The 72,089-nt window shown below is 36.1% G+C and overlaps 1 protein-coding gene across 1 annotated transcript; it reads right to left on the bottom strand.

The window, feature by feature from the left end:
- Positions 1-20,241: 20,241 nt before the first annotated feature.
- LOC106803190 (scavenger receptor cysteine-rich type 1 protein M160) lies at positions 20,242-67,955 on the bottom strand. The gene is made up of 14 exons (XM_087441925.1): positions 67,925-67,955; positions 59,536-59,884; positions 57,589-57,956; positions 50,568-50,765; positions 43,002-43,124; positions 38,438-38,758; positions 34,795-35,115; positions 31,529-31,843; positions 31,116-31,430; positions 30,677-30,769; positions 30,287-30,601; positions 29,347-29,664; positions 25,163-25,471; positions 20,242-20,324 (listed from the first exon to the last, which is right to left on the bottom strand). Exons 1-14 carry the CDS (start codon positions 67,953-67,955, stop codon positions 20,242-20,244), a joined length of 3,459 nt encoding a protein of 1,152 aa, XP_087298051.1.
- Between the last annotated feature and the right edge of the window lie 4,134 nt (positions 67,956-72,089).

The raw sequence follows: 72,089 nt of genomic DNA, 5'->3' as shown, positions 1-72,089 counted from the left end.
ATAGAAAATCTGAACAGACCAATTACTAGTAAGGAGAAGGAATCAGTAATCAAAAACCTCCCAACAAACAAAAGTCCATGACCAGGTTGCTTCACTGGTGAAGTCTACCAAACGTGCAAAGAAGAATTAATACCAATCCTTCTCAAACTCTTGCAAAAATTAGAAGAGTAAGGATCTCTTCCAAAGTCATTTTATGAGTCCAGCATTACCCTGATACCAAAACCAGACAATGATGCTACAAGAAAAGTAAATTATAGGCCAATATCCCTCATGATCATAGATGCAAAAATCCTTAACAAAATACTAGCAAACCATATTCAACAATACATTAAAGCATTCATACATCATGGTCAAGTGGGATTTATTTCAGGGATGCAAAGATGGTTCAACATCCAGAAATCAGTCAATGTGATACATCACGTTAACAAAATGAAGGATAAAAATCATATGATTATCTCAATAAATGTAGAAAAAGCATTTGACAAAATTTAACATCTATTTATGATAAAAACTCTCAACAAAGGAGGTGTAGAGGGAATGTACCTCAACATAATTAAGGTCATATATGACAAGCCAACAGCTAACATCATACTCAATGGTGAAAAGCTGAAAGCTTTTCATCTAAGATCAGGAAGAAGACAAGGTTGTCCAATCTTGCCACTGTTATTCAACATAGTACTGGAAGACCTAACCAGAGCAACTAGTCAAGGAAAAGAAGTAAAAGACATCTAAATTGGAAAGGAAGAGGTAAAACTGCAACTGTTTGCAGATGACATGATATTATATATAGGAGACCCTAAAGACTCCATCAAAAAGCTGTTAGAACTAATAAATGAATTTAGTAAAGTTATAGGATACAAAATCAATATACAAAAATCTGTTCTGTTTCTATACACTAATAACGAACTATCAGAAAGAGAAATTAAGAAAACAATCCCATTTATAGTTGCACCAAAAAGAATAAACTACTCAGGAATAAATTTAGCCAAAGAGGTGAAAGACCTGTATATTGAAAACTATAAGACCTTAATGAAAGAAATTGAAGAAGACACAAGCAATTAGAAAGATATTCCATGCTCATGGATGGGAAGAATTAATATTGCTATAATGTCCATACTACCCAAAGCAGTGGACAGATTCAATGCAATCCCTATGAAAATTTCAATGGTATTTTTCACAGATAGAGAACAAACAATTCTAAAATTTGTACGGAACATAAAAGACCCCGAATAGCCAAAGCAATCTTGAGAAAGAAGAACAAAGCTGGAGGCATCATGCTCCCTGATTTCAAACTATATTATAAAACTACAGTAATTAAAACAGTATAGTATTGGCATAAAAACAGACACTTAGATGAATAGAACAGAATAGAGAGTGCAGAAATAAATCCACACATATATGGTCAATTAATTTACAACAAAGAAGCCAAGAATATACAATGGGGAAAGGACAGTCTCTTCAATAAATGGTGTTGGGAAAAATGGAAAGCCGCATGCAAAAGAATGAAACTGGACCACTATTTTATACTATACACAAAAATTAACTCAAAGTGGATTAAAAAATTGAACATAAGACCTGTAACCATAAAACTCTTGGAAGAAAACATAGGTGGTAAGTTCTTTGACACAGGTCTGGCAACGATTTCTTGAATCTGACACCAAAAGCAAGAGCAACAAAAGTAAAATTAAGCAAGTGGGACTACATGAAAGTAAAAATCTTCTGCACAACAAAGAAAACCATCAACAAAATGAAAAGGCAACCTACTGGATAGGATAAAATATTTGCAAATCTTATATCTAATAAGGGGCTAATATCCAAAATATATAAAGAACTCATATAACTCAATAGCAAAAAAACAAACATTTCAATTAAAAAATGGGCAGAAGATTGGAATAGACATTTTTCCAAAGATGACATACAGATGGCCAACAGGTACATGAAAAGATGCTCTACAGCATTAATCATCAGGGAGATGCTAATAAAAACCACAGTGAGCTATCACCTCACATCTGTTAGAGTAGCTATTATCAAAAAGACTAGAAATAATATTTTAATATATATAAATAAAAAATATATTTTTTATATAAATAAAATAATATATACATATTTAAACCAAGCTCATGGATACAGAGAACATATCAGTGGTTTCCAGAGGCAGGGGGTAGGGGGTGGGAGAAACGGGGCATCTATTTTTTTTTAGTTTAAATAAACTGAATAAAAAAATGAGTAAAGTTCTTGAATAGTCATTTTTCCAAAGAAGATGAACAAATGATCAAGAGATGTGTGAAAAGATACTCAACATCACTAATAATCAGGGAAATGCAAATGTAAAATAACACTGAGATATCATCTCACATCTTTTAGAATGGCTATTATCAAAAGACAAGAGACAACAAGTATTGGCAAGGATGTGGAGAAAGGGGAACCCTTGTGTACTGTCTGTGGGAATGTGAATTGGTGCAGCCACTATGGAAAACAACCTGGAAGTTCCTCAAAAAACCAAAAATAGAACTACCATATGATCCAGCAGTCCCATTTCTCGGTATATATCCAAAGGAAATGAAAACACTATCTCAAAGGGATATCTGCACCCTTGTGTTCATTGCAGCATTATTCACAACGGCCAAGGTATAGAAAGAACCTAAGTGTCCATGGATGGATAAATGGATAAAGTTGTGGTATATTTATAGAGTGGAATGTTATTCAGCCATAAAATAGAAGGAAACCTGATATTTGAGACAAAATGGATGAACCTAGAGGACATTGTCCTACGTGATAATAAGCCATACAGAGTAAGACAAATATTGTATACTCTCACTTATATGTTGAATTTAAAAAAATGTTGAACTCATAGGAACAGGGAGTATAATGATGGTTATCAGGGGTTGTGGGTGGGGGAAATGGGGAGATATGGTTATAAGTGTTTCAAACCTTTATGTATAAGATGAGCAAGTTCTAGGGATCTAATGTGCAACATGGTGACTATAGTTAATAATGCTGTATTGTACACTTGAAATTTGCCAAGATTGTAGATCTTAAGTGCTCTCACGACACACACACACAAAAAGGTATACGTGAGGTGTTAGATTTGTTAACTAACCTGATGTGGTAATCACTTCACAAAAATCATTTCACATATTCATATATTAAATCATCATGTTGTACACTTTAAATATATCCAATTTTATTCATCAATTATACTTCAACAAAACAGGGGAAAAAGATTTTAAAAATAAAGTTAGTTCTTGGAACAGAGCTTTATGTATAGCACACAGTTGATAAATGTTCATTACTCATGTTATTTTAGAGGAAAGCTGGAGGACTCACAAAACAATAATATAGTTTGGGTCTTTGTTATTGTCTTTTAGTTTTCAAAATAAAATTTTTTAAAACTGTGTATTTTGAAATAGTTTTAGATTTACAAACCATTGGAAAGATAGTATTGAGTGTTGCTGTATATCTTTTACCCAGGACATAACCATGATATATATTTATGAAAGCTCAGAAATTTACATTGCTACAATACTATTAACTAAACTGCAGATCTGTTTTGGATTTTTCTTGTTTTCCCACCAGTGTCTTTCTTCTGTTCCATAATGATCTAAGATATCACATTGTGTTTAGTCATCGTATTTCCTTAGTCTCCTCCAATCTGTGACCATTTCTCAGTCTTTCCTTACCTGTTTTAACTTTGACACTTTTGAAGAGTAGCAGTTATTTTGTAGAAAGTCCATTTGAGTTTGTTTGATGTTTTCAAATGAGTATGGGTTTTGAGATAGAAAACCACTGGGGCCGGCCCCATGGCTTAGCGGTTAAGTGCACGCGCTCCACTGCTGGCAGCCCGGGTTCGGAGCCCCGGTGCCCACCGCTTCTCCGGCCATGCTGGGGCCGCGTCCCACATACAGCAACTGGAAGGATGTGCAGCTATGACATACAACTATCTACTGGGGCTTTGGGGGGAAAATAAATAAATAAAATCTTTAAAAAAAAAAAAAAAAGAAAACCACTGAAGTGATGTGTCCTTCTCATTGAGTCATATCAGTGGGCACATGACTTCAAAATGACATTATTGGTTATGTTAACCTTGAACAGTTGGTACAGATGGTGTTTGTCAGGTTTCTCCATGCTTTCAGTCTTTTTCCTTCATCATTTTTTTTCCAAATAAGGACTCATTCTGGTAATACTTTAGAAGTGATTGTGTTCTATATTATTTAAAAGGTAGTAATTTTACATGTCATTTAGTTTTTTTAATCTAAAGAATATTTATTAATTCTTCATTTACTTCTGCTGTGTCTGGATTCTTCACCTCTTCTCAGTTTAATTCACCTTTTCCAGGTCTATAGATTCTTGTCAAGTACACCTTAAATGAGGGAGCCCAGGCATGAATTAAATATTACAAATTTAATGCCAATTGACTAAGAATTAGTAAAGCCTGAGAATAAATTACCTTGTAGGAAATAATGTTGAAGTATTGGCTCACATTTAAATTGTTGCCAATTAAAACATCCAGGTCATTTTCATATAAAATGCCAACAGGCCAGATTAAAGCAAACAGAAGTCTGGAATTAACTGCCAATTTTAGGATCTCAGCTCTGCAACTTATTAATTTTGTTCTTTAATGGAAGTTATGCATCCTTACTAGGGCTAGGCCTCCTCACTCATAAAATGGGGCAAATGAAAACTTTATTATAATGTATTGAGGAAATTTGATAAGACTGTCTCGGGGTTAGCAGCAAAAGGATGGATAGGTGAATAACCAACCAGGTTTGACGTTCATACTCTCAAAAAGCTAACTGGATATACATGACAGAGACAGAAAACAACCACTTGTACATGTGAAATATACTTTTTTCTTTCCTGGACCCTGGTCCCTAGATATATGTTTACAGAAATAAAAAGGGAATGTGCCATAGGAAAGAATCCGTGATTTGACAATAGACATTTCTCCCAGGAATTGAGAAATTCCCTTAAAAGGGGCAAAATTATGGAAATACTCACTAATCAGCTAGAGAACCAGCCTTCAGAGGCCCTCCCAGATGCAGTCTTAAACCCTGTAGGAAATATGCCGCCATCCTGCAGCCTTATAGGCATTGCTCATCAATAAAGAACTTGGTAAATAAATGGGATGGTTGGAAGGGGTATAAAACCACAAGAACATTTTCTCTATGATACTCAGTCCTCAAATGCAATTGGAAAATAGTTTCTGACTCTGCTTAAAAGGACTCCATCCTGGGCAAATCCTCTACTATTCCACCTCTTATCTTCTCACAGGCTCATATTAGGCTATTTTCCTACTACAGTAATAGTGAATGACCAACCCACATTACAATCAGATGCCCTAATATTAGTTTCCTAGATTGGCAGGAAGGCTTTCTGTTTGCGGACTGTATTTCCTCTAAGTGTTTCAAAGAGATTGCATTTGAGTGCTGAGTATTATTAATATTCATATGTATAGTGTGATCCTTGCTTCTTATGTAAAAACACTATAGAAAAAGATCTATAATTTTTTTAAAGTTATATAAAATCAAGAAGATACAGCTAAGGTATAAAAATACCTTATAAAAAGGTATAAAAATTACAACAGACACTTTGCTGCTTTATGTGGTAAAGATTTGGTTCAGAAAGCATTAGAACACTAGCAAAAAGACCCATGAAAAACATAAATTATGGGTGGAGGAGTAAAAGTGTAGAGTTTTTGTAAGCAATTAAAGTTAAGTTGTTATCAGCATAAAATAGACTGTTATATATATATGATATTTTGTGTAAGCATTTTGGTAACCACAAAGCAAAAACCTACAGTACATACAAGAGATAAAAAGAAGGGTATCAAAGTATAACACTATGAAAAATCATCAACCTGCAAGGAAAGACAGCAAAAGGAGGAGAAAGAAATGAAAGAACTGCAAAGAAGCCAAAAAAGAATTAATAGGATGGCATCAGTAATTCCTTACCCATAAATAATTACTTTGAATGTAAATGGACTAAATTCTCCAATTAAAAGGCACAGAGTGCCTGAATGGATTTTTTAAAACTACCCAAGGATATATTGCCTACAAGAGACTCACTTCAGCTTTAAGGACACACACAAGCCCAAAGTAAAAAAATGGAAAAAGATATTCCATGGAAATGAAAACCAAAAGAGATCAGGAGTAGCTATACTTACATCAGACAAAATAGACTTGGAGTCAAAAACTGTAATGAGAGACAAAGAGAGAAAGATCTCAATTCGTCAAGAAGATATAGCAATTGTAAATATACATGCACCCAATATCAGAGCATCTAAATATATTAAGCAGATACTAACAGATCTGAAAGGAGAAATAGGTAACAAAAAATAATAGTAAGGGATTTCAATACCCCATACTTACCAATGGATGTATCATCCAGAAAGAAAATTATTAAGGAAACGTTGGACTTGACTATACCTTAGACCAAAGGGATATGTATTTCATGTCATAATTTACATCTTTTTAAATTGTGTATCCATTTACAAATTATTGTAGGTATAGTTATTTTTAATACTTTTGTCTTTTAAACCTTTATACTGTAAAGTGATTTACACACCATCATTTTACAGTACTAGAATATTCTGAATTTGACAATATACTTACTATTTATAGCATATTTTATATTTGTGTATGTTTTCTTTTTACTAATTAGAGTCCTTTCATTTCAGTTTAAGGAACTCCTTTCAACATTTCTTATATAGCACATCTAATTGTGACGAATTCCCTAAGCTTTTGTTTACTGGGGACACAAACTGTTTCCCCCCAAATGATAGTGTGTCCCCCCAAATGATAGTTGTTTCAGCACTTTAACTACATCATCCCACTTTCTCCTGGCCTGTAATGTTTCTGCTGAGAAATATGCTGATAGGCTTATGGCCTTTCCCTTATATGTGTAAAATTTTTCTCTCTTGCTTCTTTTAAAAATATCTCATTTTCTTTGAATTCAGGCAATTTTATTATAATGTTTCTTAAAGAAGGTCATTTTACATCAAAGTTTTGGGGTGATCTATTAGCTTCATGAACTTGGATGTCTAAACCACTCTCTAATTTTAGGAAATTATTAGCCATTATTTCTTTAAATAAGCTGTCTATCCCTTTTTCCCTCTCTTCTCCTTCTGGGACTCTAATAATATATGATTGTTTCTTTTAATAGTGTTGTATAATTCATATAGGACTTCTTTACTCTGTTTTAATTGACTTTTCTTTTTTCTCCTCTGATTGGATAATTTCAAATGACCTATTTTCTAGTTCACTAATTCTTTCTGCTGCTTGGTTGAGTCTGCAGTTGAAGCTCTCATTGAATTCTTCATCAGTCATTGTATTCTTCAACTCTAGAATTTCTGCTTGATTTTTTAATGGCTTATATTTCTTTGTTGAACTTCTAATTTTGTTCACACATTGTTTTTCTACTTTCTTTTAGTTGGCTATCTATGTTTTCTCATAGTTCACTGAATTTTTAGATCTCCATTTCTTTAGAGTCAGTCATTGGTATTTTATTAGTTTTCTTTGGTAGTGTCATGGTTCCTTTGCTTGGTCATGATTCCTCTGGCCTTGCATTGGTGTCTGTACATTTGAGTATGTAGGCACCTCTTCCAATCTTTACAGATTGGCTTTGACAGGGAAAGCCTTTCACCAGGTAGCCTGTCCAGACATTCTGGGTGGGCAGTCTGGTGCTGTCTATGGGCTGGCTTGCTGCTGGAGTCCTTTGGGTTGCCTGGTCCTGGGGTGGGTTGAAAGCCTGGAATGGCAGTAGTCAGCCTGGTGCTGGGCCCTGCTGGGACCCTGGGTTCACAGGTGCTCCATTGGAGCCTGTGTTCACAGGCATTAACTGGGAGCTTGTGGCCACAGGAGCCACCTAGCACTGCAGGAGATTCACAGGGTTGGTATGAGCCAGGAGTCTGGGTTCATGGAAGTTTGCCAGGGCCTGGTGCCATGGGAACTGTGTAGGAGGAGGTAATTAAGAGGATGTGACCACTGATTGATCTGTGAGCTGGACCCAGGCAATCAGAGGCTCCTCACCCCCTCCTCTGCCCTTGGAATGTATGTTCTGCCCAACATTCCCATACTAGGAGCTGTTCCAATGATGTAGCATTGAGAGAGTAAGGTGTTATTGAGACCATCTGGACTAAATACATGACCTAACCTTGTTAAGGCCTCTATATAAACTTTAAGATTCTGGAAGGCAGGTACAGAGATCTCCTTGTCTTGTGGCCTCCCAAGACAAGCCTTGTATATAAGTTCCCTTGCTTATTAAGCCTGCCACCTACCAATTTGGAGTGGTCTGCCTCTTTCTTTGGTCTCCCCTTGCCCTCTGTCTATGGGGGCCACTTTGTGAACAAATAAGCTGCCTGGGACCACGGGAGATTGCTGGTGCTGGGATGAACTGGGGCCTGGAATTCCAGGGTCCTTCCAGGAGACTAGTGCCAGGCATACCACCTAGTACAGTGAGAAACACCTGGGGCCACTGGAGCCAGCAGGTGCCTGGGTATATGGGGGAATCAGTTTGCAGAAGCCCACTAGAAGCCTGGTGCTGTGGAAGCTGCCAGGAACTGCTCGAGCCGACAGGTGCGGGGATGAGCCAGGGGCCTGGATTCACAAGAACCCACTGGAAACCTGGTGCCAAGGATGCTGCCTATGGCTGCTGGAGCTGGCAGGCCCCGGGGTGAAATGGGGGCCTGGGTTCCCAGGAATCCACTGGATGCCTGGTGTCACAGGAGCCACGTGGGGCTGCTGGAGCTGGGAGGTGCCAGGGTGAGAAAGGGCCCCAGATTCCTAGGAGTTTGCAGGGAGCCTCACCATGGAAGTTGCCTGGGACCGTGTGAGCTGCCTGGAGTCAGCAGGTGCTGGGGTGAGCTGGGGTTTGTGTTCATAAAAGCCCTCTGGAAACTTGGTGCAAAGGATGCTGCCTGGGGCTGCTGGAACCGTGCCATAGGCCCTGGGTTGCAGGGAGCCACCTAGGGCTGTAGGAGTTGGCCTGATGCTGGGATGGGTGGGCTGTGGGGTCCATGGTGGGGCTGGGCACTCACTTTACTCTCTCTACACTAGGTTGCCCTGAGTTGGGGACAGGATAATGAGCGTAATGTGAATCTATCTTTCCTACCCTCCTCAATGCATCCTTTGTTATTTGTGTGCTTCACCCTAGGGCTGTAATGCTTCAACTGGAATCCTTTACTGTTGTGAAGGTATTTTTATCTGCTGATAATTGTTCAAACTGATGTTTCTGAGTGGGAGGAGAAGCAGTAGAAATGCCTATGTTGTCACTTTGCTGATGTCACTCTCTTCTCTCTCTACTCTTTCTCTAACTTATAGGCAACCTTCGGAGTAGATATGACCTGATGACTCCTATATCCCTCTTATGCCTGTAGTGACGCTGACTCTAGTCTTAGGAAGGTCACCACTACACATGGAACTTATTTCTTGTGCAGTTCAGGTTGTCCAGTCAGATGGGCCACAATCCTGCTCCAAAGTGAGCAGAGATCATAACATTGAGGGATGTCCATGAGGGAGGAGGACATCATTCAGGTATTAGTTCTGATCATAGATCATAGATCATAGATCAAGAGGCTTGGTAATCCATCTCCGCTCTACAACATTGGGAACTCTTCTGTTTATCAGTCAGTTCTGTTCATGCACTGAGGTGAGAAATGCTAGTAAATGAATTATGGATAAGTGATAAGGATTTCCCAAGACTGTCAGACTTCCTCATCTGAACAGTTGTGAGCTCCCTTCTCTGAGGCTGCAGGGGAATTGTTAGAAAGAAGTAGATGCTAAATATGAATTTCTGATTAAACTACATTGATTAGCTAAACAGAGCTGGGCTTGATTCCGATTTGAAAGATCATGGAGAATTTGGGTACGGGTATCTCTATGGAAGTATGTTTGGAAACTTGTAAGCTCATGGGCATCCAAAGATGGTAGGTGGAGCACATGAGAAATTACCTTCTTATCTTTAATCAACCAACATTTACTGATCCCCTATACTGATTATATACTGATTTTTAAATTTCATTTATCTGCTAAATACTGCAGAAGTAGCTCAGATTTGATTATTGACACTGCCTCTTTTGAAATTGGTCAAATTTCAAATTATCTGAGTTTCAGTTTCCTCAACTAGAAAATACAGATGATTAATCGAAACTACCTTAAATAGTTACTGTAAGACTTGAATGGCTTAATACACCGTAATTAATAATTTCTCAATAAAACCATTATTTTCGAAATATGAAGTTGAGTTACTCTGGTAATGGTATAAGATTAGGCAAAAAATTATTTTTTTTCGGAATTACAAATAATTACGTATGGCTGGAATAACAAACTATAGGGCGAGGTGGGAGAATAGAAAGGTATATAAGGTCCACATCCTGCAAGTGTCATTGTCACAACAACCATATGAATCATATAGAGAAGGCCCCTTGTCCTATACTTAAGGCATTTTAGTTGATTTATAAATGTTAGCTGGATAAATTAAATTATGTTTCCAAAATTTTTTTTCTGGAGTAATGGGAACAGTATAATAAGCTGGGAAAGACAGGATGCTTGCAAAGCAGTTAGGATATCCTAGACTTTTCTCACAGAAAATATCTCATTAAGCTCTTTGAGGAGTGATAGGACCCCACTCTTCATTATGTCTCATACATGAAACTGACACAGCTTGGGAACAATCTCCCACACCCTCTCCTTTCTTTGCCTTTATTCCTTATGTTTTATCCTGATCTTAAAATTACATGCCCTGAGGAGGAACTACGTGTTTTCCTTCTCTTCTCTGAGCTCCCAGAGGCAGGGTTTATGTGGAAACACAGGAGCTATGAGGGAAAGTCACTAGAGAGATGTCCAAATGAGACTCATTTCTTGAGCATATAAATTTATGGCCCTAAATTTTGCTATCTCATTTGCCAAAATATATTCCTTTGTTGGAGAAGCAGTTCCGTGGCTGGGTTGTAGTCAGAGGACATTAACATCTCTGTGTCAACCTGGAGTCACAGAGAGTCCCTAGGCTCCAAGATGTGAATCTCAAGTCACCCTTCACAGATAAAGCTGCCTTTCATGAACTAGAGCTCTGCGTATCCCAGGAAAAGATAGATCTTTAGAGAAGAGTTGTTTGACCTTTCATTTGTAGTCCCAAGTTGAAACAGCTAAGGAATTCTTGGTTGTCATTTCTTTAAGGTTATGTTGTTGGTTATTTCCTTCAACCTACTTGTGATACCCATCTATCTATTCATCCATTTATCTATCCATTCATTAATCTATACATTCACCACCCCTCTCTCTCTGTTTCTCTTTCTCTCTCTCTCATTGTGTGTGTGTGTGTGTGTCTGTGTATTTTAATTTATACCTTAGAGGAATCAGTTACCCTTATTAATAATACATACTTCTGGTGTGGAAAATTGGTTCTTAGAAGACAACAATCAAAAATCCTAAAGTAACTATTATAAGCTCTTCAGCTATATTTATTTCCAATCAACACTAGATATTTTGACAAGTAGCAAAATAGATGTTAGAAATGATTTTTGTACATTTTTATTTTTATCTGATTTCAAAGGTACAGAAAATTTGCCAGAATATTACAAAGAATAATTCTCTTCCTTTATCCATTTGAGGTTTGCTCCATTCCCTCTCACCCCTTTTCTGAACTGCAGACATCATGTGTTCTTTTCTCTAAATTCATCAATGTGTATTTCCTAAGAACAATGATTCTTTAATGTAACCAAGTACAATTATCAGATCAAAATATTATATTATGCGAAGTTCATATAAATATAGGTAATTGTTTCAATAATATTATTTTTAGTGACTTTTTCTTCTTATCCAGGATCCAGTCAAGTATCATGTCTTACATTTAATTGTCATGTCTCTTTATAAAGTCTTCTTTAATTTAATGAACTCAGAATATTATAGATAAATGCATAGATAAATATATGGATAGATATATATCTATAGATATTTAGATAGATATAAAATACATATATGTGTGTATGTATGTATATATGAGTATATACATGTATGTTTATGTATGTGTATTTTTTTCCAGTTCTTTGCTGAGAGGGATTCTATCTTAGCTTAGACTGCCATAACAATATATCACAGATTAGATGGCTTAAATAACAGAAACTTATTTCTCACAATTCTGGAGGCTGGGAAGTCTAAGATTAAGGTGCTGGCCAATTTGGTTTGTGGTGAGAAATCTCTTCCTGGTTTGTAGACAGCTGTCTTCTCACTGTGTCCTGACACGGCAGAGAGAAAGCTCTGATGTCTCTTACTCATCTTATAAGGCAGCAGCCCTATCAAATTAGTGCCACTCTTATGACTTCATTTATTTATTTTATTTTATTTTTACTTTTATTTTTTTGTGAGGAAGATCAGCCCTGAGCTAACATCCATGCCAAGCCTCCTCTTTTTGCTGAGGAAGACTGGCCCTGAGCTAACATCCGTGCTGATCTTCCTCCACTTTATATGGGATGCCGCTACAGCATGGCCTGACAAGCAGTGTATCTGTGCGTGCCCGAGATCCGAAGCCGGGTTGCCAGCAGCAGCGTATACGCACTTAACCGCTACGCCATGGGGCCAGCCCCTATGACTTCATTTAAACCTAATTACCTCCTAAAGGCCTTATCCCCAAATACAGTCCTATTGAGTTTGGTGCTTCAACATATGAATTTTGGGGGGACTCAATTAGGTCCATAACAGACCACAAATAGTGACATCCTAGGAGCAATGAGATCACTTAAAACTCAGGTATTGCTTTCAAAATTCCACTTCCCTCTAAATGAAACCAAAATTCCTTGGAAAAGTGCCTAACTCCAGGGCTGGGAAAGGGAGAGTACAAGATGAGCCTGAGACCTCTAATTGTGACATAAATGTAAGAAGTTCTCAAAGATGATGGAAATGTGTCTAATGGACATAGGAGCTAGCATGAGGTGGCCCCTACTGGCCAAATGTGAGCCAATTTATGCACCAATGTAAATAATGTTAGTAATGGACTATAGTCATTCAATAAAATAAAAACTCATGTATTCATATTGAATAAATAAAGGAATTTATAAATAAATGGGGAAGTAGGGAAAGCTCTTCCTTACAGAATTTTAACAAATAAACAAATTAGAAATTATGGATTTAAAAGTCACCGTTTGCTAATCATCATAGTAATAATTGATTCAGGCAAGAGAATAAATGGACCGCTAAGACTAGTAATTGAGGCATGATGGAGTGAGCAGGTTGGCAAATCCTATCCCCCACAAAAACTATAAAACTAAATAAAATAGTAAAAATATAAAACCTTTTCAGAACTCTAGAAATTGACTAAAGGCAAAAATCAATTTGAGAAATGTCTATTCATGAACTTCGGGTAAGAACAGTGGGAATCTGTGGCATTATTGCCTGGGATAGCTCCCATTCCGCACCCGCCCCCCTCAATTATCCCACTACCACCCAAAAAACCCAGTGGACTAGGCAGATACTTAACAGGGAGATCTGGGAAATAAGACAGCAATAGAAGGGTCAGATAAGATCTCCACACATCTCTGACTCACTGGGTGTTGCACACGCAGAAGAGACACCAGACACTGGCAGAAATTAAAAGCAAGGGCAAGATCATACCATATGATCTTGCTCATAAGGGGAAGACATAAACAACAACAAACAAACACGTAGAGATAGACATTGGATTGGTGGTTACCAGAGGGGAAGGCGGGAGGGAAGAGGGTGAAAGGGTGATTAGGTACATGTGTGTGGTGATGGATTGTAATTGGTATTTGAGTGGTGAACATGATGTAATCTATGCACAAAGAGAAGTATAATGATGTACACCTGAAATTTATACATATTATAAACCAATGTGACCATGATAAAATAAATAAATAAATAAAATAAAGCAAAATAAAAAAATAAAAGCAAGGGCAGACTTTAAAATGCCTAAAATTAGAATATGTTCTTCAACACACACAGATCTATTGGCAGAGGATGGAGGCCTTACTGGTTCACTGTGTTTGCCCATCTAACCAATCGTTGGTTGACCACTAAGCAATGCAGACAGAAAATTGATCTCCACAAAACCAGGTTTCAAAATAAAAGACAAGATGGGGCTGGCCCTGTGGCCAGGTAGTTCAAGTTCCACGCACCCTGCTTCGGTGGCCCAAGTTCGTGGGTTTGGATCCCAGGTGCAGCCCTGCTCCACTCATCAGCCATGCTGTGGAGACATCCCACATGCAAGGTAGAGGAAATTGGCATGGATGTTAGCTCAGGGCTAGTCTTCCTCAAGCAAAAAAAAAAAGGAGGAAGACTGCCAGTGGATGTTAGCTCAGGGTGAATCTTCCTCACTAAATAAATAAATAAGTAAATAAATAAATAAATAAATAAATAAATAAATAAATAAAAAACAAGAAAGAAAAACCTAAGCATAGACATCAGTGGCTGCACGACATAGGGGAGATAGATTCCACAGACGTAGTCCGGGCAAATTAACAAACAAACAAACAGCCACAGCAATTGCCTTGGGGCACAAAGTAGAAACCAGAATTGCAACAATATATTATCTAAAATATAAAATTTTAAACAGCAACAAACAAATGAGACATGAAAGAAACAGGAAAGCATGATTCATACTCATGAACTGGGTCAAGATGCTGGATTGAGGAGACAAGGACTTCAAAGCAATTAGTATGAAAAAGTTTGAAGAACTAAAGAAAGCCATGTTTATAGAATTAAAGACAAGCATGATGACGATGACTCAGAAAATAAGAAGAGATAAAATGTGTTAAAAAAAAAGAATTCTGGAGTTGAAACATATAATAACTGAAATGATAAACTTATTAATGTGGCTTAACAGCATATTTGAAATTGAAGAAGAAAAAAAATCAGTAAACTTGATCAGTAGAAACAATCCAATCTAAAGAACATAAATAAAAAAGATTGCAGAAAAATGAACAGAGCTTGTACGTAAACACACATGTAATGGGAGGCACAGAAAGAGAAGAGACAGAAAAAGAGGCTGAAAAATATTTGAAGAAATAATGGTTGAAAACTTCCCAAATTTAATGAAAAACATTAATTTAGAAATCAAAAAGAAGTTCAACAAATCCCAAGGAGGAAAAACACAAAGAAATCCTCACCTAGACATATCACAACCAAACTGTTGAAAAACAAAAAGAAACTCTTGAAAACAACAAGAGAAAAAAGACTCATCATGTACAAGAACTATATGATTTATGCTAGACTTAATGGAAATTTAAAGAAAAATGGTGTAATAAGAATGAAGCATCTTTATTTACACAGATGAACAATATATATCCATTTATATTCGAGAGAGTGACACAGATAGACAAATGATTGACAGAAACATTCTAAAATGTTAACAGTAACTATTTAAGAATGGTAGAATTATTAGTATTTACTATTACCCTTTGTTATGAGAGGTTCGGGGGATTCAATCGGAGACATAAAAGAAACTTCCCACTCCAAACAAATGGACTGAAGGTATATTTTATTATATAGAGGATAGTAAAGGCAATAGTCTACAAACAGATCCAAATAGGTCAAATATTAAGAGGGAAAAACATCAGCTCAACTGGAAAGGGAAAACATCCACATCGACTGAGATAGCAGCAGATTCGAATAGATCATATAATGAGAGGGAAAAACATCAGATCGACTGGAAAGGGAAAACATCCACATTGGCTGAAGGGAAATGACATAAATCAACCAGAAAGAGAAACACCAGGTTGACGGAAAAGAGAACACATCAAATCAATTATTCACAACAAATCAATTACTTCACAACAAATCAATTACTCACAACATCCACGCCCTACAGAGACCTTTCAATCGACATGACTGGGGAGGAATCACATGTCCTGGGCAAAGTGTCCCTTCCACAGGTGGAACTCTCACCAGGCCTCGGTTTCCAGCAGTTTTTTATAGCATCAATAATTCCCAGAGTAAGCAGTTACAGAGCTTTTTACAGAGCAAGCATCCAGTGTTCCCATGCACAAATGGTTATCAGTGGCTACGTGCACTGAGCTTCCTGGCTATCGTCCCAGCCCGGCAGTTGTGTACTTGCATTGTTTTCCCTCATTATTGTCCCAGCCTGGCACAGATGGCCAGTCTGCTCCAGGCCATGATGCCCAAAGGACCTTGAAATTCTTACAAATTGCAACTATCTCCATGGGAAAAAGGCCAGTTCTCACCACACAGAAAGCAGCTTTATATTTCCTCGTGTGCTGGTGGCTGTAGGTTAATGGAACGGCCAAACATGGCTGCACTCATGTCAAGACAACTTTTCAATATTTTCCACATTTTTTATGAAACATGTATTTATTTTCCAATAAAAAATCTAAAGTTTTCATACATAGAAATAGAGATAGCTCTGCATTTTTATATAGGAACCCATAATATTTTTACTAAAGGACAAAATATTGATCAGGGTTAAATTTTAATATTTAAACTCTCTACTACATTTTTTCGTAATATTTACTGCAAATGTAATACATGGCTAGGTCCCAGAATTTACTTCAAATCTAAGGAAAAATCTAAGATCTTGTTCTTTCTCAAGAAAAAGCTTTCAAAACAAGCTTCTCTTGGAATTGAGCTAATTATTCTTTCTGATCAGATTTATGGACCAAAGTGTCTTGATTTGTAGAATCTCCAACTCCTTGAGAGCAGAGACCCTAAATGAACAAAAGCTGTTTGGGGACATAAAGATTATAAAATTTCCCTTATCATAAACTAGTCCTCTTTTTTTATTTTTACCTTCCTTATAAGAGACCCATGAAGCCTATTGCTTTTTCCAAAATTATTTTACTTTTGAGAGGTGTTTATTACTGTAATATATCTGTTGCAATTCCTATGGGAACAACGGTATTCTCAAAATCTGAGGAAGTTAAGCTTGAAGCAAGGGCAATTGAACAAAAGCATCGTGAATAAATCTAATGGGATAAAAATAAAGTGACTATTCTGACATTCGATTTGGAAAATGATGCTTTCTACATTCAAACCTCTATGAAATTAAACACACTTGAACCATAAGAACAGCCATAAATCAGCTTCAAATAATGTTTTTGTTGTTCAATTTATCATAGGAGTGTTTCTTAGTGATTGTCTTAGTCAGTTTGGGCTGCTATAACAAAATACCATACACTGGTGGCTTATAAAAACAGAAATTTATTTCTCACAGTTCTGGAGGCTGGAAGTCTGAGTCAGGGTGCCAGCGTGGTTGGATTCTGGTGAGAGCCCTCTTCCAGGCTGTAGACCGACAACTTCTGATTGTATCCTCACATGGTGAAAAGAGTGAGGGAGCTCTCTGGGATCCCTTTTATAAAAGCACTAATTGCGTTCATGAGGCCTCCACCTTCATATCCTAATTACTTCCCAAAGGCCCTGCCTCCTAATGCCATCATATTGGGAGTTAAGATATAATATACGAATTTGGGAGGGGGTGGCATAAAAATTTAGTCCATAACAGTGATACTTGTAATTTAACTTTTATTATCACCAGTCTTTACCAATTTGGCTGTTGTCTTATTGATCAGGAAATGTTGTTTGGACCAACTTTCCACGGGGTAAGTTGAATTTCTCTTCACTCATTTAAAAATGGCTATGTCTTTCAAAGACATTTGGAGGGTGACCTGAAATTATACAACAAGAGGCAATAAGTTCCTATTCTTCTAAATAAAGCTCCTAGCATATATAAAAATAAACATTTATCACACAAACACACACACACGGTGCAAAGAATTGATCAATTAGGACAGATTTAGCTGGTGTTATGTCCTAATAATATTCCTTTCTATACCCAGATCTTAGGCAATTTTCTTTTTTTTTTTTTAAAGAATCTTTCTAAGATTTTTTTCCCCCCAAAGCCCCAGTAGATAGTTGTATGTCATAGCTGCACATCCTTCTAGTTGCTGTATGTGGGACGCGGCCTCAGCATGGCCGGAGAAGCTGTGCGTCGGTGCGCGCCCGGGATCCGAACCTGGGCCGCCGGAGCGCGCGCACTTAACCGCTAAGCCACGGGCCGGCCCTAGGCAATTTTCTTCTTGCCCCCATAGTTAATCTAGAATTCTGAGTCCCAGGGTGTAATAACATAGTTTATTTGTCAAAGAAAAAGAGAGTTAAATAACATCAAAATGAAACAGGAAGGTAAAACTGTTTATGGGTTTGCTTTTGAAATGCTTCTGGAAATTAATCTTTCAAAACTCTATAGTTTGGACTCTGCGAACTTAGAATTTAGGATTAATGAGGTTTGGACAGGGCAAGGGTGTTATCTTGTATCATACAATAATACATCTGCTAAGTGTTATGGGTTGAATTGTGTCCCAGAAAATTTATACGTTGAAGTCCTAATCCGTAGTTCCCTAGCATTTGGAGATAGAGACTTTAATGAGGTAATTAAGGTAAAATGAGGTAATTTGGGTGAGCCCTAATCCAATATGACTGGTATCCTTAAAAGAAGAAATTAGGACACAGGCGAACACAGACCAAAGGGTGAACATGTGAGGACACAGATAGATTAAGGCTATCTACAAGCCAAGGAGAGGCTTCAGAAGACATGAAACCTGCTGTCACCTTTATCTTGGACTTCTAGCCTACAAAACTGTGAGAAAATAAATTACTGATGTTTAAGCCACCCAGTCTGTGGTATTTTATTATCGCAGCCCTAGCAAACTAATACGTCCACTAAACACAATAATAAACTAAACAGAATTGCTGGAGGAAAATGTTTTCTAATATAGAACCTTAACTTAACGTATTTTAAAAACAACATTCATACTATATATTCGCAAAGAATTGTGCTAAGACAAATTACTGTTTATTAAAATTGGTTTAGAATAATCTAGACTCAATCCTTTGTTCTTTACATCCATAGATGGAAATGCCGTAAGATACACTTTTAAAGAAAACATTTTGGTTCAAGATTTTCACCGAAATTTTCCGGCTAGAGAAATTAGAATCTTTATCAATAACTAAGATACTGCATATGAAGAGAAAGGAGGCTTAAACTATAAATACAAATAAGTTCTTGTATTACTTAGAACAGTTACTACTAAATTATGTTGGGGCTAATTACCATCTAAATGGTTTTCATGTTCTTTGTCTCTGATTTTTCTAACATTTTTCCTCTTATTTTGGTAATTTAATATGTTTTTGGGAAAAAAAAAAAGAGAAACTCAAGCTCATTCGCTTGGATCCTTGAGTCAAATTTGAAATAGTTTTGTGTGGGTGATACCTAAATATTCTATAATAAAAATCAGGAGATATGACTTATATCTGCATCTTGGCATATTCTCATTAAAAAATTCAGAATTGGCTCTCGATTACATAGGAATGCTCTTTTCAGAATTGCTAGTTCACCCATGTTGGGAATTAGAAAGTTTTCTCAATGCTATTTATAAAATATTGTGCTTTCTAGTGCTGTGACTCCATCATCCCTGGACCACCCACTCTCTGCTGGGTGCAGGCGATGATTAATCAGGTCTTGTTAAACCGTGGCATTCCTTGACAATTTAACAAAAAACACCAGCAAGAAGTAATTCTAATAAGTGATGATCTTAGAACTTGAAAGAAAACATTGCTCTTTTCCTGCCAGATATCCTAGTTGACTTGGACTTTTTTCCTCTTTGTCCTGGCACTGGTAGGTGTTTTAGAACTGCCCCATGCAACATCGTCATATAATGAGTGCTTGTTTTTCTAAGTCTCTAGAGTGTGATTCCACTGTTTATTATGTTAAAGTTTTCTTATCAGATGAAGCTACCTACATTTAACAAATATTGAGTATGTATCATATGCTAGGCACTACAGATTAAAACAACGAAAGGCAATATTAATGCACTGAATCTGGACTGTACTTAAGAGAATTAAATGTGGACATCCTACTCTGTGTAATAAAAATGAACAGAAATCCTAGAAACAGAGGTTATTAATGAGCAGTATTTGAAGCTGAGATCTAATCATCCTCTTTCTTAGTGATAGACTATCCATAGCCTCAGCCAATGATCAGAAATAATCCTGGTAAACTCTGTAAGCTTTCTATAGGAACCACTTTCTCATCACCCACTCTCTTTTCCAGAGGGAAACTGAATATTTAACAGACTGAGGATATAGACCCGTCCCGTAATATATACGGTAACATAAAGATAGGAAAAATGTATGCTTAATTCTGTAAGAGTAGGAGATCTATGTGTGTTGAGTTTTAGTGACAGAGTAATGTTTCTCAAATTACCTAGTGGGTTTTGGAAGCCCAAAGTCATTTTGTGGCTTCCAAGGCAGGAAGAACTTCCAGCAGTGTTATATGGCCAGCATCTTCACAACCATGGATGGAGGTGCCATCTAAAAAGAAGGCAAAATCTGTATTACCTAGTAGGAGAAAACCTCTCTGCAGAGGGAAGAGCTGTTAAGTGCAGTCTTTGAACAGCTAGGAAAATACAATAGAGCAAGGAATGCTTTCACATAACTGAAGAGCACGCTCAGTTACCATTTTGAAGTAAAACATTTAATTATCAAATTTAAAAGGGTAAACCATTAAGCCATTATCATCACTAACAATGAAGCTATAATTAGATGATCAGATTTGCTCCCAGTATCTTGAAGGCCTAGAACTGTGATATTTATATTTTGATTTTAAAAAAGGACAAGTAAACTCAAGGGTAAAAGTCATTGTCCAGAGATAGGAGAGTAAAAAACACTGTAATGAGGGAAGCATCCCATTCTTAGCAGAATTGAGGGCAATGGAGAATTGTTGTCCATGGATGGAAAAATTTAGATAACTAAATATTAATAAGGTTGAATATGACTGGATCTGTAAGAGTGATTATCTGAACTTCTGGTTTCCCATCTGGAATGTAAGAAGTAGAAGTCATCACTCCCATTCATACAAGAAAAAAGCTGAACAAATTGCAAAGCAACAACTTTTCTGAGATCCTTCAGAGAATTGAGGTCACAGGGAAAACCACTGCCCCCAAAATTGGAGAGACAGACAGGCAGACAGAGAATTACAACTTGCTGGAGCAGAAGCCCATGAGCAGAAACCTCTGTGGGAACCACTAGTGAGGTATTAAAATCTAAACTGTAATTGACAAATTGCTGGAGACTCCGTGTGGACAAACTCGACTATTAAAACCTTCAAGGGTCCTACACTTTTGTTAGTTTTACCTCTAGGAGCTCTACTACATTCTCACAGTGAAGACTAGAGAAAAATTGCCTTGTGATTCCAGCAGGAGAAGGGGAAAGTAGCCATTTTGAAATACACACAAAGCATTCTGTTCTTCTTAACAAGGTCTGCCCTTAAGAGAAACTATTTTATCAGAGCATAATGGACTGGGATTTCACCAGAGCCTAAATGACCTGAGGGAAGTCAGCCAAGTACAGCCCCCTCTAGCCTTCCTGTCTCATCTAAGAGGGGAAGAAAACCTGAGAAGCACTTGTGAAGGTCACAGCCCAAGGGCATAGTCGCACTAGAAAATTGAGACCAAATCATAGGACTATACAATGCTTCCCTTCCCCCACCTTACCAGCACATCAATAGGGCTCCCATATAAGAACCAGGATATAGCACAAGAAGAACGGCACATCTGAGATGGTATTTAAGAAGAAGTCACTAGGGAACCCCAAAGACAACATGGGAGACAAAAACAGGGACACCAGAAGAAATTTTATCCTCTGACACCTATACCTATAGCAAACAGTAAACACAGCCCAACCCCTAGCCAGATAAACATAAAACCTTACACTAAAGGCCTATTTACCTCAATTTCTTTTACCCAGTACATCATGTCTGGCTTTCAACAAAAGATTACAAGGCACACTGAAAGATAAAACATAGGTTGAAGAGACAGAGCGAGCGTCAGAACCAGACTCAAATTATGGCAGAGATATTAGAACTATCAGACACTGGAATTTAAAATAACTATGATTAATATGCTAATATCTCTAATGGAAAAAGTGGACACCCTGCAAGAACATATGCATAATGTAAGCATAGAGATGACTTTCTAAAAAAGTCAAAAAGAAAAGAAATACTAGAAATCAACAACATTGTCATAGATATGCCTTTGAATCTGGCCTAGGGGCAGGGCCAGGAGAGCAAAAACGAAAAAAAGCAGAGAATTCTCCCATACTCTCTGGATTTCCCTTCCCCAGCCCTCTAGCCAGAAAGATGGGCTTCTCTAGGGGGCTAGGAAGAAAAAAAAAACCCAAGAAATTCATCACCACAGCCACAATACTCTTTCTTCAGTTTTTAAGCTCCTTCTTAATCTATTATTTACTTTTCGGAGTCTTAAGTTTTCTTCTTTTTTTTGCCATCTTAACCGTTTTTAAGTGTCCAGTTCAGTGATATTAAGTACATTCAGGGTGTTGTGCAACTATTACCACCATCCATCTTTAGAACTGTTTTCATCTTGCAAAACTGAAGCTCTATACCCATTAAACAATAACTCCCATTCCCCCTCCCCTGCAGCCTCTGGCAACCACCATTCTGCTTTCTGTCTCTATGATTTTGACTACTCTAGGTATGTCATATAAATGGAATCATACAATATTTGTGATTGGCTGGTCTCACTTAGCATAATGTCCTCCACGTTCACCCATGTTGTAGCAGGTCAGAATTTCCTTCCTTTTTAAGGTTGAATAATATTCCATTGTGTGTATATACCACATTTTGCTTATCCATTCATCTGTTGATAGACACTTGTGTTGTTTCCTTGTGTTAGCTATTGTGAATGACACTGCTATAAACACTGGCGTGCAAGCATCTCTTGCAGACCTGTTTTTTATTCTTTTGGGTATATACCCAGAAGTGGAATTGCTGGATCATATGACAATTCTATTTTAAATTTTTTGAGGAACTATCATACTGTTTTCCATAGTGGCTGTAATAAAATTGAGGACAAGCTATTTGACTGCTTACATCTGAAGCAGTTCAATACTTTTCATTTTAATTCTCTCCATTTGGTGCCTCTGTCATGGACTAAATATGATATTGAAGATGAAATGATTGAGGACATAGATTCTAATTTTCTTAATTTTGAATAATATTTTATTTCATCGACTCCTCCTTTTACTTCCCTTTCACCTGAAATATTTTGTATAGGAGGCTGAGATAAACCTCAATCAAGTAACAATATCTAAATATCAGTGGTATTTCCTCATATTCCCACCCTCTCTATAGAGTGAGGCCCCTGGAGTCACAGACCTGAAGTGCTCATCTGATGTGGATCCTCTCTGGTGAGGCAATTATCCATCTCATGGAATAGGTCCTCTTCTAGAGAATTCCTTCTTCTGGATGAAACTGAGAATGATGCCCCATGGTTAGAATTCAAATTTGAATGGCCCATCTCTTACACTAGGATACATATCTATAAGGTTTGAAACATATTGATCCCTCTGAGCTAAAATCCAATGATCCTCTCAGCACCCATTTCTGCTAGTGAATTCTCAATGTTTCTAATATTCATTCTCCTTTTGCTGAGCCGTTGAAATTCCTCCATTTTTATTACCAAGTCCCTTATATAGCATTTAGTATGTGCTGGCCAGCATTCTTATATATGATTAATTCATTTAACTCTCATAATAATCTAATGAAGTAGCAATAGTATTTTCTCGACTTTACAGACTAGGAAATTGGAGCTTGAAAAGGTAAACTTTCTAGTCAAAGGTATAGCTGGGGTTCAAACCCAGGACATCCTTGTTTTTAATTCTCCACCATGGTTCCACGTTTCCATTGGTTATTTCTTATTTCTACAATCCAGAGCCTACACCAAAATATATAATTACCTTTCTTTCATCAGCTAAGATCTTTGCCCACCTGATACATCATCTGTATTGTATACTACAGCTTCCAAATAATTGCATTTCTACAAAAGGAAACTGTGGATTGGCTGATCTTGATCATTCCCCATGCTTCTCCATTTGGCTGGCACTTTCCAACACAAGTCACTCAAGTTGGCAAATGCTTTTGTTTCTCTCTACAGGAATTCCCCATTCCCTGTGCCTTTGGTTCCAGATAACGCATTTTATGCAGCCCTAGTAGGGCTCTCACCTCTGAGCCGATGTTTTTGTTTCTGTACTTGAGACCACACAAGAAGAAATAGAATAAACAGAACCAGGAGGAGCCCAAGGATACCAGATAAAATAAATGCTGAGTGACCTGCATAGAAATTAAACATTCATAGGTATTTAACTAGTAGATATCAATTGTGAGTTTATACACTGGAAAAAGAGCTGATTTTCTAGTTGCTAAGAAGAATGGGGCTATAAGTTTTTGCATATTCACGAATGGCACATAATCTCTGAGAACAATTTCAGATAAAAAATATCTCTAAACAATAGATTTCTTTTCATCTAATACAGAGCTTTCCGTAATTCTATTGTCCTAAATTCTGTCTAATTGTATACAAAAGGTTTGATGATTAAGCCTTATCTCTTGCATTGCATTCACCATTAAAACACCAGTCCTAGAAAATACCTAGGGATCGAGCTGTTTTTATCTGTCTCATAAAGAATATTTGAGAATCTGTAGAGATAACTTTTTTTCTGAGGGTAGCACAAGTGTTCCTTATCCTTCTCCATATGTAAAAAGCATTTTTTTTTTAGAGGGAGTGTCTGCATACCAGAGCAGACTCATAGAGCTATTGATAGCAACCACTGCCATCCATGGTTTCATGATGTCTGCAGTCCCCAGCCTCCTTTGATTATCATTGCAGTTTGCTCTCTCCCTCCACCTCCCATATTGTCTTAGTTATTGGTGAAACTACTGATGGGCAGAAAACTGTACCTGAGGCTTCAAGTGATCTCAGTGACTGTCCTGCAAATGAAAGAGAGAATGAGAAAGAGAAAGACATAAACGTAAATGAAATAGAAATCAAAGAAAAGGAACTGACTATTTATTTCTGCATTCCATGGGCATATTGAGTGTCATTTAAATTATCACTCAGAATCCTCTTGATTGGAAGCCTGAGGCTAAATCCAGCTTTCTCTCCTCAAAATTATGAGAGAGTTTAGATAACTGAAATGTTATCTTCTTTAGTTAGGGAAAAGGATAATTTAACACAGCCTTTCATTTCTTTCAACAAGAAATCCTAGTATCCTCCAGCTCAACTGTCTCAGGCTGTTTCTCAATACTTTTACTCTTAGCAGGACTCCCAGTTTAAATTCAGCCTTTTCACACTTACCAGAGCACCTTACACTGGCATCTTCCTTGTGTGCACAGTCACTTTGTCCCCAGGGTTTGGAATGACAGTCCCATAGAAAAGACTCGTTTCCCTTGCACTGTATTTCGTCCAGCCAGATAGGTCCAGTCCCCTGGCCAAATGCCGCCTCCCCCACGGCAGCCAGAGCAGAGCCACAGCCAAGTTGCTGACACACCACTTCAGCCTCTGCCAGGTCCCAGGAATCGTCACACACTGTACCCCAGGAGCCTTTGTGCCAGATCTCCACTCTCCCAGAGCATTTGGTGTCGCCTCCACTGACTCTTATCTTATCTAGAAAGGCACAAAAATGGCTGTTATTAATCCTGAAAGAGATTGTGGGTGAATGCTGGGATGGAAAGACTTGAAAGTGGTAAACATGATTTTGAATCCGGATGTGGTGAGGAAGGCAGAGCTCCAATGTTACACGATTCGGAGAATAATCTGTAAAGAGAACAAGCCCCTACACATGGCTGTGGTTTGTCCTGGTTATGATCAAGGGATGGAATATCTTCAACCTGGCCAAAACTAGTTATTTGTTTTCTACTGTTGGATATTTAAAGACAAAATACATTGATTTCATTTTCCAAATTCCAATGTCCTATCATCTGACCCAAACTTCCTATCCTGCCCCTTTCATTTTCATAATTTCTCCAAATATAACATTTGTGTTACTTAAGTCAAATCTATAGACCATTGATTCTCCTATTCCCTCGAATTATCATCTCTTCTTGCCTTCACTTCCCTACCTGTAAAATACATATGCCATGATCATAACTACAAACATTCTCTGGCCCAAATGAAAGGCTCTTGGCACTAGTGACCATCATACCTACACGGCTATGTACAAATGCAGGATAAACTTAACTGTCCAACTCCTTTGAGTCAGTTCCTTAAATACTGAGTTTCATTTGTAGGGGAGCAGAATTTGCCACTCCAATATATGTCACTTTGGCTTGATTATTTTTAAGAACAAAAGACTCAGGAAGAAACTTTGACCTTCCCCCTGACTGCCAAAAAGAATTTAAGATAAAAGGTCTTTTCCAGAAAGGAGTTATCACAGTAGATAACTATAGTATAATGTGAACTAGGTATAGTAGACAGTGAGGAACCTAGCAAGGCCCATTTGATCAAAGTCCTCTCCATGTCTCATTGTCTCTGCAAGGCATGGCAAACATTTGTTTTCCAAACATTTGCTTTTCCATCTCCATGTAAATTGCCTTCCTCACCCTTGAAGTTCCAAACAACTACCCCCAACACTCTCTTTTGTATTTAGCTGAAGGTGGCATGTAAGGTGGTGGCTTTAGCCATTTTGGTGAGTTACTCAGTTTTCCTGGGTTTCCCCCATGTTATTAAACTTTGCTTGCTTTTTCCTGTTATTCTGTCTCATGTCAATTTAATTCTTAGACCAGCCAGAAGAACCTAGAAGAGTAGAAGAAAATTTCTTCCTCCCCTACAATTGCAGATAATTATAACTGGTGTCATTATAAAATTATTTTATGTTATTTTAAAATTTTAAATATAATGTTATTTAAAATTAATTTTATAATGTTATTTTAAAATGGTCTTACCATTTCGTTTTTAGTTAACTTTATTTCTCTTTCTTCATTACTTTGTTAATGTTCTTTAACATCTAAACTTCTACCTTACCTGTGCCCACCAACTACATGAAGATCAAGAAGGAGAATCTCAGGATTTCAGTACTGGATTTCAGTTCACGTAATATGAGAAAAGCCACAGTTGTAAAAGATAACTAGCTTTTAGGCAATCTGGGTTTTATCCAGAGGGGCTTTGACCTGAACTTCCCCATCTCCAAGTCCATTAACTGGATAGTTTTCACATGTACCTTTTAAAAAATTTCCTTTCCTATTGTCATAAGGACCCCCTCCAGCTACCATTTTATCTCTCTTCTCTGTTTTTACAGCCAAACTTCTTGAAAAAATTTGGTTTATTTTTCTTTCTTCATTTTTAAATCTTCCACTTATTAATAAACACTCTTATACTAGCTTTTACCTCCCACCAATACACAATGCATCAGGTGACCTATATCATCATAAATTCAAAGTATAGTTTTAAATCCTATCTTCCTTAATCTTTTCACAAAATAGACACAAGAAAACTAGAATAATCCAATAATATTGGAAATTCTCTTAGATATTAACAGACTACATTCAAAATAGTAGCAGATATTCACTTTCAAGTATTAAAACATAATTCTTATTGTCAATATACTATTAAAGACCATAAAAGGCAGAATTTTTTCTAATGAATTTTATGGTGCAACAAAGCCCCAATCCTAAAATCAGCAAACATAAAAAGGATGCTAAAAGGAAACTATGGCACAATATCGTTTAAATATACACAGATGCAAAATTTCTAAGTAAAACATTTACAAATTAAAACTTAAGTTTGTTGAAATCCAAAATTTCAGCTAATATAATTGATGATTCAATAAGTAGATTGATTTTTCTTGGAAAATATTGATAAATATGCATAAAAATGATTTTCTCTATGTTTAAAGATTTTTTTATGTGATGTTATTTAAAATGGAAAAATAACCTGAATTCTCTAAACGTCCAACAACAGGTGTTTGGTGTATCAAATCATAATATATCTTACTGTAAAAAAGGAGGTTTATCACGAGAAAATGTTGCTGAATCAAAAGAGTAAGCGACACAAACATAGTATAACATTTTTGGCAACAAAATATATGAATATATGTAAAATTATGCACATATATTATACACAAGAATGTAAAATCAGCTAATATATCATCAGCTAATAATGAGAATATAGCTGATATTTGTGTTTTTCGTGCTGTCTGTATTTTCGTTTTCTTTTGAGAAAGATTTTATATTATGATAAAATTCAAATAGTAAAAAGAAGTAAGAAATTTAAAAATATGAACCACAAATGGAAAATATTCACGAAAAATGTCCATATCATTACTAATCAAACCCATTCAAATTACGTTGAGATAGGTGAAATTTTAATTTGGGAAGGTGTGCATATGTCTCTGGGTGTGTTTCTCTCTGTGCATAATATTGGTAGGGAGGGTAAGAGAAAATTGATACTGTCATGTACTGATCATAAGAATGAAAATAAACACACAGGTTTTCTGTGGGGGCAATTAGCTAATATGTATAAAAAAATCTTGAAAACGTTCATTTGCTTCATCACTTCATTACAAGTTTAGACACATAATTTTCAGATATAATCAGAGATTCACCAAAATGGATAAGAATTTTTATAATGGTTCTATTAATACTGATTTGACATTGGGAAATAGTCAATACCAACAAACACGTAGTTATTTAAGTTAAGGTACATCCATAGGATAAAGTATTGCGTGCTGTTTGAAGACTATTTATTGAAATTAGAATATATTCACAGCATAATTTTATGTAAAAAAGGATACAAAAATCAAAATGTATGTAATATTATATATATCTAAATAGACATAGTGTGATACTATACATTATATACATATATACTATACTATATATACATATACATAAATATAAATAGTATCATCTACATTTCATTTACACAATCATAATTACAATTAGATTTTTGTACAAAAGGAAGCCCAATAGTTAATACTTCTGAATGTCAGCAATAGTTATTTTTGATGGTAGGATTAAATGTGGAATGCATTTTATTACTTGTAATTTTACAAAATTTCTAAATTTCTATAACAAACATGTTAAATTTTAATTGAATAAAGCTAGTTATAAATGTTTTATAAATTATCATTTTTTCATACTGGAAAGTTCTGCAGGAAAAACGGAGCATTTTAGTCTCCACAATTAATTCACATACTTCCCCAAAATTCTGAGCTTTCTAGAATTTCTAAGACAAATTATACATATAATATTTTTCACTTTTTACAACAGCACGATTTTATATGCTTTTCTCTCAGCTGCTCCTAGGGGCCTTAAAGGAAGCAAACAAGACAGTACACTCTAAGAAAAACCAAGCGAACTTGTAAAATACCAAAGTAATGAAGTTGCACTATAGGACAGCAGTAATAAATCAGTATTTATTGTCAGGCACTTTTCAGTGAGTTTGCATGTGCTCCTGAACTGAAAGATCAGATATTTGTTAGTGGCAAATTATATTTCACAGGGCTTCAGATGGCAGCAGCCAGTGCTCAGAAAGATACCCACCATCACATGTGATCCAGGACTCTTCTGCTGGGCTGGATGCTCTCTGCTCCCAGGGGGCAGAAGGGCACTGCCATATGGAGACATGCATTTTAGGACACTGAATGTCATCTACCCACATGAAACCAGAGCCTGTCTTGTATGAAGGGGCCAGGCTGACAACTCCACTCTCTGCACAGCCCAGCTGCCGGCACACGATCCCTGCTGTGACTGCAGTGATGTTCCTGCCCACACTACCCCAGGTCCCATTGTAGAAGACCTCCAATCTCCCAGCACAGGTCTCCCTTTCAGTTTCACCACAGAGCCTCAAAGCTGTGAATTCTGGAGAGAAATAGAGAATCTAGTGTTAATTTGCTTTGGAGTTTCAAAAAAATTCAACCTTGTGGATCTAATTTTTTTTTCCTGGAAATAGTTTATTAGGGCTCACAATACAATTTCATAAGCCACTCTAACATATTAACAGAACGTGTCCAATGGAAACTAAGGATCTTTTGTGATTTCAGGGTTAATATGGGTTTCCCAAGGATGGTATTTTAGCTTTAAACAAAATGTATCTTTCTTCATTCTACTCTCTAACATAAATCAGATTCAGAAAATAATCAGAAGATCAATCCCATTTCTGCTACTTATTAGAATGTGTTCTTGGGCAAGTTACTCAGTGTCTTTTGGCCTCTTAACATCAGAGTAGATGGAATGTAAGGTCCCTTTCTTGGGGTCTAACTTTCCCTGATTCTAAGACCAACCCTCTATTTTCCAAAATTATGAAATGACTTCCAGACAAATGAAATATTTTGGCAGGTTATTAAGAAATTAGTGTAAGAACAAGATGAAAATCAAGTTCTCCATATTCTCAGATCAGTACATTTTCACTATACTTTACCATTGTGCTGTGTGTGTGTGTGTGCATGTGTGTAGAGGAAGGTGCAAGGGTTGCAGTGCAGACCTGAGCAGATGACCCCAGCATCCTCCTTGTGCCTGCAGTCGTGCTGCCCCCAGTCCCTGGAAGGGCACTTCCACACGTGGGACTCCTTTCCTGTGCAATTTAGTTCATCCAACCAGATAGGCCCTGATCCAGCCCCAAAGTGAGCAGATTTGGTAGCATTAATCGCCACTCCACAGCCCAGCTGTCTGCACGCCACATGGGCATCACTCAGGTCCCAGCTGTCATCACAGATGGTGCCCCAGGAGCCCTGGTGAAGCATCTCCACTCTGCCAGCACAGCGACCACCCCCATCCACCAGGCGGAGCTGTTTGTTCCCTAAGAGGAGAAAGTCCAGTTAATAGGTCACATTTTTTAGTTGCAAAGCGTTTCCTAGGACTGTGATTTACTTACTCGAGCAGATGAAATCACCATCTTCTGGGACTGAAGACACAGATGAGTCAGATAAACTTGCAGAGCATGGGAACAATGGCTGGGTTTGATTTCCTTGTGGGGATGTAGGTAATGGGACAAAAGTAAGGTCAAAATACATAAAAAAGATTGAAGAGTTCTATGATAAAGTAGAATCAGCAATAAGGACTCTTCAAACTCTTGTGATCAATGAAAATTGTCTTTATTAATGTCTACTTGCAAACCCCAAATGGAGAGGTGAGTGAGTTACCTTCACCCTAGGAGTGTCCCCAGTTATTCTTCATTACATGTTGCTCTTTGATTGTCATGATTACCCCACCCCTCCCTCTGTTTTCTTATCCATCCTTCCTTTAATCCCTCACCTCCTCTACCGCTTCTGGGCTATATTGACAGTAGGTGACCAGAAGCACTGTTCTCTTACCTGTGCAGGTCACAGAGACGGTATTTTCATGGGCACAGAGAGGTGCTCCAAGGACTGTCATCTGACAATTATCCAGAAGGGACTCATTCCCTAAGCAATGAAATCCGTGTCCCCAAACACGGCCACTTCCTTCTCCAATATATTTCCCTCTTGTGGTTGAGAGAGCAACCCCACAGCTGAGTTGGCTGCATAGGACATTGGCATCTTCCAGGCCCCAGTGATTGTCACAGAGGGAGCCCCAGTATCCAAGGACCTTGATCTCCACTTGTCCCTCACACTGGGAATTGCCATTCACAAGTCGGGCATCTGTATAGCCTAAGAGGAGATAAAGCTTTAGAGAAGAGACCATGACTTTTCAACTCCAGCCCACATTACCTCCAACCCCAGCCAATTAAGCTCATTAGATATCTCACGAGAACAGACAACTCCAACTTCTCTGCTGTGGTTACAAGACTCTTCCGGATGGGGCGCTGTGGGGCACAATGCAAGGTGAGTTTCATTCCCTTCACACTTGAACTTTTCAGCCCAAAGTGGGCCATTCCCTTTTCCAAAGTGAGCTCCCACAAAAAGGGATCTGGCCTCTCCACAATTTAATTCTCTGCACAGCACATTGGCGGCATGGAGAGAGAAGTCAGAATCACAGACAGATCCCCACACGTCTCCATGTTTCACTTCAACACGTCCAGAACAGGAAAGATCAGTTCCAACCAGCCTGGGCTGCCTGTGGACTACAAGGAGTATTTCAGAGGTTAGTTTTTACAGTCTCCAATTTCTCTCCTTATCTTCTAATCTCCATATCCAACTCCAGGGCACTTTTTCTCCATTCATCATTAGAACACTCCATTTGCAGGGAGTCAGAGAATATCTTTGTAATCCAGACTTATTTCCTAAGATCTGGATTATATGTTTACTTTCTATACCTTGGTAACATACCAATCCTGGATTTAGAACTCCTCTGAAGGAAATGAATGACACAACTCATTTACGTTAAAAAGTACTGACTAGGTAACCTCAGCAGTCAACAATAGATATTAAGATTTGTAATCATTTTAGGAAGGTGAGGATATAATCTAAAGATAGAAGGCTATCTTTATTTATAGGTTAGATCCAAGAAATACAGCTGAGTAATCTAAAAATAAACAAAAAATACTGCCCTATTTTCCTGACCCCATCCTTTGTAGCATAACTACTTGTACTAATAATCTATGCTATCTGCCTCCAACTCAGATATTTTTCCAAACTCCTGACTCATTTATCCAACTGCTATCCAGCATTTCCACTTGGATTTCTTACAGACATCTCAAACTGAAATCCTGGCAGTCCTTTCAAACATCTTCTAAAACTGCAGTCTTCCATATTTCAGTTGATGGAAATCTATTATTCCAGATATTAAAAAATATTGAGTAATTCTTGACTCCTGTTACATCATATATTCTACCTTTCAGGAAATCTTTTTTTCTGTGTCTTCAAAATATATTAATAATCCCAACATTTGTCACCCTTCCATTGCTAATACCTGGACTGAGCCACCATCATCTCTTGCCTGGATTACTACAATAGACTCCTATGAATTCCCTATTTCCATAGTTGATCCTCTACAGTCTATTCTTAAATAAAAAGCCAGAGAGGTCATTTCAAATTAGAAATCAAACATTATCAGTTTTTTGCTTCTCCAATGGCTCCACATTTCACTCAGAGTAAAAGCTTAAATTCTTACACAGACCTACTTATCCCTGAATACACTGCCCTATCCACTTACCTCTTTTGATGCCCTGTCCTACTGTTCTACTTCTGGCTCTTCAACCCACCTTGGCTCCTTACTGTTCCTCAAACATGTCAGCATAATCTTGTCATAAGGCTTTTGAACTGGCTGTTTCCTCTACCTGTATTTTTCTTTCCCAAATATGCACATTACTAACTCTCTTGTCTCCTTCAATTTTGTTCAGGTTTCACTTTTCCAATAAGGCTTAGCACAGACATCGTATTTGAATTGTATTCTGTCCCATACACACTCTGAATCCCATTTTTCTTGTTCTACTTTTTCTCTATAGTCCTTAACATCTGCTAATTGTGTATATTTTACTCTAACACAGAAAACTCTATTGGACACACTACTCTTGAGTCTATCAAAGAAAAAAACGAAGTAATTTCCCTGGACCTATATTCCTTTTTAGTCATCACCTTATTTATCTCTTCCCCTTAAAATTCAGCTCTTTGAAAAATAGTCTATACCTACCTTCCCAACACCCTGACTCCCTTTAACTCCTCAACTTGAAACTATCTTCTCTTTTCAATGCAACAAAACTGCTTTCGTGAAGTTTACTAATGACTTCCATGTTGTTAAACTTTGTGGAAAATGTTCAGTTTCATCTATCTTGACCTCTCAACAACTTTTTGACAGAGCTGATAATACCTTCCTTTTTGAAATGTCCTCTTCCCTTGGTTTCAGTGACATGACATTTTCTGACCACTACTCCTCAGTATCCTTTTTCAGCTCCTTTTAAGTCAATAAACCATTTAATATTGTTATTCCTCAGGATAAGAACTCTTTTTTCCTGGGTCTATTTTTTTATTCTTAATTTACATTTTATCCCTAGGTTTTAGTTACCATTCACATAGCTAAGATCCTAGTATTTATATCTCTATCCAAGACCAGTCTTCTGATCACCTAACTCTTATATCCAAGTTCCTACCACCCTGTTTACTTGACTGTTTTACAAATACCTCAAACTCAACATTTACCAAACTAAATTCATCATCCCACCCTCTCCAACTTGCTCCTCTGCCAGGATATTCTTTTCAGATCACACAACTGCAGTATATCGTTTGCTTTGTCCAGAAACGTCAGAGCGATCTTTGAGACTTCTTTACCCAAACTCCTACATTCAATGAATTATCAAGTTCTGTTGGTTCCAGCAACTAATGTTTCTTGAATCTGTTAACTTTTCTCCAGCCCCACAATGAATATCCTATTCAGAACTTCATAAGTTCACTAGAATCATCAAACAACTTGATGTTCTGCATCCAATAGCCCCCATCCACCACACACACAAAGACACACACAACACAGCCAGAGTTTTCTCTTTAAAATGCAAGTCTTATCATGCTTATGCCCTTCAATGGTTTCCCTTTCACTTTAGAATAAAGTACAAAAATCTCTACTCCATAAAAAATCTTGCCCTTGCCTACATCGCAGGGCTTTACTAGAACTTCTTCCCATTTTTCACTTAGGTCTAACACTTTTACTTCAAGCCATCTTTTAGTTCCTGGAATCAGACAAGCTCATTCCACCTTTGGTACTTGAATGAAATACTACCTATATTTTTCAATGATCTTCATAATACTTCTTTACTTGATTGTCATACCCATACTTCAGACCTTTTCTTAAATATCATTTCACAGAAATATTCTCTGACCCTGCAAATAGGTAATATCTTCTAATTGTGTCTTCTCATTTCATCTTGTACTTCTACTTCATACAGCTTTAAATAAATCATCATTTCATTATATATTTTCATTATACACCTATCTCCTTTTCTAAATAAGAGAATAGAGCTACTTTTATTTAGCTCATCTACTTTTAACCTAGCATTGTTAAATAGCCACTCCATAAATATTTATTAAATACATGAAAGAATAAATAATTGAATAAATATATTTATCTTTGCCCAGAAATTACCTGAGCAGATCATACTAGCTTCCATATTAGAAAGACATGTAGTCTGTATCCACTTCCAATGGACACAGTCCCAGAGAGAGGCTTCATTTCCAGTGCAGCTAGATGTAGATAGTAAGATGTGTGATGTTCTTTCTGTGAAACGAGGCTCTTCAGAGATACTGAGTACAGACTCACATCCAAGTTGCCTGCAAACAACTGCAGCAATGTTCATTCCCCAGTGGGTAGCACATACGGTTGCCACAGCACCATTGATTTCCACCTCGACTCTCCCAGCACATCTGCTGCCTCCACCCACAAGCCTCAGTTCCATATTTGATTCATCTGTAATCAAAACACCAACACAATTTTACAGAAGCACATTACATAAGACATTTAAGATTCTTTTCCACTCATAGGCCAGTGGTGAAAAGTTGGGAGATTGTCTGGGTCCTGACTTCTCTAGCGTGCTTAATAATTTTATTTATGCTTTCCTTCAAAGTTCATGTTTCCTTTTTATTAGATTAAAAAAAACATATCACCCAGGTATGTTTCAAACTCATGAAAATTTCTGGCTTGAAAAGAAAGGATATCATTTTGTCTACAAAATCTGAACAAAGACTTTGGATAAAAATAATATTATTTAATGGTATTAATTTTCATCTGAATTTTGAATAATTATATATTATCTGCCAGAGACTCAGAGGAATATTATGGAAAGGTGGTATAATATATGCAGAGTCAAAGAAGAAATGCACACATCTATGATATTACAAAATCCAGGAAAAATTAGAATAAACTTAAATATGTTAGAGATGTTAGATGAAAAGAATTCTAAAAAGAAATTGGACTCTGGGAAAAGAAAATATGAAATTTACTGTATGTGAGAAGTATGTGATTTTTTTGAAGAATTAAGAAACTGGAAATCCATTCTGAGCCAAATTGAAACAGTCAGATTTTGAACGGAATTCTTACAAGAATCAATGTGAAACGGAGTGAGTCCTGTTCTAGCAAAGCTGATTTATCTATTTTAGGGTACTTTGGTAGTTTCTGGTGTGCTGTGGCATAGTCTGTGAAACACAAGTAATACTGCCTACTGATGTGAGAGTAAATATATTTAATTATAATAAGAATGTAATACTTCTTTATGTAATTCATATTTAATTTTTTACAAATAATGGATGGTGTCAGCTTGTTTTATATTATTTTTAATTAAAAAAAGAAAATTAATATTAATAAATATCATTTGATAGCTATGTGATATCATACTCTGTATTTTCTACTTTATTTATTAAACTATATTAATAGATCTAACTTCCTAATAGTGAAAGATCTGACATGTCAGAAAATCAGCTCTAGTGTGATCAAATTACCTCCTACTGGCCTTGAGAAGAGGAACAACATACTTAATGTGGTCCAGAAGGCCTTGGAATGTCTGCCCTTTCCTGTCATTCCAGCCCCATTGCCTGATGCCACTAACACTGCTGAGAAAGATTTTATTAAATTAGTTATTTTGACATAGTTATGTGTGAGTGGATATGGGATGATTCTCTAAATAAAACTCCCATTAAGTAAAGAAATAAAATCGCAATGTATTTTTATTTTAAGCCTATATGTTACTCTTTGTTTTTGGGGCTCAGTGAGGGAATTTGCAAAGCAAAGGTTAAGATCTTTTTGTAATTAACAGGGGTTTTAAAATTGTAATCATTTGAGGTTGGTAGAGCAGTTTTTTCAATTTTGCCATAAAAGTAAAAAGACATCTCTATAAATGGGACTTATTTTAGCTGCTGACATTTAGACAGCTATGCTTTTGGGGAGTAAATATGTGTCTTGCAGGAATCTCTATCAAAATTGAGATTACCTGAAAGGGAGTCTAGAAACAGATAAAAATTTTTTTTTGCCCTAAGTGAAGTACTCTAAATATAAGGCAAAACATATTTCAGTGCTTTGTAGCAACATATATCCACTCTGAGAGAGTCTTAGGCAGAAAAACAGTTGTAGTAGATGGTTCAGCACAAGAAAGTATATCACGTTGACCTGTAGGTTTCCCTGAATTAAGAATTACATATCCATAATATAAACCAATAACACCTCCTTTATATGGAGTCTGTAGTTTACTGTAACAGAGACAAGCACAAGAAAAAAAAACATGTGGATAGTTTCTATGGACTAGAGTTGGATCCCATGTTCAGGGAACCTGAATTCTTTTATTGAAAGATACATTACAGCATTATGTACAATAGCCATGACATGGAAACAACCTAAGTGCCCATTGATGGATGAACAGATAAAGAAGATGTGGTGTATATATATATATATATATATATATATATACACACACACACAATAGAATACTACTTGGCCATAAAAAAGATGAAACCTTGCCATTTGTGACAACATGGACTTTGAGGGTGTTATGCTAAGGGAAATGAGTCAGACAGAGGAAAACAAATACAGCATGGTTTCACTCATATGTGAAAGATAAACAACAATAACAACCAAATACATAGATACAGAGAATAGATTGTTGATTACCAGAGGGGAAGGGTGGCAGGGGAAAGGTAAAAGGGGTAAAGGGGGAAATTTGTACAATGACGAATGGAAATTAGACTTTTGGTGGTGAACACGACATAGTATATACCAAAGTCAAAATATAATGATGTGCGTCTGAAATCTGTATCATGTTATAAACCAATGTTACCTCAATTATAAAAATAAAATAAAAATTAAAAAAGAAAGATACATTAATATTCATGACCATGGGGAGCAAAACTTCCCCTTAAAAGAGAATAGTTCGGTGGCAGAACAAGCTTCCAGAAGACATGGGAAAAATTCAAGTTGGAAGAATATCTTCTCTAAGGAAGGATTGTAGTTATTTGTAAATCATAACTGTAAATGAACCTAAATTGAAAAGCAGAATAGAAGGACGAAAGTTTAAGAGGCAAATTCCAGATTCATGTTGGAGTTTAATGATTCTTTAAAACATAATTCAATGTCTTACTCACTTATCTCAGAAAAGAATATATAGAGAAAGAGATAAAGATGTTGGGATTGCCTAAAAATAAGGAAACTCCAAGACTAATGAAATAGTATATCAGAGTCAGGGAATTCAACTCTTCTAAAAAACTGTACTACATGCATAGGTATATGTGGAATTTTTCTTTGTACCATTTGAAAGTTGTCTAATTAAAACTTTGGCCTTGGGAAAGGAATCTGAAAGATAATTCTTGAAATTTTTGAAATTATGTAAACCATAAGCCCAGACCTTTAGATGAGGTTCATTCATTCTAATGCTATTGGTATGAATCTTGCATAAATAAGTCTTTCAAGTAAGAATGGGTATTCGGGTAAGCTTGGGAAAGAATTTTTAAGTATGTGGATGTTTCAATGCAAGTGTTTAAGTATTTTAATGACTGAATCCTTATTAATTTTTCTTAAACTAATCTGACTATGGATAATTTCTTTTTGTAGACTCCTTCGTAACACTAGTGTTCGGTGAACTTAACTTTGGGAAAATTTGGATAAATATTAGAAAATGAGGTTTCATTTCCTGAGGGTTTGGTACTGAGAAATGAGTACTCTGCCATACATGTACCCATTAAGGAAAAAAATAGTGTGTTAGAGAGGCCAGGCACTTTTATAGGAAATCCTGGTTTGGGTGTCTTACCAGAACAGGTCACTCCAACATCTTCACTGTGACTGCAGTCATGATTTCCCCACCCACTGTGCCTGCATGCCCAGAGTTGTGGCTCATCCCCGTCACAGGAAACATCATCAAGCCAAATTTTTCCAGATCCCACAGAAGCATTTCCCAGACCCATGCCAATAATAGAAGATGGACAATCCAGCTGGTCACACACCACAGCAGCAGCATCACTGCTCCAGTTGTCATCACACACTGTGCCCCACTGTCCTTGAAAGTACACCTCCAGTCTTCCGGAGCAGCGGCTGTTGCCATCTATTAGCCTCAGGCTCCACTTTGTACTATCTACATCAAAAACAGTGAAGCAAGTAGTTAGTGGGTGTGGTAGTTAATATTATGTGTGAATTTGGCTAGACTACGGCACCCAGTTGTTTGCTCAAACACCAGTCCAGATGTTGCTGTGAAGATATTTTTAGATGTAACATTTAAATCAGCAAACTTTGAGTAGAGCAGATTACCCTCCGTAAGTGGGTTGACCTCATCTAATTAGTTGAAGACCTTAAGAGAAAAGACTGAATTCTTCCTCTAGTCTGTCTTTGGGCTCAAAATTGCAACATCAGCTCTTCGTGGGTCTCCAGCCTACTGGCCTACCCTGCAGATTTTGGACTTGTGAGCCCCCACCATTCCTTAAAATCTCCCTCTCCCTCAGTCTCTCAGTCTCTCTGTTTCTCTCTCTCTATATATATATATATATAACATATAACATATATATATAAAACTATAACCTCCTCCCTTGAGGTAGTTGCTTTTCAAGACCTTCCTGATTCTCCTTAGGACCCACGTCCACTACCCTTCTTTACTTTTAGACCTACAACTAGACTCAAGACCCAGGAGGTCCCAAAGTAAGGTACAAAGTGTGACTCATGTGGAAGAGCGTGCACAAAAAATGTGATTTTTCAAATTTATATGGATATAAATCTGGGAAATATGTGTGGAAATGCATATTAAGGGTGTGGGATAATAGTAGAAGAAACTTAAAGTTGGATCAGGCTGAATTTATTGATATGGGCCCACTAAGCAGAGATTCTAGATTTAATGATGTAGCTCGGGGGGTTAGAAAGGGCTCTAACGTTTGATTGGTTGGCTGAAACATTGACCAAAAGATGTCCTATATTAAATGAAGTTGAAATGAACCACCTCTGTATGTGGTAGAGGAAGAATCCAAAGGCTTAGTGAGCTTGGAATTTAGAGTGGATTTATCATGTAAGATCTGCTCACCTACCCTGGAAGGGTCCAGAGAAAACACCTTGCAGCATGACTATGAGAAATAAATTTGTGAGGTCAGAAATTACAATGGGAACTGTTGCCACTGAATTGGGATTCTTAAATACAGTGGGGATAATTGGATTCCAAGGTAGCAGGGACAAGAGATGGGCACTTAATTGTCAAAGACAAGGTGGGTGTGGTTACCATAATGGACAACACATTCAAAGCAGTAATTAAAATAGTCTGACTTGCAGAGACCCATGACATTCGCTAGTTGATCGTGGTATCTCTAGAAATGAAATAGGCAGGCAGTCTTTTAAATTCTTGATCTGTTTAAAAGTGGAAGAGTTCTAGGTCAAGTGAACATAAATCTAACTTGAATCATAAAAACAGAGAGTCATTGCCCCTCAACTGATTCCTAGACTTGAGCCAGTTTATAGACCCAGAATCCCACAAAGGAAGGGGAGGCCAGATCACCTTGAGGATGCACCCAGCCACAATGCCAAAAATTTATACTGTTAATTTTTCTCCCAACCTTTCCCAAAGAGACCTACAATCTTTCCCCAAGGTGACTGTGCATTTGGGAAAAGAAAATTATTAGACCTTTTAAGAACTACTGGACACTTGCTCTGAAGTGACATTAGTTCCAGGAGACCCAAAACGTCACTCTGGTCCACCAGCTAGAGTAGGGGCTTATGGAGGTCAAGTGATCAATGGAGTTTTAGTACAGGTTCACCTCACACAGTGGGCCCAGTGAGTCCCCTAACCCATTCTGTGGTTATTTCCCCAGGTCCATAACTAGTTGGAATTGGTTAATTCTACCTTTGAATTACGCAAAATTGGGACATACATACTTAGCAACTGGCAGAATCCTCACATTGATTCCCTGACTTGTGGAGTGAGGGTTATGATGGTGTGAAAGACCAAGTAGAAGTCACTAGAACTGCCCTCTTCCAAGGAAATTAGTAATCAATTAATAACCAAAATCAATACCACTTTCCTGGAACGACTGCAGAGTTTAGTTGCCACCATCAAGGACTTGAAGGATGCAGGGGTGATGATTTCCAACTTATCCCCATTCAACTCACCTATCTGGTCTATGAAGAAAACATATGAATCTTGGAGAAAGACTGTGGATTATCATAAACTCAACCAGATTGTGACTCCATTTGCAGCTGCTGTTCCAGATATGATTTCATTGTTCGAGCAAATTAATATATCCCCTGGTAACTGGTATGCAGCTAGTGATCTGACAAATGTTTTTTCCCTCCATATCTTTTAATAAAGACCACCAGAAGCAGTTTGCTTCCAGCTGGCGAGGCCAACAATATACCTCCACTGTCCTACGTCAGAAATACATCAACTCTCCTTATCTTCAAATGTCATTTTGGACATGACTCTTCTTAGGAAGTCTTGCCCAAGAGCCCCAACTCCTCACTCCTTAACATTTCCCAATGCAACTGTAGCATCGTTTAATTCCTGTATATGTCTCTAGCCATACAATATTTTCCTAATACTATATTAGGTTTACTTTCTGTACATCTGTCAATAAATTACATGGGATATTCAACACTTTATTATAAAATACGCTTTGTGTTAGACAATTTTGCCCAAATGTAGGCTAATGTAAGTGTTCTAATCATGTTTAAGGTAGGCTAGGCTGAGCTATGATGTTCGGTACGTTAGATGTGTTAAATGCATTTTCGACTTACAATATTTTCAATTTATGACGGGACGTAACCCCATTGCAGGTTGAAGAAAATCTGTGCTTGATGATCTACGCATCTGAATGAGTTTCGAGAGTTATTTTCTCACTGCCCAATAAGTCCAGCCTGTTCTCCATTTTGTTTAGGGGTCCTAGTTGAGTCTGATAGGCTACCAACCACAAGCATATATACAGAGGTAGGAGGAAAATCACTATATGTGTTTGATATTACTCAAAATTCAGATAAGTGTGTTTCTATGACATTTCCTAATTATTTAATAATTTATCCAGTTAAAAAATAATTTTCTTAATTATGCAAATAAGCCTCTTATTTTATATCTATTGTCACTAATCCAATCATTTCACAATAAATTATAAATATTCATGGTTTAATAAATTTTTCTAAAAGAAAATCTAAACAGTTACCTTTTTTCAAATACTGTACAGATTTTCCTCGACTTATGATGGGGTTACATCCCAATAAACCCATTGTAAGTTGAAAATATCATAAATTGAAAATGCATTTAATACATCTAACCTACTGAACATCGTAGCTTAGCCTAGCTTATCTTAAATGTACTCACAACACTTATATTAGCCTAAAGTTGGGCAAAATCAGGGGCCGGCCCAGTGCACGTGCTCTGCTGCGGCGGCCCGGGGTTCGCCAGTTCTGATCCTGGGCGCGCACCGATGCACCGCTTGGCAAGCTGTGCTGTGGCAGCGTCCCATATAAAGTAGAGGAAGATGGGCATGGATGTTAGCCCAGGGCCAGTCTTCCTCAACGAAAAAAACAAAAAAAAAGAGGAGGGAGGAGGGTTGGCTGATGTTAGCTCAGGGCCGATCTTCCTCACAAAAAAAAAAAAGTTGGGCAAAATCATCTAACACAAAGCCTATTTTATAATAAAGTGTTGAATATCTCATGTAATTTATTGAATACTGTACTGCAAGTGAAAAACAGATTGGCTGTCTGGGTGCAGAATGGTTGTAAGTGTATCAGTTGTTTACCTCCCTGATCGCATGGCTGACTGGGAGCTGCTGCTGGCTGGTGCTGCCCAGCATCATGAGAGAGTATTGCACCACACATTGCTAGCCCGGGAAAAGGTCAAAGTTCAAAACTTGAAGTATAGGTGCTACCAAATGCATAGCTTTTGCAGCATTGTAAAGTCGAAAAATCGAAGTTGAACCATTGTAAGGTGGGAACCATCTGTAATATCTCTTAGTCCTGTATTATCACTATGAAATAGATTCACTTTTTGATACAATGTAGTTCAGATTTCTCCTTCCTTCTTTTAGTGCTACTGGGAAATTTCTGGTTAGACAATCTTCAAAAACTGCATGCCTACAGATATCAGATGTTTTAAAACCAAGACTGAGAATATAAAGGGGAGTATAAGCAATAAATAGGTAGAGGAGTAGAAGACAGCATTTTTTCTCTTCAGACAATGACTTTTGCTAACACTTTCTAATTTAACAGTCAGAGTTTTCTAACTATATACTCCATGTTATAAAGTCTGTGGGTTTTTTTCCCCTTCTGTTCTACCTCAACCATAGGAAGTGCCTTGCTTATTATGAATACTACTTCTTTTGTCAAGACAGAATAAACAAAACAAATCTTACCTGAACAGGACACAGTCACATCCTCTCTGTGTACACAGTTATGCTTTCCCCATCCAGGGTGTTCACAGTCCCAGATATTTGCCTCATTTCCAATGCAAGAAACATCATCCAACCAGATAGGTCCTGATGCTTCATTAATATGGGTCATACCATATATATGGATAGGATTTCCACATCCCAATTGTTTACACACAACAGCTGCATTCTTTGTGCTCCATTTGTCATGGCACACAGTCCCCCACTCTCCTTGGTATTTCACCTCCAATCTCCCATAACAGTGACTATCTGCACCCACGAGCCTCAGGTCCAGATCTGTCTCTGCAAGCAGGACAAAACTGCATGTTTGAGATCAAATTGATAGGACCCTTTCAGAAGACTAAAGGTGATATTTTCCTCACTTAGTATATTCAACACTCTGAAACTTTAGGCAAAGACATGATATATTAGGCATATTTATTTATGAAAAATTTGTTTTTCTTTCTTGTAATAATTTCTTATTCAAATTTTGGAGGGACAGTGTCCCTATGGGATGAAACAAAGGAGGCAAATTTACTGAAGTAAAGTCTGGGAATCATTATAAAGCCTCCCAGAATGACTGATTTGGACAATGCAGGCAACATGGAATCATCACTGGTAGAGGTTCTTTGAGGTATGGGTGTATTCAGCAGATTAAAACTCTAGCAAGTTTCTGTAGTGAAGTCCAGTGTTGGGTCATCCCTTCATATTCTTTTTTGTTCCCCCTCCTTTTTTTTTTCGGTTTATTGCGGTAACATTAGTTTATAACACTGTATAAATTTCAAGTGTACATCATTATACTTCTATTTCTACATGAATTACATCTTGGGTGGTGAACATGAGAACAGTATGTAATCCATCCCCTCATATTCTTCATTTTAGTTTGTCTACCCATGTTTTATAAGGTAAAAGGAGGTGGGAGTACATGAAAATGCCCTTTAATGAAGTAAATTTCTCTTTTTATCCTGATTTTTCCCATGTTCAAAGCACTTGAGTAATATTTTTCTAACCAGCTATTACTATTATATAGGAAAGGTATAACATTTTATAAGGGACCACTTTAAAAATTCCAAAAGCTTTCCAATTCCTTCACTGGATACTTAGTAAGACAAATGTTTTGTGTATATATAATAATCTTCCACTTTATTCACCAAGGTGTATACATATTTTTAAAATATAATATTTAATGGTTTCATAGTATCCCATCACATAGGGATTCTCTAAGTTATTTAATTAATACACAATTCTTGGTTATTTAAGTTATTGATAATTTTTCATTTTCATAAATTATGCTGCCATGGATATCCTTGCACATAAAGTTTGAGTATGTCACCAATTATTTCCAAGAGAAATATAATGGAAATCAATGAACTTAATGTAAATTAAATACATATATATGAATATATGTACATACATATAATATATAATCTCCATATATACCAAATAAAAATTCATAGAAACAAAGCAAAGAAAAAATTTTAATTTCCTGAGGCAAATAAAAGAAACACATAAATCAAGTAGTGTATTCTCTTCTAGTATAGCAGAATTAGATATTGTAATAATATCATTTCCCCCCAAATCAAACTAATTCATATGTTTAACATTACTTAAAAACAATTCCAATTTTAATCCAGATTTAGAAGAAAATATATGAATGAATAGCAAGGGAATTTTTAAAAAAATAGAATAATTAGGGGATATATATGCCTCAGTGCACATTAACCGAGAGAAAGCTACAATAATTAGAACACCATGATTCTCAAATAGAAGAGAGGGTTATGTATTTTTCAAAGGGACCCTGTAAAATACAGAATTCCTACATATTATGAAGACAAAGACTTATCACACAATAGAAAACAGGGCAAAGAACAAAAAAAGACAATCCACAAACAAATACAAATAAATTGCCAATGAAGAATTGGGAGAAAAAATTCTTTTTTGTTGTGAAAGCAATTTTAAGCATTGGCTCTGGAGCCAAACAGCCTATATTTGAATCCCAGTGTCACCACTGCCCTTCAGCTGAGGGACCTTTGGTGGGTTACTTTCAGCACTTCCGTTTCCCCACTGTAAAACAGAGGCTGCAATAGTGTCTACTTCCTGGGATTACATGAAGATTACATGAAACTATACATGTAAAGTACGTAGAAAAAAGCCTGGCACACAATAGATATTCAATAAGTGTTAGTTCATATTATTATTATAATTTTTTATCATACTGATAGTAACTTTAAAAGATGGAAATATTCAGTGCTAGTGGGATAGTAGAAAAATGAGATTTAGTAGAAGAGAAAAAAAATAAAATTCCTGGAAGATGATTTGGCAATATATATCCCAAACTTTAAGAGGATGCATACTCTTTTACATAACAATTCCATTTTTAAGTGTTTAGCAAAGTAAATAAAGTGTAAAAAATGTATTTTTCAGTATATCCAATAAAACAATATTTTGACTAGTGAAAACTTGAAAACTTGAAAAAACTTAACAGTATGGGAATAACTAATAAATTGTAGTGCATTTATGCAATATCTAAGTAGCCTTTAACCTGATGCTAGATTATTAATGATCATATGGAATATATCTATGATATATTATTCAGCAAAAAGGGGCACACATGCACACACTTACATATCCATGATCTTGTAACATAAACAACAAAATTGTAAAAAATTTTTAAATAAATGGTGGCACTGCAAGTGGATTTTAAAAATTCTTTTTAATTTTTTGCATTTTGACTCTTTTACTGGGTATATCATTTGATGAAAATAATTTTCAAAAAGCAGAAAGGAAAGTTGCTAAAAGAGTAAATCTTAAAAGTTCTCATTACAAGAAAAAAACTTGTAACTGTGTGTGGTGATGGATGTTAACTAGACTTGTGATCATTCACAATATGTACAAATATTACATCATTATGTTGCACATCTGAAATTAATATAATGTTATATGTCAATTATATCTCAATTAAAAAAGAAAAAATAAAAAGTAATTTTTATAATACTTTACATCAATCTATAAAAGTAAAATAAAATATGTGTACAAAAAGAGTGATAACTAACTTTGTCTACATAATTGATAATATTAAATGTGAGGAGAATAGATACATAGACAGAAATTGATAAAACAAACTCCACTCCTCAGTTTATGGAATTTGTATATACTTTACATCCAAAGATTTCAGGAAAATATAATGTATAATAGCAAAAAAGTTACCAAGAGCCTATATACCAAGAATAGATTTTGAGTTAAATAATTTACTGTATACTCATATGATAGAATAATGTGAAGGTTTTTATTATAATTTTTGAGAAATTAGTTTAAGGACATGGGAAAATGCAAATGTTATAATAAGTGAGAAACAAGACATAAAATAATAAGTTGCACTATTTATCTATCATCTATCTATCTATTACCTATCTACCTATCTATCTATCTATCTAATCTATCTATATCATCTATCTATCTATCCATCCACAAATAACCTATTTGTGTGCATGTATGTGTGTGTGTATTTTATTTACAAGAATGTAGTTCTTTATTTTTTCTATTATTTGTCATCTATCAGGGTTCTATAGCAGGTGCTGGGAGATCAATGAATAACAAAATGATCCATATATGCCCTCATATAAGTGGCATGGTTGGAAATTGTCATCTAAGGCCACAATAATCCCCTACCACCCCACTCCAGCCCACTTAGAGCTGTGTAGATATTGCTTTTTCTTTTTCTTTCATAAAGCGCTACAGAGAAGAAGGATGACTTGATTTTATTTATTATTTCTTTATTTTTTCCTTATATGCAACCTAGTTTTTTCTATTTAAATGGCCATGGAAATTTTTTTTTTTTCTGCTGAGGAAGATTTGCCCTGAGCTAACATCTGTTGCCAATCTTCCTCTTTTTTTTTTTTTTTTGCCTGAGGAAGGTTAGCCCTAAGCTAACATCTGTGTCAATCTTCCTCCACTTTTTATGTGGGTCGCCGCCACAGCATGGGTGATGAGTGGTGTACGTCCACACTCGGGATCCGAATCCGCAAACCCAGGCCTCTGAAGCAGAGTAGGCCGAACTCAACCATTATACCACGGGGCCGGCCCCAGGAAAATTTTTATACCCAAAATTGAAGTATGTCAGAAGAATCATACACACAGATTTTGTATCTGCTCTCAATTCTACTAATGGCATTCTAGATTCCTACAGAATTATGCATCATGTCAATGTATATAACGAATATATCTATTTCTAGCTATTTGGATTTGTATATATTTCTAATTCTCTATAGTCAACCTTAATTTATAACCAGAAATAAACAATACATATTATTAAATAAAAAGATAAAAAGCAGTAGTGAATTCAACACAGAAAAACAGTGAAGAAAACTATGAATTAATAAAACTCATTAGTTTTATATGAAGCGGAACTTCCTAATTGTTTTAGAGACACAGATTAAATATAGTGATGCATTTGGAAAGCAGCTGCATTTGTTTTCAGGGGAGATTGATTGGTGAGACAGTGAAAGCTCTCTTTTTACAATGTGCATTTAAAAATACAGCCGGTCAAGGTATATTAAAGGCAGGATGAAGAGATATTATCTTTTCTTGGTACATTAGCATGGGGTATATGGAGGATTCACTCTCATAGACACAAATTATATTTCCAGGTTTAATTTCTTCTAAGCCTGAGTTACGAAGATTCATCAATGTTTTCTTTTCAATAAAAAGCAAGTAATGCATCACTGAAGAAAGCTATAAGACAAAAGTTCTTTCTGCAGCTTAACTGTATGCTAGGGTGTTTTTAAGGTCCTAAAAATCTTCCTTCCGAGCTAGCAAGTGTTTCCACCTCCCAACAAAATATACCTGAGAATTCAAATTTGTACGCTCTTGTAATCTTTGAACCTTACCAGCACAGATTATTCCAGCATCTGATCTTTGGACACATGCTCGCTTTCCTTTTCCATCATACATGCAGTCCCAGAGAGCTGATTCATTTCCAATGCAAGATACACTGTTTATCCAGATCTCCTTAGATTCTCTACTGGGTTTAGCATAGTGACTGCCAGCGATACCATTTGGACATCCTAGCTGTTTACAAACCACAGTGGCTTGTTTATTATTCCAGCCATAGTCACATATTGTCCACCACTGTCCATGGATTCTCACCTCTATTCTCCCTGAACAATTGCTGCTTCCATCCACCAATCGCAGGTCCAAATCTGCTCCATCTAGAACAAAGTCACAGCGAAACATCTGGGTTGGGTTTGGGACAGGATCATCAGCTTGCTTCACCCCCGATCCCCACTATGTGAAGATAAGATGTATCTTTAATATGCTGAGAAAAGTGAAAAATGAGAATGCATTTTGTTTTAGAATTTTAACAAGAAGACGTCAATATGGAAACGTATGTCCGTCTTTTTGGAAACAATCCTCTCTTCAATATGAAAATTGAAATCATAAACCTAAGAACCTTGCTTTAGCTTTGGCTAAAATTTAAGAAACTATACATTACAATGGAAAGATTTAGAATTCTATTTTATTATAAATTATATTAATTTTCAAAATACTAGATTAATCATTTTTAACTCAGTAAAATAAAACAGAGAGAGTGTTGGGAAATACCACATTTCAGTAACTTCAGGAGGAAAAGATACAAAAAGAATGCAGCGTTAGGAAAAACTTTTACTTGGATTTAAATGGAAACATATTCTTTCTCATACTATGTTTTCTATGAAGAAACAAAACTTCATTTATAAAATATATTTGTTGTAGCTACCAGAACTTCCTGATTTCCAGATACATTTTTGGTACTCTCCTTTCACTAGTTTACTTAATACTGTAGTCCTGTCTACAATATGAGAAACTTGCAGCTTAGCAATTGATTTATATAAGGTCACATAATTATCAAATGACATATTCTAAACTATAAACTATATCTGTTTGGTAAAAAAAATCTCTGTGACTATAGGGCTGAGGAGAAGACCAATGTACCTAGTTATCCATCTTCCCATGGTTGGCCGTATGCATCTGCCTCATTATTGGGACTCTTTTCCAATTTTATTTTTAGGTAACTTCCTTCATGGCTATATCTTACTCTTTCAGAAGCACACAATTCTAAAGATTCCAGAATCTGAATTGCAAATGTTCTTACTGTTAGAGATATTATGTCAGAAGTTCACTACTGTGAATTCACTTTTGAATATTGTAAGAAAGTTCATGTTTAATTAAAATGATTTAAATTCTCTCTCTTCCCCTCTCCTTTCATCTCATCTTCTCATGTCTCCCTCTTCTCTCCCCTAAGTTCTTCTTTCCCTTTCTTGTCTGTCCATTTGTGTAATAAATGATGGATTAGTTAAATATACTTTGGGAAACTCTTCTTTTGTGGGGTGGAAGTGGTTGGTCCCCAGACAAAACTTGCAAGCAAACTGGTGTAAAAAGAAAAAAAAAATGTGAAAAGGTTTCCTAAATACAGTCTCTTTCCCAAATATCCTATGAGGATGGACTGGAGAACTATTGTAATCAATAAGGCTCACTGTCAATATTTGTTTTTCTATGTGCGCATTTCCCTCCTGTATGCTCTAGACTTAAGTAAAACTCTTTAAAATCTATGGCCTGATCTCAAACTCTACATGAAATTAGATGAAGGCATCTTACATGTCAGGCTAGCAGAGTAGTGTCACCTACTAAAGAAAATGATTTACTAAAGAAGCTCTTTCCATCATGACAAAGGGGATTCTCAGAAGAAAATAGTTGGGTCTACACCTAGAGAGTCTTCTTTCATAAAAACAGGAGAAGGTGTGGGTTTAATTTTGTTAAGACAGTGGACACGTGTTCTTACATCTTTGAACATAGAACACCAATGTGAGATGAATATCAGGGAATATTTTAAGCCCTGACCAGACAAAACCATATATAAATAGGGGGAAATGTGTTTGTAGCTGAGAATTCGAAACTAGAAGACAAATGGCTGCAGCCAAAAATTTTACTAGTGTAAAGTATAAAGTAATTCACAAGTCATAAATTTTTAGATACGGTTCAAAAAGTTTATTTTAGTGAAAGGAAGTGCTAAAATAAGCCTAATTTTGAAATTGTAAAGAAATATTGTGTGTCTCTGAATATACCAAGTAATTACAGTACACATTTAAAAAATTATGCTGAATATTCATATAAATCATGCATTTGTGCAGACTAATAGTAATTCTGACTAGACTGGATATTTTGTTGCATCAATCAGAGCTAAGTAAAATGGTGTCAGAGGTTATAAACCTCATTCCGAAGAAGGGAGGTTTACAATGTAACATGCTGGAGGGTATGGAAACATATTCCCTGAGGAAAAATTAAAAATCTCAATTCCTACATTCACAATTGGTTGTAACTTCTTCAAGGCTTGCACCTGTTTCTCCAAAAGAGGTATTTTATCTGATGTAATCATATGAATGTAGGTCTTACCTGAGCAGATCACAGCCACATCCTTCTGATGAATACAATTATAATTTACCCTTCCAGAATGTCTGCAGTCCCAAAGAAAAGATTCGTCACCAGAGCAAGAGACATCATCAAGCCATATAGTACCAGACCCTGATTCCAAATGAGGCAAGCCAGGGAAGTGAAGTGCTGTTCCACATCCCAACTGCTTGCACACCACGTTAGCAGCAGCATTGTTCCAGTTATGGTGGCATATGGTCCCCCACTTTCCTTGGATTTTCAGCTCTACTCTCCCAACACAGTGGTTACTTCCACCTACAAGCCTCAGTTCTAGATCAGTACCATCTGAAACAGAAATACAGACAAAAATCCCAGGTGAAGTTCTGATTAGACACTTCAGACTCCAAATCGTCTCCCACAAAATAAACACAAATATATAGTAATTTGATTTGAGATTCAATGGATATCTAATTCCTGCCTTTTCGAATCCTTGTATAAGTTTAATGTAGTAGAATTTTTTTCCCAGGAAAGGATTCACAGTATGATATCAACAATCTATGTCGACAACAACAGAACCTCTGTTGTTTGGGGGAATTGAGCACAATAGAGAGTAGAAATACTCTTTCTGATTGTGAGGTTAAGAGTCAATCAATCATGGACCAGGAATGCCTTCCAATTTGTTGTTGAAGCACAGACCTTCTCTGGCTCTGCCTTCTCTGCTTAGCCAGAACGTATATTAGAACTCACAATTGTGTTAAGTAATGGCAACGGGATGAGATACCATCATTATCATCACCATCATCACCATCATCATCATCACCATCTCACTCTCATTTCAACATTGTCATTCTTTCTTTAAACAAGCATTTAACTCCAATTCCTTGTAACACAGCTTCTAATAGTTCACCTTTTTTGGATTTACTCTCTCGAAGGATACCAATGACTAATAAAGCTTCCAAAGGTGAAAGCAAGTGTGACCAGCAGTAAATCATGAGCCTGTCATTTTATTACAGTACTTTATTAATTTAATCCAAATTCTCTATTCAAAATGCTCCTTCTCTGTCTCCTTGTTACTTATATGCAAAGGAAGTCCTAATGTTAAATAAATCTACACTGGTCACTTCTACTTATGAAATGAAGAGATGGAAAGTTATCTTTAGACACTAATTTAAATATCACGTCCTTTTCTCTTGGTGTTATTCTGCATGCATTCTCTCTAATGCATCATCTGAAATAACGCATCACCACAATCCTTAGAATTAACACAACTACAATGCTACCTTAGTGAAGAGCCTTGAAATAAACAGATGAAAGGATAGAAAAATTGCAAAGATACCACATATTCAGAGTCCATCTTCACCCACTGTGATATAAATATATTTGGCAGTATACATAGATGTAGATTAACTGTCCAATTAAAGATCTTAGCTCCTTCTGACCATAACCATTTATTTGGATATTAAAATGACTTCTTAAATGGAACCGATTTCAATTCCTAAACTACTGGATTTATTTTTATTAATAGTTATGAAGAGATCTGATGTTAGCTATGAGGATTTCTAATTATTCAGTAGAAGAATTTCATCTCCTGGTCTTCTCTCAGTCTTTGCCTACATCGTCCAAGAATACATCCTCTCTCTCCAATTGCTTTTTGTCCCCATTTATCTCAGTTAAATAAATTAGATTATATTTTCTTAATCCAAGAGTTGGTTAAGGAAATAGCATCCTATCAGTCATCCAAAGGTTAAAAAAAAAAAAAAAGAATAAAGAAGGACCATACTTCTCACTGCTACTGCATGTGTCTATGACTTCTGTGGATGATGGGATTATCATAGCATATTCAAAAACAGATGTTATTTTGAAGCCATAGTGTAGGTTTATAAGCCTACAGTTGGAATTTGTATTTTCCCAAGAAGGAATTATCGTAGCATCACATATTTTAGAAAGAGAGTCTGTGACTCTATAGTCATCGAGTTAGATAAGGAATATTAACTCAAAATGTGGTTCTTCAGTAGACATAAGAAAGAAATCTATGTTTTTCTTTCAAATATATATCATTTGTAAATACTTTTAAGTATATACAAAATTCCCTCATAAGGCAAGTTTTATCTTTATATACCCATTTATGTAAAATCTGCCTAAATCCAGTATGCAGAGTTCAGAACCCACCAAGAAGGGGAAACCTCAGTAAACCCACAGACTTTAGGAAGGTATCCCAACGGGTACCTAGGAGTAAGGAGTAGGAACAGACTGGCCTCTGTGGGAACTTAAGCCTAGATTCAATTGTTCTCTGTGATTGGATTAAGGTTTTCTGAGATTGCCATCTGCCAAAAACTTAAGATTATCGTAGACCTCTAACTGTCTTTATAATTTTTCATAAACCATGTATATGACTGTCTGAGAAATAATAAATATATGAGAAGATAAAATTGAAAACCAAGAGAAGCAAAAGACACAGATCAACAGGAAATATGTGTAATTGAACTACCAGAAACATACTTTACTTGACCATCCTTAATATGTCTAACAAAACAAAAGGCATGACTGGAAATTTTGGCAGAGAAATAAAAACTATAAAAGGAACACAATAGAGAGTCTAGAATTGAAAAATACAATTGCTAACTTAAGAACACAATAAATGAGTTTAACAATAGATGAGTTTATCACAGAAAAAGAAAGCATTGGTGTACTGTAGAGTACACACAGAAAGAAAGAGTCAAAAGTATAGAAAACACAGAAAAAATACTTCAAGAGGCATATGGGATGGAATAAGAAGACCTAATATATGTGTAATTGGAGTCCCAGAAAGTGAGAAGATAGAGACTTCAGCGGAAGAAATGTTTGAAAATACAATCGTTAAGAATTTTCCAAAAATGAAGACGACTTTCCAAATACAGCCAAAAATTCAAGAGGCACCATTGAACTTCAAGCAGAACAACAACAAGAATGACAATCACAACAACAACAACAAAACAATTTCTAGGCACATAATGGTACAATTACTAGAAACTAAAGACAGAAAAAACTTTGAAAGTATCCAGAGACGTAAAAAGACAGATTACCTTCAATGAAAATTCAATAATGACAGCTTACTTTTCAACAGAAAAAATGAAAGCCATATAATATGGAACAATATGTTCAAGACATTAAAAGGAAATCAGACCAGCCTAAAATTCTGAGATTATTCTTAAAGGTGATATTGCTAGTTTTCTTTTTCAAAGAATAGATAATTATGATAAATTTGAACACATATTTCCTTTTATTGGTTTCCATGGGTTGAAAGTATTACCAGAATGGATCACCCCAGCAGCCAAATTATGATTACAATTATTATTCCCATCCATGGTGTTTGCATTCCCAAAGAGCTGACTCATTTCAAAAGCAGGATATATGATAAATCCAGATTCTCTTGGATGAAACACCCTTAGGATGAAAATTTATCTTGATGACAGAGGGTCAATCCAGCTGATTGCACACAGTAGAAACATTATTAACATCCCAGTTCTGATGACAGACAGTTTATCTCTGATCCTGGACTTTGATATTTACCAATCCTTTACATTTTTTACTTCCACTCACCACCTTTAACTATACATCCTTTCCATCTGCAAAAGAGACACAAGTCTAGGTCATAAATGAGATTAAGGAGAATCAGGCTTCCTGGATCTGAACACATCTTTCATTTACTTATTTCCATAGGATATATCTTCTTGACTCATAGGACTCATTGGCTCTAATGTTAAAATATTGTCCTCTCAATTCGTTTTACTAGAAACAGCTGTTCTTTCAGCTGCAGAACAAAGAGAATTCAAACAAATGATGTATTCACTCACTTAAGGCCACATAGATCTTTTGGCTGAAACTTTTTAGATTTATTGTACATGGGAGGAAAATAGACCCCTCCAGGAAATGGATTTGAGGGGATATCTGTGGTATGCCCTCATATGCTGTATTTTACAGGGTACCAAGATTACAAAAGTAATTTAAAAACTTTCCATGATATGACCCTCAGTCAATGGAGAAAAATAAGGTTGAAGTAAGCTTTCCATAAAGAGCCATTTGAAACGGAAATAGTAAAATTTCCATGGAATAAAAGGTTAATCATTTATATATTCATAATTAAAATATTTTATAAACATTCAAACTCTAATCACAATGATATGGTTGTAGTCTCAAAAAGGAAAGGCTAAATTATGGTATAAAAGAAAAATAATATTGCACATTATATGGAGAATTTAAAGAGTATGCTTGTTTTTTACTAAAAAGATGGAGATCACAGAAAAAAATATATTATTAGTCTGGTGTCAAGATAAAGGCAAGCCAGGTAGCAAGAATTTGACAATGTCAGACTTGGCAAGTGTGAATCTTGTTCAGCATGCACGACAGTTCATTCCATCCAGGCAGATATGTTTCCAAGTTGTAGATGTTTCAGATTGTCTATATCTAATGATAATGGTTAATCATTAATTAAAACTTACTTCCCTTGCTTCTCTTAGTTAATTCTCACTCGACATATTATACAATTATGTAATAAATTTGTGTATCAATTTTCCTATAGTGTATATTCTCACCAGCCATCAAAAACATTCTGGTGTACTTGGTAGTTATATTTCTAACTGCAAAATAATAATTTGGAACTTTGTTTATATGTCATTCTATTACAAATTTAGTAATGAATAGGGCCTGAATAATATACCTATCTGAGTGGAGTAGCTCATCTCTCAAAATTTTGGCAAGAGTTTGATATACTATTTCACATTTTTGGGGACATTTGAGGTCACTTAAATGTAATAAAAATATAAAATCAACAATTGCTAGTTCTGCTGCTGATATTCCTTTCATAGATCACAGGTAGCTGGAAGAAGTGAATGAATTATGATTGCAAATTTAAACAATCCAGTCAAATCATTGAGTCCCCAGGCATATGGACTCAAGGTAAAATATGAATAATAAATTATATTCTGCATTTCTTCTACAAAAGCATAATTTTAAAAATTTGATTATATATAAAATATTGTGTTGTATGCCAAAATTATTAAACATAATCAGAAGATATATGTTTAGCAAAGTTTAATAAACAGGGAAAATATGTAAAATATGTACAATAAAGGTATTATCATCTCATATTTGAAATAGTATTCTGGCACTTTGAACTTCCTCATTTTGTCCTGAGGAGAAATATACTTTTTAACTATTTGACAATTAAAAGACATTCTGGGTTAAATGGTAGAATTTTTAGGAAACATTATGGCATTTAAAAATCAAAACAAAATGTTCACCTAGGTAGACAATATTGCAATTATTAAAAACATTTTATGAGTTTCCTTGGAATTTGCCTTCATAGTGACTTTGTAAACCACAAAAATATATCTATCTCAATTCCTTTAAAACTTACCAACAATTTTGCAGTTATAAAGATCTCAAGCACTATTGATATGCTGACAAGTACCAAATTTATATCTCTAGTTCAGACCTTTCTTCTGAGAATTCCCGGTGGGAATATCTACCTATATATTTCCCAAGTACCTAAGAAATGTTCTAACACAGAAATCATCTTTCTTGTAAATGGTACCACTAGCCATCTGATTGCATACATAAGAAATTTGGGAAGAATTCTTACTCTTCTTTCTCCTTCATCTTTATATCCACATTTCATGGTGCTGTCAATTCTACATTGTAAATTTATCTCAAACCCATCTATTTACCTTGATCTTACTATTATAGCCCTAGTCCAAACCACCATGATCTTTTATCTGGACTCCGTCAGGAGCGTCTTAACCTGCTTCTTTGCATCCAAGCTTGGCTCCCATCAAGCTACTCTCCATTCAGTCAGGCCACATATTTTAATAATCAAATCTTATCAGAAATAATTATCTGTATAAAACTCTTCCAAGAATATCCTCGGTATTTAGGATAAGGTCTAAAACTCTTAACAAAGCTCCCTGTCTCTGGCTCCAGCCCTCAGCCTCATCAACTATCATTCACCTTGCTCATTAAGCTCTAGCCACAACAGTGTTCTTTCTATTCTTGGAAGCCACCAAGTTCTTTCCCATTTTAGGAGCACTATGTTCTTCCCTTTGCCTGAAATGCTCTTCCCTGAAATGTTGCTTCTCCTACTTCAGGACTCAGTGAAGCCAATTCTGAATGCCCACACTAAGTCAGTCATCCTATTAAGTAATCTTATAATACTCTGTTCCTTTCTTTCAAAGCACTTATCAGAGTTACAAGTCTATAGATGTTTCTAGAAGAGAGAATAGAGAATTCTAAAGACCTAATAGTCAGTTCTAAGTATTCTCCCTGACTTTGAACTACTTCAAGACTTTCACTTCTTTCAGATTTTTATCTACTTTGTGCAAGAAATCCACCAACATATGGAAGACAGAAAAATAGAAATTAAAGAACTTTTTAGCTTTCTGCAATTCTAAATATATCATTTCAGTCTGGTGATGTAATGATTGTAGGGTATTAATAGGGAAAAAAGGACTTAAAGATGACCCCCTAGATTTCTGACTTGAGGAATCAAGTGGGAGATAGTGTTATTTACTGAGCTTAGGAAGATTAGAGGATGAGTAAAGGAAGAATAATTTACTTTTGGAAACGTTAAGATTCAGGCACATTTTGGACATTTCATAGGCAAATGGATATACCTATCTAGAACTCTTAAAAAGCCATCTGGCCAAAAGAATTTTAATTGAGATGCGTTAAGCTGAAGCTATAAAAGTAGATGTGATTGCTGAGGGAGAGACTTTAAAGTGGGACGATCAGGGACCTAGTGCTGATGAAATCCAAGTTTTGGTAGCTGGAAAGAATAGAGAAGTGGTAAAACAAGACTAATAATGAGTGACCATAGAGAAAGAAGGGAAAACTACAATATTGTGTCAAGAAGTACCTTGAAAAAGGCTTTGAGGGGAAGGGACTGATCAGCATGTGGAATGCCGCAAAATGATGAAGAAATATTAAAACTAGAAAGGTACTTTGGATTTGCTAGGAAGAGCAGTTTTGAAAAAGCATTTAGGATAAATCCAAAATAGAGTAATTTTGGGAGTAACAAAAGTTTCTTGTAACTAGAGAAAATTCTTCTCCAGGAAATAATTGGCCTTTCTCCTTCCATACATATTCTTCCTAAACAAGTTGTTCCTTTCTTCCACCTGATGTCTTGGGCTCTTACCAGAACAAGTCAATGTGGCGTCCTCATTATGACTGCAGTCATGTATCCCCCATTTACGGTGACCACAGTCCCAGAGTGCTGACTCATTCCCACTACAGGAAATATTATCCAGCCAAATGGGGCTAGATGTAGCAGGGCTATTAACAATTCCAGGAAAAAAGAAAGCAGATGGACATCCCAGTTGCCTGCACACCACAGCAGCAACATTCAAGTCCCAACCATCATCACATACGGTGCCCCACTCTTCTTGGAATTTCACCTTCACTCTCCCTGAACAGAGGCTGCTTCCATCCACCAGCTTCAAATCCAGGGTGTCTTTACCTATAAGAAAGGCAAACAGACATGTCAGAAATGGGCCCAAGTTGAGTCTGAAATGAAATCAAAAAGATACTTAGAAGATACTCCTGTTACCAATGAAGTTACCAAGAATAAAAAGAAATCTATTAAAAATATTTAAAGGGGGCAGTATATGAGACTTTCTCCAAAACACGAATACACAGGCAAAGAAACAACCTAGGATGAAAATCCAATCGTTATCCTGATCTTTATTGTTTTGATTTTATTCTATATCTTGTTCTTCACAAATACTTTTTCTTTCAGTGTATCCAGCACATGAGAAAAGACACTTAAATCAAAGCTATTCCTAAGGTTATGCATGTAATTTATAAAATGACTAACCAAAAGATTACTTAAATTTAGCCTAGATTACTTGAAATAACATTTAATTTAAATTTGAAAATTAAGTTACTCCAGTATAGTATGTGGTAACCAAAATGATGGCATAATGGTTGAGCCAAAGAGAAAGCAGTGTAATGACCCTGACAGATTTTTGAATTATGGAACATTATTAAGGTCTCATCATGCCCGTGTTCATAACTATGAACTAACTTATAACTCTGACAACTTACTTACTGTCTATTTAACTAATGCAATATGCTTATTCATGGTTTATTTTTCTTCAACTATCTGTTTATTTCCTTAATGAATGAATGTGACTGATATTTCTTTATTTCTAGCACACATAGTATTAAACATATATTAAGCATTAAATTAGTATTGAATGAAATTAAATTAAAAATGAAAACAACTCTATGCTCAAACCTCATCAAATACTGCAGTTGCTGTATGATATCAAACACTCGTATTTTATAAAATAGGCAGTCAGTACATGCTAAATAAAAGAATGAATTATTGGATCTTGCTCTTTATATACAACTTATCAGAGAACACAAGAGTGTGTAAAACAAAAAATCATATACTGAGTTTGAAAGTGCCACTACCCAAGATTTTCAAGTAATTGTGTTTGTCTCCTGGATTTGACCCAAAAGTGAAATTTCAAGGCTGTAACAATTAAATTCAGCTAAAGTCATCAGTGTACTATTTCCTAGAATTATATTTTCTGCATAAAGCTAAAGAATAATACAAATAAAAATAAATAAGACCTACTTTTTCTGTCCTAATAGCACTTATAATTTAATGGGAGCACGTAAGTGGGAGTGGAGCAGAAAAGAAGGAAGGGATACAAGAGCTCATATTTTCAGTTCTAGAGATGTACTAAAAACTTTACATATATTATTTCAAACAAAGAAATGCATATATTAAAATATAAAAATTAAATTATGAACAGCAGCAAGATAAAGAGTATGGACAAGGTGAAAATTCTAAGTTGAAATTTATTCAATTAAGAGGGAATAAGATTTTATAAGGCAGATATTACATTGGTAACTGCAGTGCATATGCTCTTTCTCTCTCTCTCCCTCTTTTTCATTTCTATCTAAACTCAGTTATAGTTACAAAAGAAGAACAATAATTAGACATTTCTTTGGAACAAAGAAAAAGAGTAGAATATACCTCTCTACTTCTCCCACAAAGACACTATTAGTGTCTGAATAGATATCTCCAGCTTCCAGAAGAGGCTCCCTGAGGATAGGTCTTACCTTACCTTACCTTACCTTCCTACTCTGGTTAGACTTACCATAACAGCTTATGCCAACATCCTCTCTATGACTACAGTCATGGCTTCCCCATTCCTTGTGCTGGCACTCCCAGAGAGCTGATTCATCCCCATAACAGGAAACATCATCAAGCCAAATTTTTCCATGTCCAGTCATGGCATTTCCAAGACCAAGTTTGGTGATAAAAAATGGGCATCCTAGCTGTTTGCACACAACAGTTGTTTCAGTAGTAGTCCAACCATCATCACACACCGTCCCCCACTCTCCCTGGAATTTCACCTCTACTCTCCCAGAGCAGTGACTATCTCCACCAGTCAGCCTCAATTCCAGATCTGTTCCATCTGCAGGAAAGACAGAGACACAAATTAGAGGTGGCAAAGATTAGAAGGCAGAAATAATACAAGTAGATGAGACCAATAATGATAATTTAGTCTGAATGTTATTAGGAAAAGTGAGGGAATCTGAGGTAAAAAGCTTTGATGAAGAGATAACAATCTTGGATTTTTTTCCATAGAAAACTAAAAATCACTTTACAGCATGGTCTCATTTTGCATTCTAAAGTGAAAGTGACAAGAGTAGGAAGGAAATTTTCCTTTTGATGCTATTCCCATCAATATAAACCGTAGTAAAGAAAATGTTTGTTTTTGCACAGGCAAGCTGACAAGGAAGTACTTCAGCTAGTCAGTTTCAAAATAATCTATACTTGAGGATTATACTTCATATGTTTGAAAAAGATATTTTACATTATTTAACTTAATAATTGCAAACATCTTGTAAGGTTGACAGAATAATCTTCACATTTATAGCCTACTCAATAAAATCTATATCATTAAATACTTTTGGATATTTATAGCCCCAAATATTTTAAATACATACTAAAATAAGCCTTACAGGAAAATATTTAGTTATCCATGCATGATTGTAATAAGTTACACTACCTTCCCTAGTCACAGCTATTGGAACAATTACCTCAGGAGGCATCAGTCCTTTGGATGACCAGTGACTATTCATATTCCTTGCCTTGAAAGTTTCAAATGAAAAAATGGAGAATGATTTGGATAATTTTGTCATTGAAGCCATGATACCAAGTAGAGTTAGCATTAACCCAAATCTATTTGCAAGCAAAATTTTTGAGTAGCAGACATTAGAATTCAATTGGGAAACTGATTTGAGGAAAGAGAAGATTAAAGCAACCATGCCTTTGCAATACAAAACTTTATGGTGATGAGTTTTATGACTATGATGATGGTGAGGGACTGTGATAGTAAGAGTAAGTGAGGAAAAGAGAGATAGGCAATAAAGAGGAAGAAAGAGAGAGGAAATAAAGGAAGAGACAGTCACATGGAGATAGAGAGAAACAGAGAACCAATATAGAGAGAATATAGCAGGTAAGGCTTCCCAGTTCTGAGTTTCCGTCCCTAATGGCTCAGCTAGAGTCATCTCACCAGATATCACACTACTGTCTCTGAAAGAGGATTGTGAGTTAACCAGACTCTTCATTAAGTCTGGTCCCATTTATACTATATCCGCCAGGATAACTGGAAGTTTTGATTTGCTGATATCCCTCTTTACCAGTACCTAATACTGCTGATGTTTCCTATTTCTTTGTATATGGACACTTTTCTTTTTAGTTGACATTTGTGGACACATTCTAATGCCTGTGCTTGGATCATATAACTCTTAAATCTAATTAAAGCTCTTAAAATTATAGTTAGGAACATCAGAAAGATGGTGGAAAAGGAGGCTCCTGAATATCCCTTCCATGGATGCAACAAATCAACATCTATAGATGATTCAATTCACTCTGAGAGCAATCTTGAAACTAGTTGAGAGACTCCTACAAACCAGGTGACTGAGAAAATACCACACTGAAATGGATAGGAAAAACTGAGACACACTTGTGTCATAAACCCCACCCGTGGCACAGTGCCTTACAATCAGGAGGGAACACCCAACTCCCACATTCTCCCTGAGGAATGAAGGATTTGGACCACACATCTAGCATCCCAACTTTTATGGCTGCTACTCAACACACTGGCTCACAAATCACCTAGCATTAAGAGCTGATGGAATTTGGCATTCATGCGTCCCACAGAATTGCAGAAAACAAAGAGGCCATTTCAAACAGACCCACAAGAACTTCCTGTGTTTGTCTTCCCTAGCTCAGTGCAGAATAAGCAGGCAAAAACACTCAGATTCCAGTTTCTCACTGTAATGGATTTGACTGCACACTTTTCCAGCTGTTGCCCAAAGGTTGGGTTTCTAATTAGCCTGCATTTGAGAGCTGATGGGCAAGTGATTAATAGCCCTCTGGGAAACTGAACAGCAAGTGAACACGTCCCATACCTTCTGCCTCCTGGCTTAGTCCAGCAATAAAACCAAGTCTCTAGCTTCTTCTTAGAAGGAGCTTGTCCATACATCTAGTGCCACAACTTTTATGACTCCCACCAAGGGACTGGCTCCCAAATCACCTAGTTCTGAAAGCTGATGGGGCATATAATATGCCATTCCTCTGTGACCACAGAAAACAAAGACATAGTTTTAAATGGGTGGTGCATGAGAACTTCCCACAGCTATCCACTTGGGCTCAATGCAAATGAAGGAGGCAAAAATGCCCAGTTCCAAGGTTCTCTCTAGATGGGGTTTGACTGCACACTTTCTCTGCTATCACCCAAAGGTCTGGCTTCCAACTAGCCTATATCTGGGAGTTTACAGGGTACGTAACTAGTAGTCCTATAGGAGCCTGTACAGGCATGTGGACACTTCTCTCACCTCCTCCCCACAGCTTGCTCCAGCAATAGAACCAAATATCCAGCTTCTCCCTAGAAGGAGCTTGTCCACACATCCACTACCCCAACTTTTAGAACTGCCATCCAAAGGACTGGCTCCTAAATCAACTAGCTCTGGGAACTGACAGGCCTAAGCATTTACAAGTCCACCAGAAAGAAAGACAACAAAGAAACTGTTTTAAATGGGTGTATAAGCACTTCCAGTGGATATTCTCCCTGATTCAACACGGAGCCAGTAGGCAAACTTACCTAGCTCCCTACTTCTCCCTGAAAGTGACTAGACTGAAGTCTACTGTTCTGACTTTCCCAGCTGCTGCCTGAAGGTTGGGCTTTCAACTAGTCTGTAGCTAGGAGCTTATAGTGCAGGCAATTAGTAGTCCTCCAGAGCCTGAACAGGCTTGTGGGAACTTCCTTTGCCTTCAGCACTTTGATGGAACTGAGCACACTCTAATCTGTGGGGGTCAATAAGATCAAAGATGGTAGTTTGACAAGCACAAAGGTTTGAGAGGCACCTAGAATCTCTGGCTCAGTTGACTGGTGACATTTATCTCCTACACAAGGCTGGCCTATCAAGACTTGGAGAGGTGGCTGTTTTATCTAATGCATAGAAATGAACATGTAGAGTCAAGAAAAATGAAGAAGCAGGGAAGTATGTTCCAAAAGAAGAACAAGATAAATTTCCAGAAACTGACCCTAATGAAACAGAGATGAGTGATTTACCTGAAAAAGAATTCAAAATAAGGACCATAAAGTCACTCACTGAGATTAGGAGAGAAATTTACGAACAAAGTGAGTTTTTAAGAAAGAGATAGAGAACATAAAAAAGTACCAAATAGAAATTATAGACCTGAAGAATACATAACTGAACTGAAAAATTCAATAGCAAAGTTTTATCGATTGATCTAGCAGACTAGATCAATCAGAAGATAAGATCAATAAACTCAAAGACAAGTCATTGGAAATCACCCAATCAGAGGAGCAAAAAGAATAAAAAAGAGTGAACATAGCTTAAGGGACAACATGAATGGAGCAATATATGCATTATGGGAGTTCCAGAAGGAGAAGAGAGAGAGAAAGGGGCAGAAATCTTATTCAAAGAAATAATGGTTGAAAACTTCCCAAACCTGGGGTAGGAAATAGATATCTAGATGCAGGAAGTACAAAGAACACCACATAATATGAATCTAAAGAGACCTACACTGAGATGCATTATAATTAAATTGTCAAAAGTTAAAGACAAAGGGAGAATTTTGAGAGCAGCAAGAGAGAATTGACTTGTTATGTACAAAGGAACCCCATAGAACTATCAGTGGCTTTTTCAGCAGAAACTTTAGAGACCAGAAGGGAGTAGGATGATATAGTCAAAGTGCCAATGAAGGATATTATACCCAGTAGACCTATCCTTCAAAAAATGAAGAGGACTTCAGAAAAAGACTTTCTCAGATGAACAAAAGCTGAGAAAGTTTATCACCACATACCTGTCTTATGAGAAATGCTGGAAGAAGTTTTTCAAGTTAAAATGAAAGATTGCTGAACAGTAACATGAGAGCATTAAAAAAGGATGAAACTCATTGGTAGAGGTAAATATATGGACAAAACAGAATATTGCATTTCTGTAACAGTGGTGGGTAAATCACTTTTAATTCTACTACAAAAATTAAAAGATAAAGTATCAAAAACAACTGTAAATGAGTTATGTTAATGGATACAAAATATAAATAGATGTAAATTGTGACATCAGTAGCATACAATGTGGAAAGAAGAGAGGTAAAAGCAGAGAGCTCTTCTGTCCAGGTGAAGTTAAGTTGATATCAGCTTAATATAGACTGTTATAACTTAAGGTATTTTATGTCAGTGCTTTGGTAATCTCAAGGAAAATATCTATGGAAGTTACATAAAGGAAAAAGAGCAAGGAATCAAAACCTAGCAATACAGGAAGAAAAAAAAAAGAAACACAAAGAAACACAGCAAGATAGAAAAAGAGGGACAAAAGAACTACAAGACAAATAGAAAATGATCAACAAAATATCAATAGTAAACCTTTGCCTATCAATAATTATTTTAAATGTAAATGAACTAAACTGCCCAATAAATAGATACAGAGTGGTTGAATGGATAAAAAACTTAGATCCAATTCTATGCTGTCTACAAGAAACTCACTTTAGATTCAAGGACACATATAGGCTTAAATTAAAGGGATGGAAAAAGATATTCCATGCAAATGATAACAAAAAGAAAGCAGGAGTGGTTATATTTATATCAGACAAAGTAGACTTTAAGTTAAAGATTGTATCTAGAAAAAAAAGGTTGTTAAATAATGATAAAAGGATCAAATCAACAGAAAGATATAACAATTGTAAAAATATACACCCCAAATCAGAGCACCTAAATATATAACACAAATATTGATAGAACTGAAAGGAGAAATAGACAGCAATATAATAATAGTAGGAGGCTTTGATACCCCACTTTCAATAAAGGATAGAACATCCAGACAGAAAATCAATAAAGAAACAGTGGACTTGAACAACACTATAGACTAAATGTACCTAACTTACTATACATACAAAACTTTTAACCCAACAGCAGAAAAATACACATTCTTCTCAAGTGCACATGGAATAATCTCCAGGATAGATCACAGTTTAGGTCATAAAACGCGTCTTAATAAATTTAAGAAAATAGAAATCATACCAAATAATTTTTCCAACCACAATGTTATGATACTAGAAATCAATAACAATAAGAAAACAGGAAAATTCACAAATACATGTAAACTAAATAACACACTATTAAGCAACCACTGAGTCAAAGACAAAATCAAAAAGGAATTAAAAAAAATCTTAATACAAATAAAAATGGAAACAACTTACCAAACTTTACGCAATGCAGAAAAAAAAATACTGAGAGAAGTTTATAGAGATAAAGGCTTAAATTAAAAAAGAAGAAAGATCTCAAATACATAACCTAACTTTATATCTCAAGGAACAAGAAAAAGAACAAACTCAAACCAAACTTAGCAGAAGAAAGGAAACAATAAAGATCAGAGCAGAAATAAATCAAATAGAGAATAGAAAAACAATAGAAAATATCAACAAAAGTAAGAACTGGCTTTTTAAAAAAATAAACAAAATCAACAAACCCTCAGCTAGACTAACTGAGAAAAAAAGGGAGAAGAATTAAATAAATAAAATTAGAAATGACAGAGGAGACATTACAGTGGATGCCTCAGAAACGAAAAGGATCATAAGGAATTATTATGAACAATTATATGCAAACAAATTGGATATCTAGAAGAAATGGATAGATTCCTAGAAATATACAACCTACCAAGACTGAATCAAGAAGAAATAGAAAGCCTGAGCAGACCAATAACATTAAGGGATTGAATTGGTAATCAATAACCTCCCAACAAGAAACACCCAGGACTAGATGGCTTCATAGCTGAATTCTACCAAACTTTTAAAGAAGAATCAATACAAATCCTTCTTAAACTCTTCTGAAAAATAGAAATAAAGGGAATACTTCCGAACTCATTTTGCGAGGCCAGCATCACTCTGATAGCAAAACCACACAAAGACACCACCAGAAAGAAAACCACAGGTCAATAGCTCTGATGAACATAGATGCAAAAGTTGTCAATAAAAACTAGCAAACAAGTTCAAAACACATCAAAAAGATTATATATCATGACCAAATGGGACTTATCCCTGGGATGCGAGGTTGGTTTAACATAGGCCACTCAATCCATGTGATATACCACATCAACAGAATGAAATACAAAAACCACATGATTATCTCAACAGATGGAAAAAAAAAACATTAGACAAAGTGCAACCTCCACTCATGATAAAAAAAAAAATTGCAAGAAAATAGGTAAAAACAAAGTTTCCTTAGCACAGTAAAAGCCATTTATGAAAAGTCCACAGCTAATATTGTAATCGATGGGGGAAAACTGGAAACTTTGCCTCTAAGATCCAGAACAAGGCAAGGATGCCCACTCTTGGCCACTCGTATTCAACATAGTACTGGAAGTATAGCAAGAGCAATTAGACAGGAAAAATAAATAAAAGCTATCAAAATTAGAAAAGAAGAATTAAAACAATCTCTATTTGCAGATGACATGATCTTTCAGGTACAAAACTCTACAGACTCCACAAAAAACTATCAGAACTAATGGATGAATTCAGTAAAGTTGCAGGAAACAAAATAAACATGCAAAAATCATCTATATTTCTTTACTCCACAATGATCTATCTGAAAAGGAAATTATAAAAACATATATGACATTCCATTTATGATAGCATCAAAAATAATAACATACTTAGGAATAAATTTAACCAAGGAGGTGAAAGATCTGTACACTGAAAATTATAAAACATTGATGAAAGAAATTGAAGACACAAATAAATGGAAAGATATCCTACATTCATGGTCAGAAGAATTAATATTGTTAAAATGTCCATTCTAACCAAAGCCATCTATAGATTCAATGCAATCCCTATTAAAATTCCAATGCCATTTTTCACAGAAATAGAAAAACAATCCTAAACTTTGTATGGACCCATAAGACCACTAATAGCCAAAGCAATCTTGAGAAAGAAGAACAAAGCTGGAGGCATCACACTTCTTGATTTCAAACTATATTACAAAGCTATAGTAATTAAAACAATATGGTACTGGCATAAAAACAATCATATAGACCAATGGAACAGACTAGATAGCCCAGAAATAAACCCAAACATACATAGACAACTACGTTTCAGCAAGGTAGCCAAGAATACACAATGAGGAAAGAGTAGTCTATTTACATTTTTAAGTGGTGTTGGCAGAAATGGATATCCACATAGAAAGGAATGAAACTGGACCCTTATCTTACACCATACAAAAAAACAACTCAAAATGAATTAAAGACTTAAATATAAGACCTGCAACTGTGAAACTCCTAGAAGAAAAAAAAGGAAAAAAGCTTCTTTAACGTTGACCTTGGCAATGGTTTTTTGGATATGACACCAAAACCTCAGGTAATAAAATAAAAAAATAAACAAGTAGGATTACATCAAACTAAAAAGCTTCTGCACTGCAAAGAAAACAATCAACAAAATGGAAATACAACCTGTGAATTGGGAGAATTATTTTGTACCATTTGCAAACCATATATCTGATAAGGGGTTAATATCCAAAATATATAAAGAACTTATACAACTCAATAGCAAAATGACAACAAAAAACCCAATTGAAAAATGGGAAAAAGACATGAATAGACTTCTTTTACAAAGAGGACATACAGAAGGCCAATGGGCATATTAAAAAGTGTTCAACATTAATAATTATCAGGGAAATTCAAATCAAAACCACAATGAAATATCACCTCACAACTGTTTGGATGGCTATTATCAAAAAGACAAGAGATAACAAATATTGGCAAGGATGTGGAGAAAAGGCAACTTTTGTGCTGTTAGGGGAACTGTAAAATGGTACAACCACAATGGAAAACATTATGAAAATTCCTCTAAAAACTAAAAATAGAACTACTGTATGATCCAGCAATCCCTCTTCTGGGTGTATATCCAAAGGAAATTAAATCAGTACCTGGAAGAGCTATTGACACTCCCATATTCATCGCAGATCACATTATTCACAATAGTGAATAATGTGAATAATCCCATTATTCACAACAGGCAAGAAATGGATACAACATTGTCTGTCAACAGATGAATGGATAAAGAGGGTGTGGTATATATATATGTACGTGTATATATATATATATATATATATATATATATATATATATACACACACACACACACATATGAATATTATTCAGCCTTAAAAATGAAGGAGATTTATGACAACATGGATGAACTTTGAGGTTCCTACCATTTATGACAACATGGATGAACCTTGAGGATATTATGCTAAGTGAAATAAGACAGACACAGAAAGAAAAAAAAACTGAATGATCTCACTTATATGTGGAATATTAAAAAGTCAAATACATAGAAGCAGAGAGCAGAATGGTGGTTACCAGGGGCGAGGAGTTTGGGGAAATGGGGAGATATTGGTCGAAGGGTATAAAGTTGCAGTTATGTAGGATGAATAAGTCTAGAGGTCTAATATATATCTTGATGATTATATTTAATAATACTGTGATGAATACTGAAAATTTGCTAAGGCAGTAGATATCAGGTACTCTCACTACACACACACAAAGTAGCTAGGTAAAGAGGTAGATATGTTAATTAGCTTGACTGTAGTAATCTTTTCACTATGTATATCAAATCATTATATTGTACATTGTAAATATATAATTTTTATTAAAAATTGTAGTTGGGAGTGATGTCAGCATTATGGTGGAGTGAGTTTTCCCATAAACTCTTCCCCCGATAAGATACAATAAAAGGAACAGTCACAGACCAACAACAGACTCCTAGACAGCAAAAGGCAAGATTGGAAATACCCACCCTGCTGCACATCTGAGAATGGAACGTGCTGGCTCCTGGAGGAAGTGAGGAGAGGTAAGGAGAACTCCTCTTCCTCCCCATCAGATCAGCAATCCCAGTCTGCGTGGCTCCCAGAGAGGGGGGAGGGGCTGCCCTCTTCGAGGAAGCTGTAGCTCTTCCAGATCTCTCAGCCAGTGGGAAACTCCCACACAGAGGACTCAGAACTGCTATGGGGTACCGTCAAAATCTGAGCACACCAGGAGAGCAGATAACGAGGGGTGAGTGAGAAGCCCCCCATGCCAGGGACGCAGTGGGCAAAAGAGAGAGCCACCCCCACCCCCGCCTGGCAAGCGAGACCCTGCAGCTCAGCTGACCAGACCAGAACAAGCAACTGGTGGATCATAGCGAACAGCCAGGGCAGAGCACAGGGGGCTCAGATTACACAGCCCTTTACCCGCACACAGGGGCAGAGGGTGGAAATTGCAAACAGATATTTCCAAGATGAGGAAAAACAAAGCCAACACAGGAACCACAATGCAAAGATACATGAAATCACCAGACCAGAAGGAAAACGACAAGCACCCAGAAACCAACCCTGAAGACACAGAAATCCATAACCTAAATGACAGAGATTTCAAAATAGCTATCATAAAAAAACTCAACAAAATACGAGACAACACAGACAAACAATTCAATGAGATTAGGAGTTTCTTCACAAAAGAGATTGAAATCATAAAGAAAAACCAATCAGTGCTGATGGAGATGAAGAACACAATGGAGGAGATAAAGGAGAATCTGGAATCTTCTTTAAAGAACAGAGCTGACAATATGGAGGAAAGAATTAGCATTTTAGAGGATAGGAATACAGATATGCTCCAGATGGAAGAGGAGAGAGAACTAAGACTAAAAAGAAATGAAGAAAGTCTCCAAGAAATATCTGACTCTACTAGGAAATGTAACATAAGAATTATAGTTATTCCTGAGGGAGAAGAGAGGGAAAGAGGAACAGAGAGCCTATTCAAGGAAATAATAGCTGAGAACTTCCCAAATCTTGGGAAGGAGCAGGAAATACCAGTAAGTGAAGCCAACAGATCACCTAAATACATCAACAGGCAAAGGCCCACTCCATGACATGCAGTGGTAAGGCTGGCCAAAGTCAATGACAAAGAAGCAATATTAAGGGCAGCTAGACAAAAACAAAAAATAACATACAAAGGAACTCCCATCAGGCTCTCAGCGGATTTCTCAACAGAAACTTTACAGGCTAGGACAGACTGAAATGATATATTCAAAATACTGAAAGACAAAATCTTTCAGCCAAGAATACTCTATCCAGCAAAAAATATCCTTCAAATATGATGGAAAAATTGTAACTTTCCCAGATAAACAAAAGCTAAGGGAGTTCATGGCCACAAGACCCCCACTACAAGAAATACTCAAGAAGGCCCTCAGGTCTCAAAAAAAAGAAGAGAAAGAGAATATAAAGCTTGGAGCAAGGAGAAAAATAGGTAGACAAACTCAGAAAAATAGTAGATCTTGACCGGAATAGGTTAGCAACCACTTAAATACTAAAATCAAAGATCAAAGGAAGGAATTCACCAAAAATAAATTTAACCTCATCACTGTAAACACACACCCACAACACAAGATAGAATCAGGTATAACAAGAACGACTTACAAGGGGAAGAGGAAAGTGATTGATTTGACTTAGTATAAGGAAATAGGAGGCCATCAGATAGTGGACTATCTCATACACAAGATTTTTTATACAAAACTCAAGGTAACCACTAAACAAATAATCAAAACAAAATCACATATGATAAACAAAGAGAAAACTAGAAGACTCATAAGACAGAATAACCAAACTGAATTGGCAGTCTGAAACAAATGGGACAAGAAACTAAGGAAATGCAAAAGAACCAGAAAATAAGTGACAAAACAGCAACATTAAGCCCTCATATATCAATAATTACCCTAAATGTAAATGGATTGAACTCTCCAATCAAAAGATACAGAGTGGCAGGATGGATTAAAAAGCAAGACCCAACAATATGCTGCCTCCAGGAAACACATCTCAGCTCTAAAGACAAGCACAGGCTCAGAGAGAAAGGATGGAAGACAATACTCCACGCTAATGGCAAACAAAAGAAAGCAGATGTTGCCATACTCATATCAGACAAAGTAGACTTCAAGATAAAACAGGTTAAGAGAGACTAAGAAGGCAAATATATAATGATAAAAGGGACACTCCACCAAGAAGACATATCACCTATAAATATATATGCACCCAACATAGGATCACCAAAGTACATAAAGCAACTATTAACAAACCTAAAAGGGGACATTAACAACAAAACCATAATAGTAGGGGATCTTAATACCCCACATACATCAATGGATAGATCATCCAGACAAAAAGTCAATAAAGAAATAGTAGACTTAAATGAAAAACTGGACGAGATGGACCTAGTAGACATATACAGAGCACTCCATCCAAAAACAGCTGACTACACATTCTTCTCAAGTGCGCATGGAACATTCTCAAGGATAGACCATATGTTAGGAAACAAAGCAAGCCTCAATAAATTTAAGAAGATTGAAATCATAACAAGCATCTTTTCAAACCATAATGCTATGAAACTGGAAATCAACCACAAAAAATATACTGGGAAAGTTACAAAAATGTGGAGATTAAACAACATGCTACTGAACAACCAATGAATCACTGTTGAAATTAAAGGAGAAATAAAAAACTATCTGGAAACAAACAAAAATGAAAATATGCCATACCAAACCATATGGGATGCAGCAAAAGTGGTCCTGAGAGGGAATCTCATAGCGATACAAGCCTACCTTAACAAACAAGAAAAAGCCCAGATAAGCAACCTTAAATTACACCTAATAGAACTAGAAAAAGAAGAACAAACAAAGCCCAAAGTCAGCAGAAGGAGAGAAATAATAAAAATCAGAGCAGAAATAAATGAAATTGAGACCAAAAAAACAGTAGAAAGGATTAGTGAAACAAAGAGCTGGTTCTTTGAGAAGATAAACAAAATTGACAAACCCTTAGCCAGGCTTACTAAGAAAAAAAGAGAAAAGGCTCAAGTAAATAAAATTAGAAATGAAAGAGGAGAAATTACAACGTATACCACGGAAATACAGAGGATTATAAGAGAATACTATGAGAAATTATATGCCAACAAATTGGACAATCTAGAAGAAATGGATAAATTCTTAGACTCATATGACCTTCCTAAACTGAACCAAGAAGAAATGGAGAATCTGAATAGACCAATCACAAGTAAAGAGATTGA

The sequence above is a fragment of the Ceratotherium simum genome, chromosome 17 (genome assembly GCF_057802395.1).
Source record: "Ceratotherium simum simum isolate JZ-2026a chromosome 17, ASM5780239v1, whole genome shotgun sequence".
NCBI classification, from domain to species: Eukaryota; Metazoa; Chordata; class Mammalia; order Perissodactyla; family Rhinocerotidae; genus Ceratotherium; species Ceratotherium simum.
The sequence above is the reverse complement of the archived record's forward strand: the minus strand, read 5'-3'. Positions and strand labels throughout refer to the sequence as shown.

Excerpts from the sequence above, each read along its gene's own strand:
- LOC106803190 (XM_087441925.1), bottom strand. The coding sequence starts at position 67,955 with ATGAATATGGGAGTGTCAATAGCTCTTCCAG. Across the intron at positions 43,125-50,567 it reads TCATTTGGAATCAGGGTCTG|GACCTATCTGGTTGGATGAT; the intron begins GTACTATATGGC and ends ATGAAGCATCAG. Across the intron at positions 30,770-31,115 it reads CGTCTCTGTGACCTGCACAG|GAAATCAAACCCAGCCATTG; the intron begins GTAAGAGAACAG and ends CATCCCCACAAG.